The following is a 71,026-nucleotide window of genomic DNA, read 5'->3' as shown; positions in this document are numbered from 1 at the left end:
TGTACCTTGCCTACAGTGAGCTATTGATCTCCCTCATGCCTCCAAATGAGGTCATCAACTGTGACCTGATTAATAGGCTAGACTCCACCCCTTTGCAAATTGAGAGGAGATTATGTAACAGCCACAGTAAATAATGCCAGTTACAATTGCCACACACACACACAAAATACTTTTAAAAAAACCTAACAAGAGATAAAAGACTAAGAAATGGGAAACCACAGAACACAACTACAAGAAACCAAAAGAGACCTACATAAATGAAAGAATATTTCATGGTCATAGATTAAAAAAAGACTTAATATTGTGAAAATATCAATACTACCCAAACCAATTTATAAACACAATGCAATTCTGATTCAGATACAAAGTTTGTTCTTTAAAGAAATGGGGGAAATAATTACTAACTTTATATGGAAGAGGAAAAGACTCAGGATAAGCAAAGAACTTCTTAAGATGAACAAAACAGGGGACGTTTACTTCTCAACCTCAAAACCTATTACACAGCCATAGTAGTTAAAACAGCATGGTACTGGTACAGTGATAGGTAAAAAACCAATGGAACAGAATAGAGAAACCAGAAATAAATTAATCCACCTACAGACCACTGATCTTCGACAAAGGGATCTATATATGGGATAGATTCGCCTTTTCAATAAATGGTACTGGCAAAATTGGATTTTTATCTGCAGAAGAATGAAATATGACTTATACCTCATTCCATGTACAAAAACAAACTCAAGATGAATCAAAGACCTAGATATAAATCCCAGAGTTGTAAATATCATCAATGAGAAAACAGGGCCCTAGAGGAGCTCTGGTGATGCAGTGGGTCAAGCATTATGCTGTTAACTCCATGGTTAGTGGTTCGAGACCAGCAGCAACCTCAAGGGGAAAAGATGAAGCTTTCTATTCCAGGAAAAGTTACAGTGTCTGGAACACACAGGGGCAGTTATACTCTGTCCTCTGGGATCACAGTAAGTTGGAATTGCCTCAAAGGCATTGCGTTTGAGTGTAAGGACCCTGTTGCAGGACATAGAAACACTAGAAAATATAGCAAAGGAAACACACATAAAATATATGACTGAGGTTTTACAATTGGATTTTCAGTTGTAAAAATAGACACATATATCAAGAGACTTCATCAAGTGATGAAGTGAAAAGAGGTGAGTGCAAAAAGTGGGAAAGTTATCTTTGACAATGATACACAGACAAGGTGTAATCTCTAAAATCCATAGAAACCTGCAATGTTTCAATAAAAAAAGACAAGTAACCCAATTAAAAAGTGGGCAAAGAGCAAGAACAGACAGTTCACCAAAGATGACATCAAATAGCCAACCAACATATGAAGAAAGGTCCACAATCACTAGTCATCTGGGAGATGCAAACCAAAGCAGCAATGAGATACCACTTTACATTCACAATAATAGCCAAATTCCAAACTACCAGAAAATAATACATATACATATACACATAGATCCTATAGATATAAGAATCATAGCATGAGGAGACATATGCTCGCCCATGTTTATCCCAACACTGTTCACAACAGCATGGAAAGAAAATGGGAACAACTTAAATGCCCATCAGTAGAGGAATGCATCAACTATGGTACATTAAATGCCCATCAGTAAAGGAATGCATCAACTATGGTACATACACATAGCTAAAAAAAAAAATGACGAAACCACTCAGCACCTCATGGCATGGATGGACCTGGAGAATATTGTGTTGAATAAAATTAGTGTCACAAAGGGATAAACATTTTATGAGACCACTGTTATATGGAAGGGAAAGGAAAACAAAGCAAAGACTTTCATGCCAAAGGGAGGAGGCCAAGGAAGAGAAGATAAAGCAATGGACAAGGTGGTTGATGGACTTGGATGATGGTGTTGACTTGGGTGACGAGGAAGATGATGATCCATAGGAGGGAGAAAGAAATCAAGGATGGGGACAGGGTGAGTGATGGGGGATGTGATTAGTAGTTTAGACTGGGATATAAAGTTGACCATCTGAAATGTAAGCCAACATCTACGCTATAATTAAATAGATGAATAAAAAGTAGAGACTGGAGTCTTAAATGCATGTGAGTGGCTATCTAAGGTAAAATTAGTCTCTTCCAATCTGAAGCAAAGAAGATTTTTAAAAAACTCAAAGACTCAAGGGAACAACTAGTGAAATTCAAAGACTCAAGGGAGCTACTAGTGATAGCATCACGACCCAGAGACCAGAAGAACTAGATGGTACCCAGCTAACATTGCTGACAACTCTCAAAGGGATCACAATAGGAAGTCCTGGATAAGCGGGGGGGGTGGGGGGGGGGTTGGGAGGGGGCAAATGTGGAATAAAACTCAAAATAATTAAAAATACCAGGCTTACTGGTGTGACATAAACTGGTAGAATACTCAAAGATATGGCTATTAGACACCTTCTAGTCTGAAATGGAATTTATCCCATGACTGAACTTTGAGCCAAATGATAGACTGACCTATAACGTGAACAATAACACCAGAGAGGGGGGTGCTCCTTGAAATCAATCATTTTTGTCCAAGAATAGTGCTCGGGAGGCAGAAAGGCATGGGAAAAATAAAAAGAGAGAAATTGTAAATGCACGGAGGAAGTGTGAAGAGTGGAGTTACATTGTAAGAATCATAAGCACTGACAGAAAATCAAACGTGTACAGGGAAGGGGAGTGAGGAGTCAACAAACTCAGGGTAAGGAAACAACAAGGGATCTAACATTGATGGTGAGGAGGGCATTTAATGCCTGGTGGGGTTTGATCAAGTGCAATGTATCCGAGATGAATTACTGAGAGCTGAATGGAGGGTGAGAATGATAGTGGGATAAGAGGAAGGTGAAAAGAAATAGAGGAAAGAAATAGAAGGCAAAAGCTATTTACAGAGGTATAGCTATAGGTATTTATATATGTAAATATATTAATTTATACTGAAAGGGATAGAGGCCAATGTACATATATTTATATGTTAAGTATTAAGATAGCAGACAGACTTTGGGCCTCTACTCAAGGCCTCCCTTAACACAAGAACACTTTGTTCTAATAACCTGGCACTCTTTGATACTCACCTTCCCTGCACAATCGCTGAAGACAAAATGGGCGCATGAGCAAATGTGGTTAAGAAAGCTCATGGTGCCTGGCTATCAAAAGATGTAGCATTCGGGGTCTTAAAGACTTGAGGTTAAATAAGCGGCCATCTAGCCGGGAAGCAAATAAGCCCACGTGGAAGAAGCACACCAGCCTGTGTGATCATGAGGTGTCGACGGGAGCAGGTATCAGGTATCAAAAGACTCAAAACAAACAATTATATTGATGTGAAAGAGGGGGGTTGGAGTGGAGACCCAAAGCCCCCCACAGAGGGGTTACAAGGAAGGGACAATTCAACCTGGGTGCTATATAGTACCAACGAAGTACACATCATTCCTCTAATTCCTGAATGCTTCTTCCTCACCTCCACTACCAAGACTCAATTCTACCTTGCCAATCCGGCTAGACCAGAGTACACACATTGGTACAGATAAGAGCTCTCGACACATGGAATTCTGGACAGAATTCTGTCCCTCAGGAACAGTAGTGATATCATGAGGGTAGAGGGATGGTTGGGGGGGAAGTAAGGGGGAACCCGTCACATGGTTAGATCTAACCCCAACCCGGAGGGATGAATAACAGAAAGGTGAGTGAAGGGAGACAATGGACAGCATAAGACATGAAATAACAATAATAATATATAATTGATTAAGGATGCATGAGTGTGAGAAGGTAGGAGTTGCAGAGAGGAGTTGATACCCAGGACTCAAGTAGAAAGAGATTGTTTTGGAACTGTTGATGGCAATATACGTACAAGTATACTTAATACTAGAGCCCACCAATAAAATGATTAATTTAAAATAATCAAATGCATAGGAATTGCTAAATGGAAAACCAATCTATTCTGTAAACATCCCTCTAGCTTGCAATTAAAATTAAATGAATAAAACAAAAAACAATTTCACGGAGGCACGAGGAAGAGACTGCAACTCTCCTGAGTCAAGCCAGAATCCACAGATATCCTAGCAATGGATCCCTTCTGAACTGTAGTCTCTAGCAAAATACAGCATCCCTCAAAAGAATTAATGGAATCAGTGGTTTAAGGGCCTCTTCAGACAGAAAGCAAAGAATAGCCATTCATCTACTGCTGACGGGGATGCAACATGGTCCAGCCACTGTGAAAACCAGCTTGGTGGCTCCTCAGAAAGTTACACCTAGAACTGCCATAGAACCGGGCCATCCCGATCCTGGGTGTATCTCCAGAACTGAAAGCAGGCACCTAAACAAAAGGCTGTACACTAATGCCAGTCACAGCACCGTCCACACTGGCCAACCGAAGTGTCAACAGATGAATGGATAAACAACACGTAGTGTATGCACACACTGGAATACTGCTAAGCCATAAATAGAAATGAATGCCTACTGCGAATGCAGGCTACCCCACAGATCAACGGTGGAAACACTGCGCTGAGTGAAATAAAGCAGTCACACAAGAACAGATAGCGTACGATCCCACTTACACAAAACAGACCAATGCATAGAGGCTGTCACGGTTAGGTTTTTTGTGGCAACACAGCACCTAAGAAGATATGGGTGGAGTTTAGTCTGTCAGTCAGGCCGCAGTTTGATGACCTCTTTTGGAGGTTTGACCAAGATAAATCAGCTCTCTGGAGGCGGCCCCTCTCTCTCTCTGCCTTCATCTTCCTGTTGACAAGCTACTCTGAGCCCTGTGACATGGCCACCGCCATTGGATCTACAAGACTTTTCACCCACCAGTTCGTGATCCTCCTGCACTCTGCATCACTGCATGTGGCTCCATGAATCTGGAGAGGGACTGATGGACTTGTATCATACTGAAGGACTTGAGTTGGACTGGGCTGGGATATTTTATCGATGCCTGAATATTCCTTGATACAAAGCTCTTTCTTACACATATATGAGTGTCTCTGGATTTGTTTCTCTAGTCAGCCTGGCCTAACACAGAGAACAAGACATATTAGTGGTTACCTGGGGGGAGGAGTGGGGGTTGGGTAGTAAGGGGGAGTTATTTCTTAGGGGTCACTGAGTTTCTGTTATCGGTGGTGGAAGAATTTGAAAAGGAAAAATGGAAATGGCTGCTCAGCATGATGCATATTATCGATATCGCTGAACGGTACCGGTAAAACTGGTTCTGTTGTCCAGTGTTGTGCTGTGCATATAACGCATTGTTCTTCAAAGAAAATCCGGAATACAATGGAAAGGAAAGGGTGAAATGAGTTGAAATTTTTCTTGGCAGTCATCTAGGGGCAACAGCATAGCTCTCTTATTGCGTTATAAGTTTTCACTGACCACGCTGCCAACCACAACAGCCTGTGTTTACAGGGACAGCTCCTATTCATGCCGCAGCACATTCCCAGGCCACCCCCCGCCGCCCATGGTCTATCAGGAGAAGAGGACGCTATGTGTTCCTATGTGCACAACATCCACAGGAGAAAAATCTCAGAACCTGCACATTTCTAGAAAACAATCCTTCTGAAGAATTATTTTAGCTGAAACTCAGGTGGGGACGGAGCATGATAGTGGCTCAGGAGGAAAGTCAAGGGAAATAGAGGAAAGAGCTGGGAGGCACAGGGCATTTATAGAATTCTAAACAAATATATGTACATGCAAATATATATATGAGGATGGGGAAATAGATCTGTGTGCCTATATTTATAGGTTTAGTATTAAGGTAGTGGAAGGACCTTGGGCCTCCACTCAAGTACTGCCTCAATGCAAGAATACTTTCTTCTATTAAATTGGCATTCTATGATGCTCACCCTCCTGACACAACTGCTGAAGACAAAGCGGGTGAATAAGCAAATGTGGTGAAGAAAGCTGATGGTGCCCGGCTATCAAAAGATATAGCATCTGGGGTCTTAAAGGATTGAAGATAAACAAGCGGCCATCTAGCTCAGAAGCAACAAAGCCCAAATAGAAGAAGCACACCAGCCTGTGTGATCACGAGGTGCCGAAGGGATCAGTTACCAGGCATCAAAGAACAAAAAAATCATATCATTGAGTGTACACCTTCATGATACGATCGCCAAGGACAAACGGGTGCATAACAAATGTGGCGAAGGAAACTGATGGTGCCCGGCTATCAAAAGATATAGCGTCTGGGATCTTAAAGGCTTGAAAGTAATCAAGCGGCCATCTACCTCAGAAGCAACAAAGCCCACGTGGAAGAAGCACACCAGTCTGTGCGATCACGAGGTGTCGAAGGGATCAGGTATAAGGCATCATCAGAACAAAAAAATCTTAGCATAGTGAACGAAGGGGGAAGTGCATAGTGGAGACCCAAAGCCCATTTGTCGGCCACTGGAGATCCCCTTGCAGAGGGGTCTAGGGGAAGAGATGAGTCAGTCAGGGTGCGATGTAGCACCGATGAAGAAAACAGCTTTCCTCTAGTTCCTAAATGCTTCCTCCTCACCCCCCGCCCCCCACTATCATGATCCAAATTCTTCCTTGAAAGTCTGGCTAGACCAGAGGATGTACACTGGTGCAGATGTGAGCTGGAGGCAAAGGGAATCCAGGGCGGATGATACCTTCAGGAACAAGGGTGTGAGTGGCGATAATGGAAGGTAGAAGGAGAGTGGGTTGGAAAGAGGGAACCAATTACAGAGATCTGCATGTGACCTCCTCCCTGGGGGACGGACAACAGAAAAGGGGGTGAAGGGAGACGTCGGACAGGGCAGGATATGACAAAATAATAATTTATAAATTATCAAGGGCTCATGGGGGAGGGGGAGCAAGGATGGAGGGGGAAAAAAGAGGACCTGATGCCAAGGGTTTAAATGGAGAGCAAATTCTTTGAAGATGATGAGGGCAAAGAATGTACAAGGGTGCTTTACACAATTGATGTATGTATGGATTGTGATAAGAGTTGTATGAGCCCCTAATAAAACATTTAAATAAAAACAGAATTATTTTAAGGGGATTGGTGACCATTTCAGGAATATGCCTATCATGATCACAAACTGGGGAGGCATGGGGGCTGTGGGAGACGGGGGCTTGCAGCGAGGAGAACATTAGTGCTGTTCTGGACTGATAATCAAACGCTGACAAAATGAATCCCATTGCACAGAACGCATAAAAATGCAGCCAGCGAGCCTAGAGCAGCCACCATGCTCTCCTGCTGCAGCCGATGGGCGAGATTGGGCCGCAAAGAGAGCAGTCACGTGGTGCAGGTGGATGTCAACCGTTAGCTTCAGGTGGAAAATTGGCCCATCATCTTTCCACATGCTGCGAGATATTTAAGTACCCACCTACTCTTTCCTGTTCTTAATAGATTGCTTCCCCGTTTTTGTTTTTGCATCTTTTCCCTCTGTAAGCCCTGGAATAGGTTTCGTGGAAACTGTCCCTGCCCGTGTACATCTTGTTCTGTCGAGAAGCTCACCGACCTGCTCTTCTCCTGACTGTGCTATTCAGTTTGAATAGCCCAGCAGCAATCACTGGCCCCTGAGCTGCCTTTTACAGTGCACTGAAAAAATACCAGTTGCCATTAAGTCCATTCTGACTTACGGTGACCCCACGTGTGTCAGCCAGAGTAGACCTGGGTTTCAGTGACTGGCCTTTCTGACACAGAATGCCACGCCTGTCTTCCGCAGGGCTTCTCGGTGGACTGCAACCCCCCATCTTTCTCTGAGCAGTAGGATTCATGAACCAGGTCCTGCTCTTGTTCAGTTCCACCTTACAGCCTCACGCACAAGAATGCCTCCCATCCAAGCACTTTGTCTAAGCCAGTGGTTCTCACCCTTCCTAATGCCGTGACCCATGTGCAACCTCACCATAAAATTACCTTCGTTGCTACTTCATAACAATAAGTTTGGTACTGTTATGAATCATAATGTAAATATCTGATATGCAGGATGTATTGGGCGACCCTGTGAAAGGGTTGTTCGATGCCCAAAGGGGTCTTGACCCACAGGTTGAGAACCGCTGCTCTAATCCCATGGTTGTTAACAGTAGACCTGTCCTGGGACCTGAGCCATAGAGATAGTGCACAAATATTGTATAAGACTGAACCCTGGTATTACCCAATCGTCTGACTACATCCAAAGGTTCAGACCAGCTCTAGATTCTGAAATTTTCCTCTATTCAACAGCTGCTGCACATGTGTGGATATGGGCCCCCCACCCCTCGGGGTGTCTACACAACTCATTCAGGCAAGCAGATGATTTGGTCCCAACATAAACCCACTGTGTCACCAGGCCTCCTTCTACCAGATACCACATGTTGCTGTTTTTAAAACATGAGTTCCTCCACGGAGACCCAGGGGGTGACCCCTAGTGCCCAATTGTCCCTGAGAAGCAGGGCTAGCAGGCAAATTGGCATGTGAAGGGGAGCTATGTTCCTCTGCAGAGGCTGGGCAGCACCTGTGGGTAAGCAAATGAGGGGGGGTTTCTAGGTCTCTAGATGGTGCCCAAGAACCACTTGCAAGCCCTGAACTGGAATACAGAACTGAGAGTGCGCTGATGCGGGACCTAGTGGCCCTACCCACTCTCCCTTCTCAAACTCAGCTGACCTTGAACACATCACTTTCTCTTTCTCTGGATGGGACTTTAATCGCCAGAATAGAGCCTTCAGGGACACGGCTTATAGTGCTAGGAGAACATGCACAAGAGGCAATCCTTGCACCAGAAATCATGTTCTTATTTCCCCTATAGCCGCCACAGTCCCTAAAAGACCTGCATTCTGCAGCCTTCTATTACAGGGCTTCAAAACATTTGTGAAAATTTTAAAAATCCCTATCTTTTCATTCCATTTTTCCACAAAGTTTTTGAAACCCCCTCCTATATCACAAAGGCTTTTATTTTTCAGGAGTCCCTTATTAAAATGTTCATTTTTTTAAAAGGGTTTTAGGTAAGAGCTTGGGGTGTCTGCTACTTTGGTAGGCTGAGAACAGCAGCTCGAGGAGGCAAAAGAGAACCTGAGCAGTCGTGGGAAGTGAGCTTGAACAAGTCCTTTTCCTTCTCTGGGTTTCCATTTCCATTTCCTCTTTGTCAAGTGACCGTAGAGCTCTGAGGAGGTCTGACTGTCGAGCCACGGAGAGCAGAAAGAGCTCTGGTGGTGGGGGATGGTTCCACTCGTCAGCCTCTCTGGGGAAAAATATAGGCCGTCTATTCCCATAAAGTGTAATGGCCTTGAGAACCCCAAATAGGGTTGCTAAGATTTGGAATCGACTCAGAAACCGTGTGGAAAGTGGAATGTAAACGACCTCTTGAGCTAATCCTTGAGCAGAGAGGCGAGAGAACCCCTGATAGGCAGCTGAAAACACGCAGTTAGAACCAGGATAACCTACAAATGTGCTTGATGCAATGGATGGAAGGATGGATTGTGACAAGAGTTGTATGAGCCCCCAGTAAAATGACTTTAAAAAAAAAAACATGATGACCAATCAGCTTGGAACAATTTAGAAACTAGCCAAACTAGCCAAGAAGTGTGGCAGGGCCTACATATCTGACCCAAAGCTCTGAGGCCACCGGGATGCTTCAGCCTCCAAACAGCATACACTAGGACCAGGACCCATCTACAGCAGGCCTTGGAAGTGATCCCTGAGAGGAGATGGCTGGTGGAAGGAGTCCTGGTGGTGTAGAAGGTGCTGAATTGGGACGCTAATGGCAAGATCAGTAGTTCAAGCCGCCCACCGGCTGAGAGAGAAGGATGGGGTTATCTGTTTCTGTAAAGATTTAAAGGCCCAGAAACCCTACAGGGCAGTTCTTTGTCCTTTGGGTCACTTTGTCAGGATCCACTTGATAGCAGTGGGTTTGGGACATGTGGAATGATTCATCGCCTCCCCTTGCAGCAGGCTCCACCCTGTCCCAGGACCCACCCATCCCAGGTCCGCCCCTTTCAAAAAAGAACTAAACTCACTACCATCGAGTCCATGACGATTCATAGGGACCCTATAGGACAGATGAGGCTTTCTACTCTCATCCACAGTGACAGCCTCACCTTTCTCTCACAGAGCAGCAGTCGAGAAATCACGCAGGCTTATCTCTTAGGTGAATCTGCTGCAATAAGACTTCTCTAAAGCATTGAAAAGCAAGGGTGTCACTCTGAGGACTAAGGTACACCTGACCCAAGCTGTGGAATTTCTACTCACCTCGCCTCCTATTCGTGTGAAAGTGAAACGATGAATTAAAAAGACGGAAGAAGATTTGATGCATTTTCATTATACTGTTGGTGAAAACTCCTCAAAGGACCGTGGACTGACAGAAGAGAAAGCAAGTTTGTCTCGGAAGAAGTCCAATCAGAATGCACATTAGAAAAACAAAAACAGAATGCACTTTAGAAGTAACAATGGCCAGGTTTCGTCTCTCGGACTTTGAACATGTTATCAGGAGAGGCCAGTCCTTGGAGAAGGACATCATGCTGGGTAAAGTGTCAGTGAAAAAGAGGATGAGCTGCCAGCAGAGGGATCGAAACAATGATGCAACTATGCGTTCCAACATACAGCAACCTGAGGCTGGCGTGGGCCTGGGCAGGGCTCCGTCCTGGTGGCCAGAGAGTCCCTGGGCGTCACACTTGACTCCATGGCACCCAACGGCAACAGCCCCACTTGCTAGGGCAAGAAAGTTCCAGGGGGGATTGGGAGACTCTACTTCGTCTAGAATTGAGACAAGAATGGGGATCCAAATGCTTCCCTCCTCAACAAGGTAAGAGGGTAAGTCCACATGTATTGCTACAAAATCATAGGCCTCTTTATTAAACAAAAATATCAACATCTCCTCCATCTGGCTCCCTAGTCTAACCCTCCTCCCAAAGACTTCTGTGAGCTTCAGTTTACACCCATGGCTGTTTGGGCATCGTCGGGGGAGTCAAAGGACATCCCTCTTCCATGTTCTTTGAATGTGGGGGACAGGAAGAAGTCCGAAGGGGCAAGGTCAGGGTTGGGGGGTGGAGGAGGTAAGGTTTCCCCACAAAATTCTCATAGGACAGCTTTGCTACCCTTGAAGAATGAAGAGGTGCGTTGGCGTGATGGGGGTCGGGTAGGGATTCTCATCACAATTTTCCTGACCAAAGCCGTTTTCTATTTTATTAAAACTTCTTTATAATAAGCCCCTGTCATCTTCCTGTGTCTTCTGAGAAAAATCTATCAAGATTAACCCTTTGGAATCCATAACATTAGAGCTGACCTCTCTGCTTTGAGTGGACCTGGCCCGCAGATGTCCCCCAGAAGCCACTGTTCTGATTAAACCTTTTTTTTAAAAAAGTAAGGTACCTTGATGAGACTAAGACGTGTATAACACTAAGAACTTGTCTGATGCCATCTCCTGATCACAGAGGCATGTTTTAGACATGTTTTGTGTGGAATAAATGCACCCACGTATGAGTTGGAACTCCAGTAGCAATATATTTTTACTAACCCTCTGAGGTGGTTCTTTTATTGTGCCAACCTGGCCAATAAACACCTGTGGGGTTAATTGAAGGACAGAGGGATAAATGGCTTGGTGAGCCTTGCCTTTCTAGTTCTCAGGTCTCTTACTTTCTGATGGTCAGACCAAGGTGCAGCTGCCTTAGCCAGTTCCCTGCTTTAGCTGGCAAGGCTCACTTCCTGCAAGACGTCCCTGAGGAGAAGCCTCATGGACCTACCCCGATGCAGCCCTGAGTGCTGAAGTAGCCATGTGGAGACCCCTGTCTGTGCTGAGATGCTTACACGCTCACTGACTCAGCTTTCCTCCTGCGGTCAGCATCATAGTATGTTTTGTGAGATGGAGGAGGACTTTGTGAATTGGTGTTGGACATATGGATTAATGGATTAATATTGGACTTGTGGGCTTGGGCAGCACTGGGTTGGGATGTTTTCGTGATGCGCACTTAACCTTTATATAAAACTCTCTCTTATACATGAGTTTCTGTGAATTTATTTCTATACATTACCCTAACACACCCTCATATATCTAACAAACATTGGTTCCTCTGGCTTTACTAGACCTATTCTCTGAGCCTGTAGTAGAATCACTCTGCTACTCCTTCGCTAACATTTACTGAGTACGTACTAGAGGGTGGACTCTGTGCTGTGGGTGGTAAATCAAAGATATCTAAAGCATATGTCTTTCTTTAGAATTCAGACGAGCAGGAATAATGCAGATAATTAATAATCATCATGAAATGGGACGTACTCTCCCGCCCTCAAACTCAACCTGCTTTTCCAGGCGGGATCTTCCCAGACCCCACCGCAGAAGTGCTCCAAGCCCACCCCGCAGGAGCAGGAGCAAACAGCCGCTGACCTCTCTTCCTCCAGCACCTTGCATCTAGCCAATCGATATTCAACAGCGCTTAGTGGTGGTCTGAGGTGAGCGATGATTCAGGGCAGCACAAAGATTTGTCATCGAGGATCTACCATCGGGCCAAGGACCAGCGAGGGGTACGCCTGTTGACATGGCCACAAGCGACTGTTCTTGCCGAATAACTGCTCTTGAACATTTCTGGTCTGAATTGTAACCTGGAAATTTCCTTAATACAGCCCATAATCATAAACATTTTTTAAAGAACAAGCAAACAGCATCTACCACATATAAAGAGAAGGTGGATTTTTTTTTTAAGGGAAAAACAACGAAAAATCTAACTACCAGCTTCTGCCATCTCAAAGCCTAAAATCTGATTGGAAGTCATACATGATTGGAAGTCAAACATGTGCAAGAGCACTGTTTGGGAGTTTGCCTGGGCAGGACATCAGTCCTCTGTGCCTCCGTTTGTCCATCTCTAGGGAGGCATGGGGCCAGAGCGCCCTCTGGGCCCGCAGGATTCGTGCTGGCTGGCGTTTGCCTGCTTGGTTTGGTTTCCTTAAAACTAAGACTTCCTCTTCGTTTAGGTGATTTCCGTCTGAGTGAGGTTTGTGAGAAAGGGGAGAAAGGAAGTAGGACAGAGTGGGGTCATAAGGGAAGCAGGAAGGGGACGGGGTGGGAACGGCAGGTACTGAGAGGAGATGAAGAGCAGGGTCCACTGGAAGAGGTTGTCAGATCAGCCCCTCTTTGCGGGCTCTGGGAGCTCTGGTGGCGTTGGGCGTTGTGCAGCCACAGGATCGGCAGTTCCAACCCTCCAGCTCTTCCGTGGGGAAAAGATGAGACTCCCACCCTGTGAAGATTCACTGTCTTGCAAACCTACAAGATCAGTTCTACTCTGTCCTATAGAGCCCTGTGAGTCAGAATCAATCGATGGCAGTGAGGTTTTGTTTTGTTGTTGTTGTTTGTTAGTGCCAGGGAACACCCTGGAGGACAAGGAATGGGTGTATCCCAGGGCCTACAGCCCAGCCAAACTACCAAAGGCGTGGTTAGGAAAGGCTGCTCAGATTGGGTCACTTCAGAATGGCTGAGGGCACTCTGGTCTATGAACATGGCTGAAGCAGCAACAGGAAAGGCCCCAGCTAACCATGAAGTCAGCTGCAGATGTCTGTGCACCACAGCACAGTAAGTTCAAGTTGTGCAGAGCACCCTGGCCTCAGGCTGGCCTGGAGCCCGTGTGTGTGACATGGCTCTTAGCCCCAGCCGTCCACTTTCATTTCTGGTGTGCATGCTTCGTTGACCAGCAGATGCTCAGGCTACTGAGGCATACTCGGAGCAGAGCACTGCTGGCCCGTGATGCTGATTAAATTCCTAAATCCTGTTCCGAAAGAGGGCAACTTTCTCCCTAATAGAATTTTTACGTTCCTCGTGATCCTTGGCGACTCCCATGAGGTCTCTAATCTCCAGTGCGGTGCCAGCGGGGAGGATTCGAGCAGCCAGTTCTCTCCCTTTCTTCACAAGCAGAACCCTTGAAAACAGCCTCTGTCCCCTGGGAGGGAATTTTGCTCTTCTACTATAAACAGAGTCTTTCTAATTTGTTTAAAATTTACTGTTATGCTGACGGTGGGGTGTTTGTTTGGGGTAGGCGTGTGTGTGTGTGTGTATTCTTGCTCTGAAACCATCACAGTTGAGGGGGTCTGAAACACTGATTTATTTTATGCTCTCCCTCTCCTTCCCCACACACAACACGTGGTACGAAGGAGCCTGGCATGTTTGCTCGGAGAGCAGGTGCCGAGGCCTCCTCCCGGGGCGCTGTGCCACCCTGCAATGGCCATCGCTCTGGCTGCCGGAAGGCACTGTGCTTCTACCGGCTCAGTGCCACCTTGTCGGACATGGAGAGTGACTTCGACTGGGAAAGAATGTGGAAAGGGTCCCCCTGCATTTACAGCACCATCTGGTTACGGAAGGAGAAAAGAGATCCTCACCTTGCACGGAGGAAAAGCTGTATTTGATGAGTGGCCCAGACTTCGGGTGCTGTCTGGAATGTGAAGTTCACTGAGCTCCCTCACCTGGCTTTTCTCTCATACCACTCTATCCCCTCTGAATGGCAGAAGCAAAGCGTTTGTGTGCTTGCTGCCGATTTGTTTTGTTCATTCAAAACATCTCTCCTTACTCTGGTGACATCATCCCTGGAAGGCTGAGATGTCAGAGGAGGTGAATCACGTATCACCTTCGTATCACTTCTAGAATTACATCAGCCTGAGCCTGGAGTGCCGTGGGGATAGATGCCAAAGAACAGAGGGAGGAGTGAGTTGGGCCGGCCCAGGGAGGGCGAGGAGGCTGGCACTGGGTCTTTGCAGTGGATTTCTTCCTCGGTTTGTAAGCACCCCCACCCCATTTCAGAATCAGTTAACAGGATACGTCAAGACTTTAAACAGCAATCTCCTAATATCTGCTGCTGGTGTTGGATTAAATGCCATCTGTCCGCACTTTGTTACCAACCACAAACCCATCGGTCACAGATGAGAGGTAACCTTGGCATTCTCCTGGACACATCAGGTATCAGACGGACTCTCCTCACCCTGTTTGATGTTCTCATCATTTTAAACAGAGGCACCTGGCAATGTGTGGGAATAATGCCAGGTCTAGGCAGGCCAGACAGCGGTGCCCACAGCTGCCAGCCCATGGGGTGAGAGCGTGTGGAAGAGGCCTGCGGCCGCCGCCGCCACTGGAGCTGGCCATACAGGTAGGGCGGGGATGGCGGGTGGCATGCCTGACCTCTCTGTACCTGTGGGTTTCAAAATGTCATCCAATGCCAAGGGTCCATGGTATTAGCCAAGGACTGTCTCCCAAGCCAAAATCGCGTCAAACGCAAGGCTGAGCTCAACCTTGTCGCTGTGTCCGTGACTCGACGGGTGTGTTGATGAAACATTTCCCGCCCACTCCGCTTTGCCTTTCTCTCTTAAAGAGAGTCTTTGCCCGAGCCCCTCCTGAGAATTAGAAGGAAAATCTTTCCCCCTCCCTTCCTGTATGGAGCAAGTGAATTCCAGACACCTTAGAACTTTGGGAGAGAGCGGCTTTGAAGATATTTATGATGAAAACAAAGCAATCAAGTGGCTTTCTTTGCCTCCCCAGGACGGGGGAGGAGGCCAGGAGGGAGACTCGTTTCGGCAACCCAGGGAAGAGGCCCGAAGGGTAAGAAAGCATTTGCAGAAGGTACAGCATCTATTACAAAATGCAGCTGATTGGGCTTAGCCAAACTGGAGCCATCTGTTTGACGTTTACAACAGAAACAAGCACACACAGTATGAAAACCCTCAAACACACACTGACCCAGTTCGAACCACTCCCCTCTGCCTTGACCTCCAGCCCCCCTCCCACATCACCCCATCATCCTTAGGTTCTAGGAAGGAAGGAAATGGGCTCTGCAGCCTGCCTACCCGCCACCCCACCTGCACCAGGACTCATGCATGCCATGATGGGAACTGAGCGGCTTCCCTTGTCTTTTTCTCCCCCCAGGAAGAGACCCAGCCGGTCCCAGAGAGGCCCAGAGGCACGCTCTTCAGGTCTCTGGATCATCTCTTTAGGCTCTCTGGGCTGCTTGTAAAGGCAACGCTTACAGATCATGACATGAGGTGCCCCCAAAGAAGTGGGTGGTGAATCCCCACCTGACCTTGAGAGTTACTCCATAAATAACCCCACAGTTTCTGAGGCCCAGAACCCCAAGCAGTAGCTGCCAGAGCAGAGGAGAGAGCAGGGGCGCACAGATCCCAGGCGAAGGCTTGTGCCAGCCAGGCACCCAGAGCTGAAGAAGTCCAGGGAGGGCCAAGACAGGCCTTCCCTAATGGTCCCCACAGCATCCGGGGGATGGGCACAGCGCCCCGCCTACCCAGCCAGCATTGCAGGGGCTCCCCTGTCTCTTCAGTGTGCCCCTTCATCCTCTCCCCACTAGGGTGCAAACAGAACCAGCGCAGTTCGACTCTTAAAAAATAACAAAATGTTTTATACACATTTCTGTATATACAATTGACCAACATTTCACACGTCCCTTTTGCACAGCAAAAGATATAAACATTAAGCTCTGAGGACACAGTTATGTACAAAACGAAACAAAAAGGAGATGTCAAAAATACTTCACAACAGTGCAAAAATATTTTACACAGATCATGGAGTGGGCTCTATCGAGCAGGAGAAAGGTGTGTGTGTGTTTCTAAGGAAAGTTTCCTTTTTCCTTTTAAAGATATTAGATGTCTTTGTAAACAAAATGCAACTTTCTTCCCCACCCCACCCCCCCAAAAAAAGTTATTTGAGGAATTTGGCAGAATGTCAAGGGTCTGAGTCTGAGGTAAACAACCCAAGCTCTCTCGCCAAAAAGGACTGGGGTCGGGGTGGCATTGATGCCTCAAACATGGTGACAGCAGTTTTGTTTTTTTTTAATGGCAGGTCAGTGACAGGCCGCTCCCAGTAGGGACTGGGGGAGGAAGTGACCCTCCTCCTCAGGCCCCAGCTGTTCCACAAACAGGAAACGGGCCGGCAGGCACCTCGCGCCTGCGACTTTGCAAACTTCAGCCTGTCCTTTTCCTCTCCCCCCACCGCGCCCCGCCGCTCCCGGTCGGGGGTGTCCCTCAGGCCCACAGCTCCGCACCTGGGCGGCCAAACAAGCAGACGCGGCCGGCGGGGCTGGGGGAGAGGGGGCGGGCACTCTGCAGGCTTGGTCCCCGAGCGCCTCGCGTCCCCTTTCCCCGGGGCGGCCGAGGGGCGGTCAGGGAAGGCTGGAGAGTCACAGTGGGCGCCGGGGTGCAGGAGGCCGTGGCTGCCGGGGGCTCAGCCCGAGCGGGGCTCGTCCGGACTGGCGCCGTCGGCCGGCCCCGACGGGTCCCCAGGGGTGGCGGCGGGGGCATCCGGGCCCCCGCCCTCGATGGAGCTCTCGCTGCCCGTGCTCTCGCCCGACAGCAGGCGCGTCACGCGCAGGTCGGCCTGCAGGCTGCGCACGTCGTTGCCGAAGCTGAGCTCGCCCAAGTCGCTAATGAGCTGCGACAGCTCGGCCTTCACGTCGGCGGCGCGGCCCAGCAGCAGAGGCGGCGACCCGGCCCCCGGGCCCAGGGAGACGCCATCGGCCCGCAGCGCCTCCTCGCGGCCGCTCTCCAGCGTGTCCAGCAAGTCCCCGCATTCCAAATGCATGGCCACAAGCAGGGTCCGCGGCGTCTCGGCCTCCTCCTCCTTCTCTTCCTCCTCCGCACGGCCCCCCTCTACGCCGTGGTCCTCCTCCTCCGCGCAGCCTTCCGGTTGCTCCTCCTCCTCCTCCTCCTCCTCCTGCAGCTCCTGCTCCTGCTGCTCGCCGAGCAGGTCCTCGGTGATGGAGCCGAGCTTGGGCGCGCTGCGGCTGCGCTCCACCGGCGGCTTGTAGCAGCAAGGTCCGTGCAAAAGCAGCTTGCGCAGCGGCACGAGCGGGATGGTGTGCGCGCCCACCAGCTCCTGCTGTTGGTGGCGCGCATCGTCCCGCCGCTTGAGGCGTTTAAATTCGGCCAGCGCGTTGGCGGACGTCTGGTAGAGCAGCAAGGCCATGGCCTGCGCCTTCTCGGCCTTAGACACGAGCACCGCGTGGCACCGCAGCATGACCGCCTTGTGCTTCAGCTCGTGCCGGTAAACCCAGGCGAAGACCTTGGGCAGCCGCGCGTCCGCCACGCAGTAGGTCACCCGGTGCAGCAGGTAGAGGTGGCCCGGGCGGCGCAGGGCGCGCTCCTCGGCGTGCACCATTCGGATGCCCTGCGCGCTCACCGTCAGCTTCATCTTGGTGCCCTGACGGCCCGCTTCGCTCTTGCTCCAGATTTTGCCCACGGCCAAGTCGGTGCAGCCGTCCCCGCGCGCCTGGATGGTGGTGGCATTGCCCAGGTAGAGCACAGTATAGGTGGGGTCCTCGCTGGTGATGTGCAGTTTCTTGCGCTTGGAGCGAAACATGCTGCCCACCCGGCTGAGCGCGCCTTCGGGGCAAGCCCGTGCCAGCGAGCTGAGCGCCGAGTAGTGCAGGCTCACCGCGTAACCCTTGGGCTTGGACGCCTGCCGCGGTGGCGCCTCGGCCAGCAGCTCAAACTTGTGCTTCTTCCAGGGCAGCATCTCCGGAGCGCGCCCCGGCGCTACTGGGCGGCGGCGCGGCGGCAGCGGAACGCGAGTCCGGCTGAGCCACCCGCCCCGGCCGGGCTCGGCCCGGGCCAGATGGAGAAAACTCGGCTGTGGAGTGGCCGGGTGCTGGAGGGCGATGCGCGCAGGATCCTGCTGTGGACGCCCGCAGGGTGTGGGGCTGAGCCGCAAGTGTGCAAAAAGTAAAAATATATATAAATAAATAAAGCCAAAACGCGTGCTCACACGGAATGACTCCAGACTGGGCAAAGGCCACGCGAGTCTGGGGCAAGCAAAGGCAGGGGAGGGCGGAAAGATAGTGGAGTGGGAGACACCGAAGGGGAAAACCAGATGCGTGGGTGCAAATCGAAGGCGCCGCGGCCAACGCGCCCGGGACGCCTCGCGAATGGGCAGAGTCCCCGGCAATCGCGTCCAGGTACCGCCGGCACACGCACGCACAGTCCCGGGGCTCAGGCCGGGAATCCGCAGAAACTCCACCGCGAGTTGCCAAGGGGTCAAAGCTCCCCGCCCACAAGGCGGGCTGGAGGCCGCGCGCCCCTCCGGCGGGCTGGTCTCGGGGTCACGGCTTGCCCAAAGCGCAGTCGGTGGCGGTCAGGCCGGCCGCGGCGGGCCCCGCGCAGCAGTCCCTCGGCGGCTCAGTGCATCTTCGCTCCGGCCGGGCGCTGGGGACGCGGGCTCGGCCGGCTCACTGTCCCGGCTGGCTCGGCCACGGCGACTCCGAGCTCCGCGACGGCGGCGCGCGCATGGTCGGCTCCGGGGGCGGCCGCTACCTCATGGCTTCTTTCCCGGGGGTCGCTCAGCGCCGCTCGCCGACGCGCCTCCGCCCTCTTTCGCAGCGCGCCCTCGGAGTGCTGCGCGTAGTAGCCGGCTCGGGCGGCTCACATCCTTAGCCGGCCGGACGGAGCTCTCCGGTAAATATAGGCCGGCGCGAACCATTCGCGGCGCGGGGACGGGGGAGGAGCGGAGAAAAAGATCGGGGTCGGACTCCGCCGCCGGACGCCGGCAGAGTTCCCCCGTCTCTTAAAGGGACCCGGTGGCCGCCACTGGTCGAGGGAGGGAAGAGACGAGTCCAATCCAGTGGTCACATCCCAAATATACCTTCATCTCTTGTCTCTACAGAAATCAGCAAGACCTGGACTTGCCCCACAGCAAAAGGAACTTGAACTCAGACACTCCACCCCCATGCTGAATTGTAACTCCCAGAATACACGTCTAGATCGAAACTTCTGGGGGAGGTGGTGGAAGGTGGGACTATAAATTTCCTGTGCAAAGCAGCCAGGAAGATAGTGGCTCCTTCCTGTGTGACAGCCCCGAGAAGTCCTAGAAGCTGTGTAACATCCTTAAGTTAGGGTCTGACTACTGACGAAAAACAAGCGAGAGGATGAGGAGGCAGTCTGCTCCCATAAAGATGTGCAACCACACAACCCCCCAGGGGCGGTTCTACTGTGCTCTATGGCCCCTCGGGCCCAGGGAGTGTGGTTTGGGTTAAAGAAAAGAGAAGACACATACCAAAGCTTTCTTCAGAGCTGAGCATCAGAGAGGGAGAAGTGAGGTGGGTGGTAATAAGGCCCACAGAATGGACAACGTAGTCTGTAGCCAATGAATGCATTATGTCCTGCCCCTGCCCCTCAGCTGGTGAGCTCCCGCTGACCTCCCAGGGCAGAACATTTCCCCCCAGATTTCTGTGTGGAGTTAGAACTCAGGTTACTATGACAAGCCAGCTAACCAGTTTTATTAAACCCTTGATACATTTTGGATGAGAATTCCTAGTAAACATTCAAAAGGCCTTTTTTATTTGATTGTCAAATGATGCCGCCACCGTCCGGTGGGAGGGACCATAGCGTTCATCATGCCTTTTTCTGTGCCTCCCAGACTGAGTCGTCATACTCATCCGACAAGCTTATTTCTAGGCCCAGGAAACACCCTGCTGGGCTGTATACTCTGCGCAAGCAAAACTACTAACAAAACATTAAATGTCCAAATGATCCTGCAGTGTTTTGTCCAACTTCCAAGTTCATCCTGGAGAAGGACAGTATCCCACCACCACCATCACTACCCCTGTATGCACTCAAGAGTACACACACACACACACACACACACACACACAGCCACTTGAAAAACTTAGATGTCCGTGACTTCCAGGTCAGGCCCGGGTTTCTGAACTGGCACTCTTAAGTAAGTGTAGGTCTGTTAACCACAAGGTTGGTGGTTTGAATCTACCACCAAAGGAGAGAGATGAGACTTCCTCCTCCCATAAAGATTTACAGCCTCCAAAACCCTCTGAGTCAAAATTGACTCGACAGCATTGGGTTTGGGTTTGGGTTTGAGGTAGCCTCTTCTAAGAAGCTCTGATGGTTAAGCATTGGGTTGTTTGCTAACCACTCACCATCAGTAGTTCAAGTCCGCTAGCTGCTCCTTAGGAGGGAAATTAAACTGTCTGCTTCCATAAAGATTTATTGTCTCTGAATCCCTGTGGCAGGAAGAGTTCTACTCTGTCCTACAGGGTCACTATGAGTTAGAGTTGAATTAACAGCCCATCCTGAAAATATCCTAGGCTTCTACTTTAGCTAACTTTTAGTCACTTGAGTCATTCTTTGAATTGGACCCTTTACTGTATTATTATTATTGGCTAAGTTTCGAGTTAACTACCTTTTCTGAGTATGTATTGGTGCCAGGTCCTGAGCTAGGAGTTGCTAAGGGGACAGGGATGAGAGAGACTCAATTCCCCTCTCAAGGCGGGCCTTGTCCTGCAAAGGTTGTACCTCCACCTACTCTAGGGAAAGACAGGTTGGGAAAGCTCCTTGACTCTCCAGTGTGTGCTACACGTTTTAATGAGTGGGACAGACGCACGTGTGAACCCAAAGCAGTGTGAGCCAAAGAAGATGCATGGGAAGGATGCATGGCCTGGAAGAAGCAAAGGTTCTATGTGACGAGGACAACCAGGGCAGGCTCCAGAGAAGTGGTGGATGTGTGAAAGATAGCATGGTTTCTCCAGACAGGAAAGGGCTAACGTTCTTTCAGGATGGCATAAACAGCATATTTGCAGAAATGTGAACATGTGTGTGTCTGTGCAGATTAGGATAGTGGTTAAAGATTGTAACAGTGAAAACAGAGTTTCCTACGCATGTCTGCGGGGCTTCCCTAGTCTCTGAGGGACGAAATGACCTTTTCACAGCTGTCTGGTTCCATAGGGTCCTTAGATCAGCACTCCTGAGAGTTGTTGAATGTTGTCAAGTCCAATCAAACTCATAGCGACCTATAGTAAAGAGCAAAGCTTCCCCCTAGAGTTCCCAAGGCTGGGAGCAGTTGGTGAGATTGAACCAGCAGCGTTTTGGTTGGCAGCCATGCACCTAGCCAGGGCCGCTTTCCTGAGATGTACGGATGGACTCATGGAAGCACAGGAGACATTGCGTTGGCATGAGCTAGCTGGGACTACACCGAGGTAACCCAAGATTGAGTTCCGCTTTGCTCACATTGTGGCGAATCTTGTCATGGCGGTGTAGTAGATGGCATGTGTTAGGGTTGAAAAGAACTCTAACAATCTGACAAAAACAAACCGAGTCAACTTGTACTGGGTGACCTTTAGCTGGTCCCCAATCCTCGCTCTAAACTCTACATGCTCAAACCGTTAACCTTTCCAAATTGCCTGTGAGTCCAGGGTTCAAAGGGATTGGGGGACGAGACAGAGGCGCCAGGGTGGGCAGCACTGAGGGAGCTAAGACTGGCCTCAGTCTCTACTCTTCGCTCAGTATGAGGGAGACAAGCGGCCCACAGTGGCCCGGAGAAGGATTCCAACAGTGGCAGCCAGGCCCAGACACACAGGCCCACAGAACTGGTCTTGTTGCCTAGACTGCCCTGCCTTGACTACCTTTTGAATAAGCTTGTTTTCCACTGTGGGAGGGCAGTGAAGTTCTAGGCAGATGCACACAGCATGGTGTTGGCAGACCATGAGTCATGCTCTAGGCCTGTGCTCCGCGATCCAGGAAAAGGAACAGCTCGCCTCCCGGGCCAGGCTCTGGGCCCCCCTCGTCTCGTGGGTGTGCCGGCCTCCCCCTGGCAAGAGAAGCACGCTGCGGTGGTGTTTCTTCAGCTGGAGAACCGCAAGGATGGGAGAGGCCCTGGGGAGCCGTGTGTGAGCCCGTGCCGCAGATCTGACGCACAGGGCAGCTCCAGAACAGAACAGCTGAGAATCTGGAGTCAAAAAAAAAAAAAGGCATCTTCAGACTGCGGGTGGACTTTTCTTAATAGTACTGCCCCATCTGCTGGTGCCAGACAGAAGTGCCACTAGATAAGACGGTTTCTCATAGAACCGGAAAAGCTAGTGGCAGAATCAACACACAGCCAAGACTTAGGTGGAAAGAAAGGGGGGACGGGGGAGGGGGGGAACGATTACAGCCCAACTCCCTTTGGTTCATTTGACACCTGAGAGTCCTTTGACCTCACAGCAGGCTGAGTGGGCATCAACTGGAGGGCAGTGAGAATAGTGTTAGCAGGCTTTCCTGGGGGGGGGGGGGTAGGGGGGGTGTTCAACCCTTTCTTTAACACTTCTCCCTGCCCTCCCCAGCATCCCACTCAATCTCCCAGGCACACTGGCTGTTGCTCCAGACTTCAGAGGTGGAATCTTCAAAGTCATTCGACAAACATTTATGCAAACTAGTGTAGACATGACATAGTGGCTGGCACGTAGCACTAAAGAAGTCAGACAGGTCCTGGCCCTCCTGGAATGTATATCCTGTAGGGAGACAGATCATAAACAAATAACGAATACAATCTCAGGCAGTGATAAGTTTCTGAAGACAAGAACGCGTGTTAAGAATAGGTTGCTGGTTCAGTGGGGTCAGAACCAACCTTGGAGGAGGACCTGTGCTTTCCAGCAGGCAGCCCAGCAGCGCAGGGCGCTTTTCAGCACCTGCAAGTGGTTCCTTCCAACGGAGAAGTGCTGGCTCTACCTGTTGGCCCATGTGAAAGTTGTTTCCATTTTTAATGGTTTCATCTTTCTTCTCAATGGAGGTTTTTCTGTAGTTTGTTTAGTTATGCTGCCTGTTGGTGTTTTGTATGCGTTTCTGTATATGAATGTGAAAGCCAGGATAGGTAGATCTGTACAGTCACTGGATTGGTCACTGCAGGGCAAGGGAGGAGGTGGGGCAGGGAGGCATGGGAAGCTAACAACAATGAGCAAGAGGAGAAAATGTTCTGAAATTGATTGTGGTGATGATTGGCACAAATCTTAATATGACTGAATGATTAAATTGTATCTGTTAAGTAAATGCCAATTTAAAAAATACTGTGACTCCAAAACACACATTCGATGTTGAAGACTTACAAAGCCCACATGGAAGAACACACCAACCTGTGTGGTCGCGTGGTCCCGAAGGGATCAGTTATCAGGCATCAAAGAACAAAAAATCATATCATTGGCTGCACACCTCCATGATACAATCGCCGAAGACAAACAGGTGCATAAGCAAATGTGGTGAAGAAAGCTGATGGTGCCCGGCTATCGAAAGAGATAGTGTCTGGGACCTTAAAGGCTTGAAGGTGAACAAGCTGCCATCTAGCTCAGAAGCAATAAAGCCCACATGGAAGAAGCACACCAGCCGGTGCGATCACAAGGTGCCAAAGGGACCAGGTATAAAGCATCATGCAAAAAAAAAAAGAATATATATATGTGTGTGTGTATGTGTGTGTGTGTGTGTGTGTGTATACCATAGCGAATGAAGAGGGAAGTGCAGAGTGGAGACCCAGGGCCCAAGTGTCGGCCAATAGAGATCCCCTCATAGAGGGGTTTAGGAGAGGAGATGGGTCAGTCAGGGTGCGATGTAGTACCGATGAAGAACACAGCTTTCCCCCAGATCCTGGATGCTTCCTCCCCCCAACTACCATGATCTGAATTCTACCTTGCAGGACTGGATAGGGCAGAGGTTGTACACTGGTGTATATGGGAGCTGGAGGCACAGGGAATCCAGGGTGGACGATACCTTCAGGACCAGGGGTGTGAGGGGCGATGCTGGGAGAGTGGAGGGTGAGTGGGTTGGAAAGGGGGAACTGATTACAAGGATCCACATGTGACCTCCTCCCTGGGAGATGGATGGCAGAGAAGGGGGGGAAGGGAGACTCCGGATAGGGCAAGATATGACAAAATAACAATCTATAAATTATCAAGGGCTCATGAGGGAGGAGAGAGCGGGGAGGGAGGGGAAAAAAAGAGGACCTGATGCAAAGGGCTTAAGTGGAGAGCAAATGCTTTGAAAATGATTAGGGCAAAGAATGTACGGATGTGCTTTATACAATTGATGTATGTATATGAATGGATTGTGATAACAGTTGTATGAGCCCCTAATAAAATGTTTTAAAAACAATACATCCATATGGAATGTTTTACTATTGATTCAATTAAATTAGATAATGGTGTGGGTATACTGAGTCAGGCTTGGGGTGGCACAAATGGTTTGCCCTCCACTATTAATTATGAAAGACTGGCAGTTTCTACCTACCAGCGGGCCGAGGGAGAAAGTCCCAGAACTCTGCCCCTGCACAGACTCAAGTCAAGTGTGGGATGGAGAGAGGGTATGCCCTAAATAAAAACAGGTCTGACAGAGGGTGTTTTTGTACAGGGATGTTTACTACAACTAGATCCGTGAATGTGGGCAACGTTATGAAGATGCCTGAGGTATAACCAAACACCTTGAGGGAATGAGTGTTGGGTCTGGGGGCCCGGGACCCGTCTCAAGGAAACCAAGGGTAGTGCTATCATATAGCCTATAGAGACAAGGTTCTGCCTCCCACGTTGGGGAATATTGACCGGGGCATGAAAAGCTTTCAAGCAGCCTGCAACGATGCAACTATTGTGCAAGCAAAGAAGAGTATTTTCTGCTTGTGTTTTTTTCCCTTTTTCTGCTTACTTTTTTTTCCCCCTCCTTACTTTTATTTTTTTCCCTCCTTACTTATCTCTTATCACAATCCATACATCCATCCAGTGTGTCAAGCACATTTGCACATATGCCACCATCAATTTCAAAGCATTCTCTTCCCACTTGAGTCCCTGATATTAGCTCCCCAGGTCTTCCTGCTCCCTCCCCGCCACCCTCCCTCCCAAACCCTTTATAAATTATAGATTATTATTTTCATATCTTACATCGTCCTCCGTCACCCCTCACCCACTTTTCCATTATTCGTCTCCCTGGGAGGTGGGTATATGTTGATCCTTGTGATCGATTTCCCTTTACTCCCCCCACCTTCCCCTAATCCTCCTGGTATCTCTATTCTCATTGTTGGCCCTGAGGGCTTTATCTATCTTGGATTCCCTGTGTTGCAGGCTCTTATCTGTAGCAGTGTGCATGTTCTGGTCTAGCCAGATTTGTAAGGTAGAGTTGAGGTCATGATAGTGGGGGAGAGGAAGCACCAAAGAACTAGAGGAAAGTTGTGTGTTTCATCGGTGCTAGACTGCACCCTGACTGGGCATCTCTTCCCTGTGACCCCTCTGTGAGGGGATGTCCAATTGTCTACAGATGGGCATTGCGTCTCCACTCAACCCCCTACCCCCATTCACACTGGGTATGATTTTATTCTGGGTCTTAGATGCCTGATACCTGATCCCCTTGATACCTCGTGATCACACAGGATGTTGTGCTTCTTCCATGTGCGCTTTGATGCTTCTGAGCTAGATGGCTGCTTGTTTATCTTCATCTGCTTGCTTTTTGATTGAGGTTTTTCTGTTTATCTTGTCATTGTTGTTGTTTTCTTATTTGTGTTTTGTATGATTTTCTATACATGAAATACAGGACAGGTAACTACCCCATACTAAGGGCATGGCAGGAGAGATTGCAGGGAGATGGAGAAATAACCACAGTGAGTATGACAAAGAAGAAAATGTTCTGAAATTAATTGTGGTGGTGATTGCTCAATCCCTCTTAATATGATTGAAGTATTATACTGGGGGCTGTGGGGAGGAGGGGCTGTTAAGAGCAATTAGAAACAATTAGTACATTAGACTAACGGGCCATGGGAACATCAGTCTCCATAATTCTGAGACCAGAAGAACTAGATGCAGTCCGGCTACCAGATGACTTCCAAGGGCCTTGGATAGTATGGGAGAAAACTGTGGAACAGAATTCAAACTCATGAAGGGGACCAGGCTTCTTCACTGACTAGAGACTGGTTGAACCCCTGGGTCAGCCTTGTGGTCTGGAACTGAATTCGCCCCTGGAGCTCAACTTTCAGCCAAGTCTTTGCGGAGAATAATCGCATTCGTGAGGTCAGCACAGCTTAGAATAATCAACCATTTGAGATCAAAAGGTCAGCATTTACCCAAGGACAACGCTCAGAAGTTGAGAGGACTTGGAGAGCAAGAAGAAAGGTCACAGAGAACACAGGGAGGAAGTGGGATGTGTGATGTTACATTAAAGGGATTGCAATGAATGAGGTAAAACAAAAGGTGCGTAAATTATTGGATGTAAAACTGATGATCTGCTCTGTAAATCTTCACCCAATTCACAATAAAGTTTTCCTTTTAAAAATTAATTTAATTTTTTATATAAAAAGATTATAGCTATTTATAAGTTTAGTATTAAGGTAGCAGAAGGACATTGGGCCTCCACTCAAGTACTCCCCCAATGCAAGAATACTTTCTTCTATTAAATTGGCATTCTATGATGCTCACCTTCCTGACACAGCTGCTTAAGAAAAAGTAGGTAAACAAGCAAATGTGGTGAAGAAAGCTGATGATGCCCCGCTTTCAAAAGATATAGCATTTGGGGTCTTAAAAGCTTGAAGGTAAACAAGCAGTCATCTAGCTCAGAAACAACAAAGCCCACATGGAAGAAGCACACCAGCCTGTGTGATCACAAGGTGTCAAAGGAATTAGGTATCAGGCATCATCAGAACAAAAAATCTTACCATTGTGAATGAGGAGGGGACTGCGGAGTGGAGACCCAAAGCCCATTTGTAGGCCACTGGACATCCTCTTACGAAGGGTCTCAGGGAGGAGACGAGCCAGTCAGGGTGCAATATAGCAACAATGAAAATACAACTTTCCTCTACTTCCTAAATGCTCCCCCCACCCACACACACACACTATCATGATCCTAATTCTACCTTGCAAGTCTAGCTAGACCAGAGGATGTACACTGGTACAGATAGGAGCTGGAAATGCAGGGACTCCAGGGTGGATGATACCTTCAGGGTCAGTGGTGTGCGTGGCGATACTGGGAGGGTAGAGGGAGAGTGGGTTGCAAAGAGGGAACCGATTACAAGGATCTACATGCGACCTCCTCCCTGGGGGATGGACAACAGAAAAGGGGGTGAAGGGAGATGTCAGACAGGGCAAGATATGCCAAAATAATAATTTATAAATTATCAAGCATTCATGAGGGAGGGAGAAGTGGGTGGGGGAGGGAAAAAATGAGGACCTGATGCCAGGGGCTTAAGTGGAGAACAAATGTTTTGAGAATGATGAGGGCAATGAATGTACAAATGTGCTTTACATAATTGATGTATGTATGGATCATGATAAGAGTTGTATGAGCCCCTAATAAAATGATTTTTAAAATAAAAAAAAAAGATTATAGCCAAGAAAACTCTATGGACCAGTTCTATTCTCTCATCTATTGGGTCTACATATATTGGAATCAACTCACTGGATTCAATCAAGTATGGTTGAGTTTTCTGTTGAGTTAAATAAAATATATTATTAAAATGAAGTGTGCCTGTTTCTCGTTACTTTTTTTTTTAATTTATTTATTTATTTTTTTACATTTTATTAGGGGCTCATACAACTCTTATCACAATCCATATATTCTTGTTACTTTTTTTAATATGGCAACTAGCGAATTATAAATGACAGAGAAGGACAGCATCGTCCCACACAAAGGGCGCAGCTAGTATAATGGCCCTAGGGTGGAAATGAGCCCAGTATGTTCCAGCACCAGTAAGGCCCTCAGCCCTCTCCATTCCTGGTCCTGATCACACCCATTCGGTGACCTCCTCCAGACCTCAACCAGCATTCTGTACCAAAGAGACTCACCTGCTGACTACGTCAGACTTCCCTGGGCCAATTCCAAGATCCCACTCTGGAATGGGGAATCACAGGAGTTGGGAGCAGGGAGTGTGCATGCTTTCCCAGCTCCTCTGGGATCAAACATACCTCAAAGGTTCAGGAACCCTGCCCTAGCCGTTTCCTTTTTCTGCCAATACCAACCCTTTTCCAGTTGATTTACCCCCCACTCCCACCCCACCCCCATCCCCACCCCAGGGGCTCCTGGATCAGCATCGGGCCCACAGTTTCTGTGCACCACATCCACCAGGCACAGCCCAGCCTTGGATCACTGCCAGAGCTCAGTCTCTGCTGTGGGCCAGCCTGCTGAGTACAAGCCCCCCAGTACAAGGCAATGTCTCAACAGTCTCTAACACCCCCTGTGGTAAGCATGGCTCCCCCCAAATGTCCATATCTTAATTCCTGGAACCTGTAAATAGGTTAAATTACACAGAAAAAGGAAATAAGATTTCAGACAGAATCAAGATTACTAACCAGGTGACCTTCAGGAAGCCTGGTGGTGCCATGGGTTCCACACTGGGATGTTCACCAGAAGGTCGCTCTGGGGGAGAAAGACATGGCCGTCTGCTTACAGAAACACCCGCAGTCTTGGAGCAGCGCTACTTCATCCTGAGGGCTCATTAGGAGTCATTCTCCACCTGACCATGTGACATTAAAATCATGAGATTCTTTAAGGCGACCCAGGTAGACCCAAGTGTAGCCACAAAGGTCTTCAAAGCAGCGGAGGTGGGCAGAGTGGTAAAGTATGAGGACTGAGAATGGACTCAAACTCTCTGCCACTGAGTTGACTTCAATGCACAGTGACCCTATGAGGCAGGGTCTGTACTAGAGACTATAACTCTTTACAGTAGTAGAAAGCTTCCTCTTTCTCCCAGGGAGCAGCTGGTAGCTTTGAACTGCTGACCTTTCAGTTAATAGCCTAACCTGTAACCACTGCACCACCAGGGCTCCTGAAATGAAGGAGAGCACAAATCAAAGATGCGGGAAACCTCTGGGAACAGGAAAATGCAAGGAAAGGGTGTTGTTCTATGAGCAGTGAAAAAAGGAACTTGGCCCTGGAGGCACCTTGGACTTAGCCAGTGACCCCGCGTTGGACTTTGCCTTCAGACCCGTTAAGTTTGTGCTGAGCTAACCTCTGGGTTTGTATACATCTGTTACAGCAACCATAGGAAACAAAGACAGCTCCTGTTAAGCCCTCTTTTCCCTTATCCTCAATTCCCTCTCCCACTCGACTCAATGAGTACCCCAAAACCTCTCTCCCAAAGCCGCCTGCTCGCCACCAAAGCCAAGCAGATGGCCTGGAGCTACCCCAAGAAAACAGAGGCATCCCATTCCCTTCTGACCCAACAACTATCTTTTACGTTTAGTCAGATCTACACCCTTTCTCTCCTCTCTCCTCCAGATGCAAAAGGCCCTTTCTTTTGACCTGCTCCTTGCATGTTCCTTTTCCACACTGTTGCCGTGGCTGGCTGCATAGTGTCCGCTCTGACTCACGGCGACACCAGGACAAACAGCAAAGTGGTGCCTGGCCCTGTGTCATCTGCAGCAGTGTTGGCACACTTACGTCTGCTATTGGGGTCACGGTGTAGTTTGTGGCCTTCTCATCTGGGGGGCTCTTTTTGCAGAATTAATTGCATAATACTCCGCTGTGATCTTAAGGTTGCCACCGACTAACTTTCAGAAACAGATTGCCAGGCCTTTCTACCTCCTGCCTTAGAGTCTGGAAGAATCTGCTGAAGTCTGTCCACCAGGGGTGACCCGGCTGATGCTTGAAATAGCAGTGGCATAGCTCCAGCATCACAACAGGCAAGCCATCACAGTGCGACAAGCTAACTGGTGGCAGTGAGCCCACTTTTGAACCCACTGCCATTGAGTCAATTCTGACTCAATGTGGCCCTTTGGGACCAGGCAGAACTAACCCATAAAGTTTCCACGGTTGTGATGAGCCAGTCAGGGTGTGATATAGCAATGATGGAAAATACAACTTTCCTCTAGTTCCTAAATGCTTCCTCCCCTCCTCCCCACCCCCCCTACCATGATCTCAATTCTACCTTGCAAGTCGAGGATGTACAGTGGTACAGATAGGAACTGGAAATGCAGGGAATCCAGGGCAGATGATCCTTCAGGACCCATGGTGTGAATGGCGATACTGGGAGGATAGAGGGAGGGTGAGTTGGAAAGGGGGAACCGATTACAAGCATCTGCATGTAACCTCCTACCTGGGGGACAGACAACAGAAAAGTGGGTGAAGGGAGAAGACGTCGGACAGGGCAAGATATGACAAAACAAAAATTTATAAATTATCAAGGGTTCATGAGGGAGGGGTTAGCAGGGAGGTAGGGGAAAAAAGAGGAGCTGATGCCAGAGGCTTAAGTGGAGAGCAAATGTTTTGAGAATGATGAGGGCAATGAATATAAAAATGTGCTCGACACAATTGATGTATATATGGACTATGATAAGAGTTGTATGAGCCCCTAAAAAAAAAGTTTCCGCGGTTGTCATTCTTCCAGGCACAGACTGCCACATCTTTCTCAAAGCCAGTGGTTAGCAGCCAAGCACTGATGCCCCTAGGGCTCCCGTCGACACTGTTCCAAACCCCAAGCCTGACCTCGTTCCTATTCCCATCATCCTCCTTTGGTGGCCTTCCGCCAACCACAGAACCCTGACCCCGCTCCTCTGTCCATGTGGCGGCACTCCAGTTTCCAGGTCCAGCACCTGCCTACCTCTTCCGCCCATTCTCCACCCTCCCCGGTTTCATCATGGGTGTGCCAGCAAGAGGGACCAGCCCCTGGTTCTCCCCGTGCTCGGGAAACGGGTTCTCGTGTTCCTCCCACGGTTATGTGACTCCATCCGGCTGGGGTGACTTCCTCCTGCCACTTCCCCCGGCTGATTCCTGACTCTGTAAAAAGTCCACTCAGGTGTCATCATCTCCAAGAAACCACCGTGGGCGCCTCTAACTTCCTCTCCATGCTCCAATGCTAAACACTTCGTTTACAGAAGGCTATCTTCAAAGTGGGCGCCCCAAGTCCGTTTGGAGTCTCGATAGAAATGTGGTCTCCATTGCGTTCTTTCTGACCATAACCAAGGATTGTAAAACACGCTGCCCTCAGGTAGAGCGCCTTAGAGAGTGATGTATTTCTACTTTCCTAACCGCCCCCACGAGGAGCCCTGGTAGTATAGTAGTTATGTGTTGGGCTGGGATCCACATGGTTAGCAGTTCGGAACCACCAGCATCTCCTCGGGAGAAAGACTGGGCTTTCTGCTCTCATAAACAGCTTTGGCCTCAGAAACCCACCCAAAGTCACCATAAGTCAGTATTGACTGGATGGCAGTGAGTTGAGCCAGTGTGGGGAGGGGCAGCATCCCTCTCTTCAGACTTGCTGGGGAGCATTTTTATTGGGAATGGGAGTACTGGGGCCATGTCATCATGAGTCATGCCCTCACCAAGATCGTCAGCAGGCCTCTGCACCATTTCTGTACACCTTTCTAATCCACAATAGTGTCATACCCCAAACACGGTCCCTTTCCCCATTCTGCAGTCCCGCCTTCGACTTTGATGAATTGATCTGCCACCAGTCATGGTTTTGTGTCCAAGTTCTTGTGTTTCTTTGAAAATTAACAATGTGGCCATAAATCCTGTGGGCACCATTATGGCCTCGTCCTGACGGGGCCTCTCATCCAGGTGCTTTGTCTTTGCCTTGTCACTGCCCTGCTTAATACACAGGTCTCTGTACCCTGTATTTGAATCAGGGCCTTTTCTCAGCCAGAACACTCCCTTGTGTGTGCCTCACCCTCTACTCTTGCCCTATGGTCGTGAAGTCTGTAGCTCCCCGCTAAACACTGAGCTGCTGGAGAGCAGGGATTATACTTAATTCTTTGGGGGAGGCGGGCTCCTAGACACAAAGTCAGTGTTTGTGGAATGAATACTAACTATAGTTTTACTTCACAGCAATTTTAGAAGCACAACCTGTCACAATGAGAAGGTCCCCTCATGGTAATAGGGCCAAACACCGCTTCCAGATCCTGGTTTTTCAGACCAGAAACTGAGGCCCTAGGAGAGGATGGGCTGCTATGGGGTCACTATGAGTCGGAATCAACTCGGTGACAGTGAGTGAGCTGTGAGCTAAATCTGGGAGGCTTATCGGTTGATTGGGTGAACTTGGCAGGAACAGCCCCATGGTCTGACTCAGCAGCCCCTCACTGGGTTCCCTAAATGCGCTGTGGGCTTCCTCAACCAATCTCTCTGACTAGGAGCACAAAAGAAGGTCCTGATTAGAATGGGAGAGAAACAAAGACCAAAGTGCAGATTCATGAAAAAGATCCAAATTACTAGACTGGTAGAGACTGGAAGAACCCCAGGACTGTGGTCCTAACTAAGATGCTCTTCATTCTTCTAACCTAGACCTGAAGTCAAAAAGTAGATCGGCCTACAAAACAAACAATAGTGCTTGTGAGAAATGTGCTCCGTAGGACGATCTATGAAGCCAAATGGGCAGCAATTGCCCCAAAGCAAACCGAAGGCAAGGCGGGACTAGGAGAGTGGAGGGATGGCAACAGGGATGGCAGGCTGGAGACTATGAATGCTGGGGGGGGGGGGGGCAGTCAATGTCCTGGCACCATGTGTAGATAAACTGTTGAATGGGAAGCTAAGTTGCTTTGTAAACTTGCACAATAAGACGTTTTTGTGGGCTTTTGTTTTGTTTTGCTTTTTAAGTTGAAAGGAAAAATCCACTTGTAAATGGCTCTCACTACCACCAAAGAGTTTGCCATCAAGGATGACCATGCTGGGAGTCTATCTGGGGTGACTTTGGTCTCCCCCAGTCAAGACCATGCTCAGGTCCGGGCAAGCCTGTATTCCTCTACTCTGCAGGGTAGCCCTTGACCTCACAGAAGCCATTGGAGTTGTAGCAGTCCCTGTCACGCAGAAGTACATATTAAAAACACAAGTGAAATGAAGTGTTTATCATAAATAGTTGCAGATCTTCAAATTAAAGAGGATACTCTGCAGGTTGACTCTTCACTTGCCTCTTGGTATTGGTTTTCTCTCTGGGTACATCAGGTTGACACATCGTGAGCTAGGTGATTCAAAAAATGGTCATAGTAAGGGCTATTTAATCACACGTATGAATTGAATATTAATTGAACTAAGTTCTCTACACTAGAGCTGGAAAATATGCAAAGGTCTACCCTTAAGGGGTTTACCATCTAGTATCCTTTGAATTGTGGTGCTGGAGAAGAAATACTGAAAGTATTATGGACTTCTAAAAGGACAAACAAATCTGTCTTGGAAGAAATATAGCCAGAATGCTCTATAGAAGCAAGGATGGCTATAGATGTCTAGATAAAGACATGTACATATGCAAATATATTAATATATGTGGATGTGGAAATAGATCTATGTGCATACATTTACAGGTTTAATATGAAGGTAGCAGAAAGCCATTGGGCCTCCACTCAAGTATTCCCTCAATGCAAGAATACTTTCTTCTATTAAATTGGCATTCTATGATGCTCACCTTCCCGACACAAATGCTAAAGACAAATGGGTGCATAAGCAAATGTGGCAAAGAAAGCTGATGGTGTCCAGCTATCAAAAGACATAGCATCTGGGGTCTTAAAGGCTTGAAGATAAACAAGCGGCCATCTATCTTAGAAGCAATAAAGCCCACATGGAAGAAGCACACCAGCCTGTGTGATCATGAAGTGTCAAAGGGATCAGGTATCAGGCATCATCAGAACAAAAAATCATATCATTGTGAATGAGGGGGGGAGTGGAGACCCAAAGCCCATGTGTAGGCCACTGGACATCCACTCACAGAAGGGTCTCAGGGAGGAGATGAGCCAGTCAGAGTTCCAGGGTTGGATGTATCAACAATGTAACATACAACTTTCCTCTAGTTCCTAAATGCTTCCTCCCACCCCACCCCACTATCATGATCCCAATTCTACCTTACAAATGTAGCTAGACCAGAGGAGGAACTCTGGTACAGCTAGGAACTGGAAATGCAGGGGATCCAGGGCAGATGATCCCTTCAGGACCCGTGGTATGAGTGGTGATACTAGGTGATACTAGGAGGGCGGAGGGAGGGTGGGTTGGAAAGGGGGAACAGATTATAAGGATCTACATGTGACCTTCTCCCTGGGGCACGGGCAACAGAAAAGTGGGTGAAGGGAGACGTCGGACAGGGCAAGATATGACAAAATAATAATTTATAAATTATCAAGAGTTCATGATGGAGGGGCTAGCGGGGAGGGAGGGGAAAAAAGAGGAGCTGGTGGCAGGGGCTTAAGTAGAGAGCAAACGTTTTGAGAATGATAAGGGCAGTGAATGTACAAATGTGCTTTACACAATTGATGTATGTATGGATTGTGATAAGAGTTGTATGAGCCCCCAATAAAATGATTTTTTTTTAAAAAGCAAGGATGGCAAGACTTTGTCTCATGTACTTTGGACGTGTTATCAAGAGAGACCAGTCCCTGGAGAAGGACATCTTGCTTGGTGGAGGGGCAGCGAAAATGAGGACGGCCCTCAAGGAGATGGACTGACACAGAGGCTGCAACAATGGGCTCAGGCCTAAGGACAATCGTGAGGATGGCACAGGACCAGCTGGTGTTTTGTTCTACTGTGCATAGGGTGACTATGGGTCAGAACTGGCTCAATGGCACCTAACAACAACAACAAATAGTCATTGTTTCTGGGAGGACTTGCCAGAAGAGGTGAAAGGTAGGCAGGCACAAGTAATTTGATCTGAGACACTGAAGGCTGAGCTTAAGGAAACAGATGAAGGGGTGATTCCTATGGAAAAACAACTTGTGGCTGAGATGGAAGAGACCAGGACTTTCTTAATGGGAGGAGGAGGTGGGTGGGGGCTTCGTGTTGAGCTTTGAGAGATGGACGGATTGCTGTGGACAGAGCTGGGGCAGGGCAGCCCAGACAGGAGAACTGGTCTGTGCAGAAGCAGGCAAGAGTAGAACACAACGCGGAGGGCGGGGAATGAGGCGCACTGAGTGAGCAGCTGCTCCCTGTCGGACCCATGCTGACATGTCGTTCTCGTTGAGAAGGCTGTGAATCCCTGGTATTCTCTTCATCTTGCAGACGGGCAGGACTGGGACTTGGGGATGTTAGGAAACTTTCCCAGGCTCCCCAAAGCCTGTGCTCTGTTGAAGTGAGGTGAGACCCCATTTACGGAGGTCCTGAGGGCCCTGTGCAGGCATCTTTACCGTGGTGAGTCACTGCAGGCCTTGAGCAGGAGAGAGACATAATCCTGGCATGATCCCAGAGAAGGCAGACACCCATGTGCAGCCCCGGCTCACGGAGATTCCCAGAGCTAGATGTTGCCCCTCTCACTAGCCCTTTGCCTCCCTGCTTGTGAGCTGAACAAAGGCCATGGCAGAAAATTGCAAGGGTGAGAGATGGACCATAACGAGGTCAGAGGCTGACAAACTCTGGAGGTCACCATGTGGCCCCAGACCCCAGAAAGGTTCTCTCCATGGCTTTTGCCACGGACACCCTCCATCCAGAGATGGCTTGCTGGGGAGGTTTGGCACCTGGGTGCAAAGCACCAGATGGGAGTCAAGGGGAGTGAACCCCTGTGCCTGGCAACCCCACTGGGTGCACCCATGCCGCCACAGAGGCAGAAGCCAGGAGAGGCGGCTCGGATGGTGCGCCCTCGCTGGAGGTGAAGCGAGGGGCAACCACTGTCCCCACAGGGTTAGCTTTACAGCAGCAGCGCCAGCTCTTAAGAAAAGGAAAAGGTAATTTTGAACATTTCCATTTGAACAACAGTCATAACGAAGGATATGGCTGAACTCTGGCAGTGGTGAGTCGGAGTCCTCACCCCTCCCACAGGAAGGAAGCAGGCTGCAAGTGACTCGGGGGTTCCCTGGTGAGGTCACAGCCGGCTGTGGCCCAACCCAGACACCCTCCCGGAGCCCTGTCCAGCACTCGGGTCACGCAAAGGGGAGCTGGAGGGGAAGAGGACCTATGGGGTCTGGTGTCTGTGAAGCACCTGGGCGGGATCTCGTCCCATGCTATGAATGTGCCTTAGTGCAAATTGACCCTTGGAGTCATCTCCCTCCAGCACCTCTGGCAGGCAGTGTTCTACCTTCCTCTGAGCCCTGGTGGCGGCAGTGGCTGTTAGAGGCCAGCGCACGGTCCGAGCCCCGTGTGCAACAGAAGGAAAGCCTGCCCAGGCCGGCGCCTTCCTTGGTGGCAACCACTTGTCCTTCCAGCTCTTTGACGGTTGTCCTCTTTTCTTGAGGTCCCTCAACTTTACCAGGGCTACCGTCCGGCGAATCCTTCCTGAGGACATGTCCAAGTACGTGAGAACCCAAGTCTTGCTAGCCTCGTTCTTTTTTTTCTAATCATTTTATTGGGGGCTCATACAACTCTTATCACAATCCATACATCCATCCGTTGTGTCAAGCACATCTGTGCATTCTTTCTGCTATCCTCGTTCTTAAGAAGAAGCATTCTGGCTATAAAAGGGTTCAAACAAATTGAACTTAAAATCTACTCACGAGCAAGCCCTGGTGGTGTGGTGGCATGTGTTGGGCAGCGAGCCCCATGACTGGCAGTTCAAAACCATCAGCAGCTCCACGGGAGAAAGACTGGGCTTTCTACTCCCATCAACAGTACAGGCTCGGAAACCACAGGAGATCACTAGGAGTCGGCACTGACCCGGGGACAGCGAGTTTGGGTTGGTGTTTTTGTGTCGATTCAGAACCACCCGTGGTCTCTGCAATGGCAGGCAGTGACACCTGGCGCTAGCTCTTAGGCAGTCCTGGAATGTCCTTTCCTCCTGCACCATCCCACTGCCTTCCTCCACCACTCAGATGGGCCTGCTGAAACCTCCCTGTCCCTGGTGGAGTGATTTCAAAGGAAGCGGAGCACATTTAAGGGCAGAAAGTAAAGTCCCAGTGGTCCTAAGTCCCACTTGGAGAAGCAGGACAGCACCGATGGTATATCCCATGGCTCCGCTGCTGACGTAAGCTACGTAACCTGGGTGAGTCCGAGCTGACAGTGTAAGCTGGCGAGGCTGGTGGTGAAGGAATGAGTGAGTGAATGATGGAAACTTGGTGCTGTCTGTCTGCAGGGAATAGAGCTGACGCTGTTCTTGCCCCTTTCACTTTGCTTAACTTCCCTGGAACTCAGTTGCTCTGTGGGGAAGAGCAGGGAAAACGTCGATTGCCTTTCTCACACGACTGTTGTGAGGAATACAATAATTGCAAAGTCATCCGGGAATAAAACGCTCTAGATATTCCACATACAAGAGTTGAGGGGGGAATGAACGATGGGCTCAAACACAGTATACAGGGGGTCATGCAGCCTATGTCCCCCAGCAGGAGGTCTGCGCTCTTTGCCTAGCCTGCATCAGGCCCTACACAAGCAGGCCGGCAGTACTTGAACAAACCCTTGACAATAACCACAGATAAATGTCTGCTGGCTCTCTGAAAGGCACGCACGTGCGAGACTGTCTGCTGTCCCACAGGGATGGGCTGAGAGGTGGCAGGTAATTGAAGGGAGTCCCTTGGCTGACTCCGTGAGCTCTGTATAGATTGCAAGGCTTACTGCCAAGTCACTCAGCCTTATGCACACCACTTTAATGCCATTGTGAGGGGTGTCCTGAAGCAAGGAGACAGAGGGAGAGGCAGGTTGCAAGCGCGCCTTGGAGCCCATTTGCTGATACGGGCACAGTTTGGGCCAAGGAAGAAAGGAAGCCACCCATTGTCGCCTCCCTCCCCAAACAGATGAAGAGCTACCCAGAGGTCCACCAGCAGGAATGGGCAAGGGCAGACACTGCAAGGCTTGCTCCTGGGTGTGGGTGCCAGGGCTTGTAACGTCATTTGTTTGGGCACGGTGCACCAAGGATTGTGCAACTGCATGAACGAGGAGCACGCCCTGCGTTGCTGTCTGTGAGGCTTCCAATTCCCAAGCAATGCAGCCTTCGCTAGGGCCCAGCTATTCGGAGATCCTGGGGTCACCGGGATGGCTCAGCCTGGTTGTGCTCTTCCCTGAAGTCCGTGAGTGGATGGCTTCTTCAGTTGGAACCTCCGCACTCGGCAGCAGCCAGCATTTGCTGTACCCTTCCCCATGAGGGCAGAGCACGCAGTAAATCAGGGAAACATGATGAACCCCCTGTGAAACTGTTCACTACAGATAAGCACTGTGCTGGCGGAATGGACATTTGAAAAGGCCCTTGGATTCTACAGGAAGGTGCTGTGGAGGTAGGGCGGAGCAGAGACCAGCCATCCCTAGCAGCACTATCTTTGAAGTAAAAGAAGAAAAATGAAATTCATCACTAAAGATGAGTAAGCAAGCACAGCCTTGCTTTGCTTATTGGGTAATCTGACACTGGTCCTCATCATTCACACACATAAACACACACAGAGTCTGCTTCTTCCCTCTGGGTCTGGACCTCAGTTCATTGTTGTTGGAGGGTTGGGTGCCCACATTCCCATTGGTTCCGACTCAGAGCACAACAGAACGTCACTCTGCCCAGCCGGGAGCCATCCTCACAATCGTCCAATCCTCTTCCGCTGTGCCCTGGTTACAAGCTCCTAACCAAAAGGCTCAAGGTTGGAACCTACTCGGCAGCTCCACAGAGGAAAAGCCTGGCAACCTGCTCCCTGACCGAGGAGGCCGAGGAGGCCCTAGGAGGCAGCTCTACCCCAGCCTCTAGGGCAGCGGTTCTCAACCTTCCTCACGCCTCAGCCCTTGCACAGTTTCATGTTGTGGTGACCACCCCCAACCCTTCCATTATTCTCATTGCTACTTCATAACTGTCATTTTGCTACTGTTATGAATCGGGCGACCTCCAAAGGGGTTGCGACCCACAGGTTAAGAACCTCTGCTCCAGGGAATACGCATGTTTATTCGCTGAACTAGCCTCAGTCACCGACATGGATCCACTCTGCAGCTGGGTTCTTAGCTACAGGGACCAGTTGTTTGGGCAAAAACATCATTCAGCTCTGCAAACTAGTCTCCCGTAAACGCCTAGGTAATCACCCTGCTGTGCTATCTCATTTGCTATCTCTGCAGGACAGGTATTTTTATCTCCATTAAACAAATAAGAAATGGATGCTCAGTTCACTTGCTGTCACTGTAATGTCTGAGGACAGGGCAGGAGGCGGGTGGAGGGGAAGACATGCAATACAATTATCATCCGAGACAGCTATCTGGACAAACAGCTGGAAGAGATCCATATCTGCACCCATTCCAAGGAAAGTGACACACAGTGCAGGAAAGCATGGGTGAAACACACTAAAGTCCTCTGGGTCCTTAAGGCTTTCTCACTCCCCCCCCCCACTACCTTGACCCCAGTGCTGCTTCTCTCCATTCAGACTAGACGGAAAATGTACACAGGTATAGAAAGGGATGGGAGCTCCAGAATCCAAGAACAGGAGTGGGAATATGATACCAGAAGGGTAGGGGGGAGAGAGGAAGGGAAAAGGGAGAACCGATCGCAATGATCGACACATAACCATACACCCCTTTACGGGGGAAGAATAACAGAAAACATGGAGGAACGGAGGCAGCGGTCAGTGTGAGAGTTGAAAATAATAACAATGTACAATCTATCAGGGAGTTATAGGGGTGGGGGGAGAGCTGGCACCAAGGTCTCAATGGAAAGTGAATGTCTATAAAAGAATGAAGGCAACATATGTACACACATGCCTGATTCAGTTGATGTATGGATTGTGCTAAGAGTTATATGAACCTTTCTTTTAAACAAGAGTCACAGCAGAAGGCAGAAATTATGACACAATACCATTAATATCACATGCAAGTGACGTTTTGCTGAAGATCACTCAAAACCATTGCAGAACCACATCCAGACAAGCTACCGGAAATGCAAGCGATACAAAAGAGGGTGTGGAAGAGGATCTTGACTGAAAGCAGAGAATACCAGGAAGAATCTTACCTGTGTTTCATCGATTACGCAAAGGCATTCAGGTGTGTGGATCAGAACAAACTATGAGCAACACTGAGAGGAATGGGAATTTCACAATACTTACTGTGCGCAAGCAGAACCTGAACTCAGATCAAGAGGTAATCCTAAGGGAAGCACAAGGGAATACTGCACTGTTTAAAGTTAGGAAAGATGCACATCAGAATCGGGTCCTCTCATCAACCTTATTCAATCTGTAAGCTGAGCAAAGACTCTTAGAGGCTGGACTATCCGAACAGGAATGCAGCATCAGGATTGGAGGAAGGCTTATCTGAGCTATGCGGATGAGACAACCTTGTTTGCTTACAAGGACTTCAGTAGGGATTATAATTTAAAGAAAACAAAATTCTCATAACTAGATCAATAGGTATTACTATGATAAATGAAGGAAAGATCAAAGTTGTCAAGGATTTCATTTTACTGGGATGTCCAATCAATATTCACGAAAGCAACAGTCAAGAAATCAAGTGACATTGCATTAGGCACATCTTTTTCAAAAGACTTCTTCAAAGTGTCAAAGAAAAATATAATAAAGTATTAAAAGAGCAAAGCTGTCACTTTAAAGACTGAAGTCCATCTGACCTGTCTCAGTATTTCCAGCCCCTCCTACATATGTGAAAGTTGACAATGAATAAGAAAGACCTGAGACGAATCGATGCACTTGAATTATGGTACTGGCAACGAGTACTGAAAGTGCCAATAGACTGCCAGAAGAACAAACATCTGTCTTGGAGGAAGTACAGCCAGAATGTTCCTTAGAAGCCAGGATGAAGAGACTTGGTCTCACGTACTTTGAACTTGTTATCAGGACAGACTGTCTCTCGTTTCCCAACAAGCTGTAGAAATGAGATGACTGGTTGCTTCTATACCATCCATGGTGATGGTGATGGTAATGATCTTTAAACTTTGATGTATGCGCTGTTTTTTCTTTAACCATTTGGCTTGGGAGAAAACACTAGGAGCTAGCAGTGAATTATATTCTATAAGTCTTTATTATTTTACTTGAGATTATGTTGTATTTTTAATCTTTACGATAGACTGTCCTTCAATTCAGAAATTGGGAAAACAATCTACTGTGTTCCCCAAAGCCTCACCAACTAAAGCCTCTTTCCCCGAAGTACCTTCTTTTCAAACCTACATCATGATTTGTCAGTATCTTTTGGTCAATTTCCAAAGTTCAATCCAATTCCTGATGCGTTAGCAATGAGGTGTAGCACACAGGCTTGGCAGGGGATCCAGAGTTGGAAGAATGGTATGGTCCCAGCTATGCCGGCAATGAAGTGCTGGGGCTGACCTATAACCAGCCATCCACTTCAACATCTTTATTCACACCAGCAGGGAGTGGGCTACTCTTGCTACCCAGGAATGGCTCCCAGACCATCTTTGGGGACATCACCTGGAAACCTGCCAAAAATACATTAGCCCAGGCCCCACCCAAGAACTTCTGGTTCAGAATCGAAATTTTAATGAGACCCTTGAAAGTCTGTGCGGCACTGGGCTCAAAAGCGTTCTGATTTTATGATTACTAAAATTGTCAGCTACCTTTCTTCTTAGAATGTATGGGGTAGAGACATGGGTTTGAATCCTAGCACAGAACGCATTGGGTGTACGGCTTGGGCGAGCCACTCCCTCTCTGAGCGTCAACAGTGTACTGGTGTGCTGAATTAAGGAAAATTTCAGTCACAGGCCCAACATGAGCACAACCCCAACTTTTTAAAGTCTCATAACAGGGGGAAAAACTCCCGGAGGTGTGCTGCGTTGGATATCGCTGCTAACTGCAAGGTGAGTTCAAACCCCGCAGCGCCTCCAAAGATGAAAAGATGTTTGTCTGCTCCTGGAAAGATTCGTCTTGCAAACCTAGGCCAGCTGTCCTAGAGGAGCGTTATAGCCACATCCCAGCCGTCCGCAGGGGTAGTAGAAGCGGAAGTCTAAAGCGAGACGCAGCAGCCCAAATTATTTGCAATGGAATCCACGGTTTGCACCTTCGGAAAATACTATTAGACTTTTAACCAGAACTCTATGCATTTTCTATTTGACACACGAGAGTCGTAGCGTGGGGGCTATTCTCACCCCCTTTCCAAGCTCTGAAAATATTCATCCTCCGAATTAACAAACTACTCCCCCTAATCGGCAGCGAAGAAAACTAGCAAATCTAAAAAGCGGTTAATTGAAGGGCTTCACCGCGCAAAGCCACACCTCCGAGTTCCGGCGGAAATCTCACACAGGAAGTTCTCCCAGCTCGCGTCCCGGAAGCACCTTCCCGGCCGTCTCCCCGCAGACGGAAGGCGGAGGGAGGCGGCGGTCACTGACCCCGCGCGTCCGCTGCCTCAACTGCGGCCCTGCAGGTGGCGGCCCAACTCGTGACCACGACGCCACCCGGCGCCTCCTGCAAGAAGCGTCGCTTCCCCGTGGGAAACCAGCGGCCACTTTAGTCCGCGCGTCCGAGTTCCTCGCCGGAAGCTAAACATCGGCGCACCAACCCGGACTGTACCATTCAGCGGACTCGCTACCTCTCCAAATCCGAGCCATTTCTAGGGGCATTTATAGTAAATTCAGCTCTCAGGACAAATTTTAAGTTTGTGTTATGATGCTCCTTGAAATTGGGGATACACAGTGGAATGTGTAGCTTGTTAGGGAGGAAATGCTCGTGTTCCTCTCTCCCCCGTGGGACTTAACCACTTGGGATCTTCCACACGCCACTTCCGGGGTCGAGGCCGAGTGCCGGAAGGCGCACGCGCTCCTCAGAGGGGCTCGTGCGAGGCGGTGTGGACATGGGGCGGAGGAAAGCGCAGGGCAGCGGGTCCCTGGGCCGGGCCTTGATCCGTCATCAGATTCAGCGGAGCCGTAACCAGCGTCACACGGACTCCTGGGTAAAGCAGAACGCAGAACCTATCTAGTTTTCCACCCCTTTTGCCTAGTTCTGAGAGCTGGGGGGTTGCCAATTGTGGGAAGCAAAAGGCACTGGGAGAGTTTACAAAGGACGTGGCACCAAACCCGGTATGGACGGGTGAGTAGGCGGTCCTGCCATGCCGAAGGAGGCGCGCCTTCAGCAGGCCCCGACGCCGCGGTTGCCCGAGGGACCAGTCTCGGTGTGCCCACAAGTTTCTGGGGAGCGAGGAGACTTTGCTTGGCGCCACCTCACTGCCATCAAGTCCGCTCCGGCTCATAGGGACCCCGTAGGACAGTAGAACTGTCCCCTGTGGGTTTCCGGAGCCGTAAATCTTTGTGGAACCAGAAATCTTCATCTTTCTCTGGTGGTTAGTGCCAGAAATCCAAGATAACTCAAATCCCATTTCACCCGTTTTCCGCTAGTGCAGTGTTTCCCAACGTGGACGACGCGGCTCCCTGGGGTGGGGGCGGGAACTGTAAAACCAGATTCCTTCCCTTTATCCGTGATTATGGGCTCTAGTACAAACAATTTTCGTTGCCTCGTCGTGCTGAGTTTTTATTTGTATTTTTGTTTTCTGAAAATGGGGCAGTAGGCAAACACGTGTAGGAACCTATGCTCGTGATTTAGCTCACAGATAACTATATCTAAAAATGTGGTAGGACCAATTCTTGTTCCCCTGGCCGGTGGAAGATCATGGTTGTCGGATCCTTAAAGTTTGTCTTGGATGCATCAGTCTGGTCCTTATCGTTTGCATTCGTTCCCCCAGCTGCTGTGTGAATGCCAGGATGCCCCCGGTTCTAATTATATATGTGTGTTTGTATAATTGTATACACACGTACTTACATGTTTATGTCTATAACTGCACATGCACCACTGTCATATTGTATCACTTCCATCCATACAACCTGCTGAGGAAGCAGCATACAGGCCTCCTCAGTATTCATCGGATAAGAGTTCCTCCTGGTTGTGAGGGCAGTCTGCTGCGACATCTGTCACCACATTGATGGCCAGGGTTGGTTTGGCTGGCTGGGTGGGTATCGCTTCTGAAGCCTCTTCTTTGTGGTGGATGATCTCCCCCGATGGAAGACCATCCTGTGGTCAAGGTCTACTAGTAACATTCCCCTGCCAGCACCTCCAAACGAGCTTCCAAGAGTTGATTACTCTGAGTGTTAGTAATCATAGCAGTCATCTTAAAGCAGCCTGTTACTAATGTGTAGGGGCCCTGGTGGTGTAGTTGTTATGAGTTGGGCTGCGAGCCACAAGGTCAGCAGTTCAAAACCACCCACCCACTCTGTTCCTGCCAGGAGTTACAGTCAGGGAAACCCACAGGGGCAGGCGCACCCTGCCCTATAGAGTTGCTATGAGTCGGCATTAACTTGACAGCAGTGAGTTGAGGGGGGATGGGAGGTAGTATTAATGTAGCCTTTAGGAAGTAGTGAGAAGACTCTGTGTTCCATTCCTTATTCTGTGATCCACGCACCTCCTATTTATGAAACTTTACCAAGTGGAGGTTTACAGTTCAGATCATCAAATCTACTGACCTTTTAGCCTATAATTTTTTCATTTACTTGTTGATCCAAACAATTGTATCAAGAAAATCAATTAAGTAGATAGCAACTAGTGTTTTTTAACCAACAGGATAAATTGAAAGGGGAGAAAACTATTACATAGAATAAGTTTTGCTTCAGGAGTCTTTCTTTTGTTCCATTTCACTGTTCACTAGCATTTGTATGTATCATGTATGTCACACATACCTGGGTCTTTGTATATTATTTACCACTTAATGCTGACGGGGAGGGGCAGGGACCAGCCGTTTTGATTCAAGTTCTACCTCGATCACTTACTGGTTTGTGACTGTACCAAAGTGAAACTCACAACAGTGGAGTGGATGTTGGTTCCTCGTGGCCTTAGGTGAGGTCTCTAAGGCTGTGAACCTTGGTGGGAATAGCTGGCCTCATCTCCCAGAGTCACTGGTGGCCTTGAACCTGGAACACTGTGATCAACAGTCCAGTGCTTACCTGATAGCCCCGCCAGGCATCTTTCCTCTTTAGTAAATGAGGTATAATATAATTCACGTCAAAAGATTTTTTTTATAATTAGATGAAATAATGAACTAACAACAAGGTAATGAACTTGCTTTCCTAGCACGAGGTAAGGAACTGCCTGTTTAAATGTTAACTACTGCTAACATAAATTCTAAGCCACACCTCCCTTGCAGTCAGCTAACAGTTACACGGGGAAGTTTGTGGCTTGTTGGATGTCCAGAGCAAAAGAGAGCAGCTGTATTAATTCCCTGCGTTTTATTCATAGTTGCACACAAGTGAACTCAACGATGGCTATGATTGGGGGCGTCTTAATCTTCAGTCAGTGACTGAGCAAAGCTCACTCGATGACTTCCTTGCAACTGCCGAACTTGCTGGGACAGAGTTTGTGGCTGGTAAGTGGTTCCCCAGGGGTCTCTGAGTGGACTCTCACCTTCAGCTTTACGGTTACAGGTGCAGTAGGTTAGCCCTTTTCATTACCCAAGGACACGCTGGCCTTGTACGGGACATTCAAAGTATGTTGATGAATAAGACAGCATCTGCAGTGTTCTTCTGGTTTAAGGGCTGTGAAAGAAGTCTGCAGCATGCGGTGGAGTCCTGCAAGATGGAGCTGACATTCCTTTCTACATAAAGAAACACAGGCGTCCAGAGACTCCACTCTGGAGCTCAGTCTTCAAAAACGAACTGTTGGAGGGGCAGGTAGCGTTGCACAAGACAGGCGGGCAGGCAGAACACTCAACCCAAGATTTTAAGCAGCAGCTTAGGTCAATGAGTGGTCAGAAGATTGGCCTCATGGAATGAATTCTGATGAGTGACAAGGCTACGGAGCCCCTAGGGGAGCTGTGGATTAGGCATTTGGGCTACTGACCACAAGTTCAAGCCCAGTGGTCTCTCTTCAGGAGAAGGGTGAGGTCTGCTCCTGGAAACATTGGCAGCCTATAAAACGCTACAAGGTAAGGCCCCACTTGGTGGCAGGGGGGGCTGGGGTTTAATGTTGAGTCTGGGTGAGGTAAATGAGAGCCACATTCTGGCCTTAAAATCGTGACAGGGTTTTAGACAAATGATTTCCAATGGGAAATAGGTTTCTGTAAAGATCGAAGCCTTGGATACCCTGTGGGGTGGTGCTGCTTTGTTGGGAATCACTGTTAGTTGTTGGGTTTACTCTGGTTACTGTGAGTTGGTATCAACTCAGCAGCCGTGAATTTGGTTTGGTTTAGCTTGGTACATAATTTCAGGTTCTTTTTAAAGACCACTGATGAGTTTTGAGGAGGAAGTTAGATTGGTTAGATGATTGTTTTAGTAGAGGAGTGGAAGAAAGAGCAGGAAGGCAATGTTAGGAGCTAGAGTCGCCTAGACTCAAGAGTACCTTCCAGGTTTTACAGTGAGATAGCGTGTCACCAAACCAAACACCAGGCCCGCTGTCGGTTTGGACTCCTACAGAGTGCTGGGTTCCTACCATCAGCCTCCCGGTTAGCAGCCAAGCGCTTTAACCACTGTACCACTTGGGCACCAAAACAGGTCAAGGGGTGGCTAAAATTTTTTAGACAAACGATAACAGGTGTTGACAAGAGTGTGAGGATTGAAACAGTTGCATGTTACTGTTTGAAGTGTCAGCCACTGTGGAACACAGACTGGCAGGTCCTCAGAAGGACTGAGCCGCCCACGCCTAACTGTATATTAAAGAGAAATGAAGCCATGTGTCCACACAAAAAACTTAGACACAAATGTCCATAGCAGCGTTCGTGGTCTCCTAGCAAGAGAAGTAGCACAGTGCCCATCAGCTGCTCAGTGCATAGAGTAGATGTGGTGCATTCACACGAGAGGGGCCCTCGGGCACAGTGTTAGGTGAGTCTTTGGCTGCTCACGGGAAAGTGAGCAGGGTGAACCCAGTCACTTCTTCAGAAAGATGGGGCTGTCGGCCTCCCTGAAGACCTGCAGCCTTGAAAACACCGGGAGGCAGGTCTAATCTGTCCTGCTGTCCTGCAGGGGCACTGTGAGTGTGAGTCAGTTCAGCTGCAAGGAGTGGTAGCCATATAATGGATTCTGGCTTATTCAAAAATCAAGAGGAATTTTTTTTTTGCTGCAACCTATATGGCACTTGAAAACACTGAGCACGTGTTATATGATTACTTTTCTATGAATGGTCCCACCTAGCAAATCTCGAGTCCACAGTGTGCTTAGTGGTTGCCTGTGGATAAGGGCTGGTAGGCCGGTTCTGTTGGGAGGCATGAAAACACGTGTGTGTCTTTGCCAGATGGTGTTCATAAAAAGGCAGAGCCACAACTGTACCAAGGGAAAGGAGGGGGGATGGGAGAGAGGAGCATGTTGTAGTTTCAGTTATTTGACTAACACTGGGGGAGAGGAAAGAAGGTGTGTTTGAGTGGCTTTATACAGGGGGATGCTCCAGGTTACCATTAGCGAGTTCATGGGTTTGCGGGTGAGAGCCAGTAGAGGAGAGATTGAAACTCTTAACATGTGGTTTGGCACTATCTCTTAAACCTTATAGCACATCTCCTGTGAGCCTGCCTGTGCTCCTCTCAGTACCAACCTGGAGCAGAGGTTCTCAGGCTTGAGTGAGCAGGAGAACTGTGGGGAGAGTTTGTTCGCATATGGACTGCTGAATCCCTCCTGCAGAGTTTCGGATTCAGAAACTGGGGTGGAGCCTCAATTGTATATTTCTAACAAGTTCCATGATGATGCTGATGGGTCAAGGGCTGCACTTGTCCTGAAGGAACACCAGGTTCACAGGAAGGTTTCTCAGAATCATATACATTACACTGCTTGACAGTGAAAAGTTGGAAGCCACCTAAGTGTTCAAAAGAGGAACACTGACTAAATGAACTGTGTTCTCCACACACAGTTCAAAGGGATGAGGTCAATCCGAGTACTAATGGGGAGGGTCTCCAAGACCTGTTAGCGCATGAAAAGATGAAGCTGCGCAATGGTGTCATTTGCATTTGAAAACTGACCATAAGACAGTAAAACCTGCAAAAGATGAAGCTCTGGGAGCAGAAACCTCTGCCGGAGAAAGAACACTCCAAGTCCTCAAACTGGAGGGCGGGTGTCAAAAGTGCAAAAATGGAATTACAAGCCAGTGGAATTTACCTTGAACTGTTGGAAAACTGAAAAAGAAATAAAACACTGCCATCGAGTCAGAGCTGATGCTTAGGGCAGGCTGTGTTTCCAAGACCAACCGTTCACGGCATTAGAAAGGCCCATCTTTCTCCCGGGGAATGCCTGATGCTCGCCAACTGCTGCCCTTGCCGAGAGCAGCTGACCAGTGACCTCTCCACCGCCAGGCCTCCTGGTGGACTATTTGAAGCCCCCTTGTATTTAAACAACAAGGAGCAATGGAAAATGGGAAGGCCGTGCCTGGTAAACGGTGGGAAACATGTAAGATCTGGAAAGGCAAGGCAGCCCCCTCTACTGCCGGTTCTCACAGCTTTCACCATCTGTGAATGGGACCAAAGATCTGGAAGGTCTTCATTGATAAAGCTCAGAGGTAAGGAGAAAAAGGAGTTAGATATTTTCATTTTGAAATTATAGTGCACCCAAGCCTAAGAGAATTTAAATCTGGAAGACATAGCATCTGTTTTAGAGTCGCATAGCCTATCAAGATGACCAAGATCTAGTTGTCTGTACCTCTTGGTGCTCGTACCTTTCTTTTCCTTTTTTAAAAAAATCATTTTATTGGGGGCCCGTACAGTTCATCACAATCCAGACATCCATCCATTGTGTCAAGCACATTTGTACATTTGTTGCCATCATCATTCTCAAAACATTTTCTTTCTACTTGAGCCCTTGGTATCAGCTCTTCATTTTTCCCCTCCCTCCAACACCTTTCTTTTCCACAGAGAAGTTAAACATTCAGTTTGTGCGTCCTGAGACTAGGACTGGACTGCTGTCTTTTGAGGAGAGCCAAAGAATTAAAAAACTCCATGAAGAAAACAAGCAGTTCTTGTGTATACCAAGGAGGTGAGCTGAGCGGAATTGATAATATTGTAAGACTTAACAGTGCCACTGAGTGCCAGCTTTGGTAATTTACGCATATGTGAATTTCTTTTCCTTCTGTGATTGTTTCAGACCAAACTGGGACAAACAGACTAGTCCGGAAGAACTCAAACAGGCAGAGAAAGATAACTTTCTAGAGTGGAGACGTCAGCTTGTCCGGTGAGTGTCAGACTAAATGACAATGTAAATCCTTGACGTACTGAGTTTGAGCATCTTGGTGTGTTTGCTTATTGCCATCTGCATTGTTCAGTAAACAGTCCTGAGGACCGTATCTGTCCTCCTTGGTTACCCACGGAAGAAGACGACTCCTCCACACCAGCCCAAGACCCATGCCACGACGCAGGGGTTAGGCGTGCCTCCACCCTCCATCTTCTTTATCCTATTCTGACACCAGCCGTTCCTCCCACTCTGCTTCTGTACTGAGTTTCATCATTTGTTGCAGTGACCACATAGAGCTCACAGACAGCTCGATTATGGGGCTATTGGGGATCTTGATAGGTTACCACACTCAGCATCGGTAAATAGTAAGAATGCTGCTCGTTGGTCCACAGCAGTACCCCGCCTCAACCAGCAGCCAAGTCTTGTTGGTCCTCAGCACCTGAGGGCCAGGAAGCCCATCTGCCGCCCCACCTCACTGTCTCAGGGCACAGCCTCTGGTCTCAGGTTCTGCCACTTCAGACCGGGATCTCAGACGCTGTTGGGTCTTCTTCCTTGATGGTCCCAGGTTTTCTCTCTCTCTCTCTCTCTCTCTCTCTCTCTCTCTCTCTGCTTCTGAGATGGCTCTTACATGCAGTCATGGCTTTGAGGGAGGTATGGGTTTTCTGACTTTCAGCAACCAAACCCCCAAGGAAACTAGGGGTGACTTGGTCATCCACATCCTCTAGTAAGGTGAAGGAACCTGGTGGTGTAGTGGGTGCTGGCTTAGGCAGTTAACTGCAAGGTCAGCAGTTAGAAACCACCAGCTGCTCTGTGGGAGAAAGAGGAGACTTTCTACCCCTTTAAAGATTTATAGTCTGAGAAACCTACATGGGCAGTTCTACTCTGTCCTGTAGACTCAAAGTAAGTGAGGCGGGTTTGGATGTCAAGGAAGGTGGAGACTCAGAACGCTTCCCACTCTAATCTTGTCCCTTAGCATAACAGGTAACTCCCTCCAAAATGGGATTATAACCACAGGCAGAGGGGCTAGACTTTATGATCATCACAAAGGGATTATGGATAGAAGAACCAGATGAAGAAATGTCACTGCCCTGTAATTACGAATCCTATAAGAAGGCAATGGAAGCTGCTGATAGGTGCAGGTAAGGGTGTGTGCGCACGTGCACAGCATCGTGGGTGCATGTGCACACGCTATAAAGCTGTGAGCGGTTACTCTGTTCATGTCTGGCCTTTCCCCCTTCCCCCCCTTCTCCAGCCTTTGGGCAGCCTGCAGTTTATCACTGCTTTCCTGAGCGTTCTTACAAGGGAGATGCCTGTGAGAGGAAGTCTGCATTGCCGTAGTAGGTGATGAAATAAAATGGTTCCCATGTTGGCTCACAGAAGGCATACAAAAATAGTTCACTGCCACGGTCTCGGTGCTGAGTTTTAAATGCAGTGATTCGCTAGAAGCTTTCTGTTGTAATCTGGCAAAGGTCATATAAATTTCCGTTCTAAAGCCAGGCTAGAAGAGGAACTAAAGCTGATCCTGACTCCATTTGAAAGGAATCTAGACTTTTGGCGCCAGCTCTGGAGGGTCATTGAAAGAAGGTAAGTTGCCATTATCTGTCCCACGCAATGGGACTTCGGGGTTGCTTGAGGTTTGGAGCTAATGCATGCTTCGAGGCCCACGTTTGAGGAGGGTGGAGTGGGGTGGAGCGAAAGGCTGTTAAGCGTTATCATAAAAAGCCAGCATTTAAATGTAGGCCGCTTGTTAGTGGACAGAGGCATTAAGAAATATATGGGAATAGGGAATGTTTTCTGTAAGATGAGTTCTGAAACTCACTTATCAAAGAAATATAGCGTTCTCACTGGCCCTGTGGGGAAATCAGTGTGAAAAAGTAGTTCCTACCTGTGCTTGGCTGACCTTTATGACCTTCCGCCCAGGCGGCTTCTAAGCAGAGCGCCAGCACAGGTGCCCAGGTGAGTGGAGGCGGTCCCTGCCCTCCGACAGAGAGGGTGCTTCCTCTGGTGGGGGAGAGGCCAGTATGCTGGGGATAGCAGAGGAAAGAACACGGTCACAACGGGCAGAAATCAATGTATGACTTGGGTTTTGTTTGGTTTATCGTTGGGTTTTGAGAGGAGGAGAATGATTTGGGTAAACTCAATGTGGAAGAAGTTTTAATGAAGCACTGAGGGCGTACTGGTTGCACGTTGGGCTGCTAACTGTAAGGTCAACCCTGGCTTATAAGGTTGCTATGTGTCAGCATGGACTCAGTGGCATGAGTTTGGTTTCGGGTCATATGTTGGTCGGTGGTTCAAAACCACCAGCTGCTCTTGGGGAGAATGACTTGGCTTTCTCCTGAAGAGTCACCGTCTCAAAAGCCCGCAGCGATTCGGTCCGTGTTCAGTGCAGTCATGCTCGTTGAACAGGAAGGCCCTGTGCGTGGGTTTTAGGCCCTTCAGTGGGCATTGGTTTCATCAGAGGCAGCATGGACGTGGGAGCTGCAGATTGTTCGTGAAAAAGTGGCATTGGGGCATGGTGGGATTTTTCCACAAACTTTCTGAAGCTAGTCTGAGCTCCTTTGAGGTTGTAGTATTTACCTCTAGTTATTTGTGTTCCGTGTTATTTCCCCCTTTTAGACAGAATATGTTTCTGTATGCTGATGACTTTATTTCTGGGTTTTCAGTTCTTTTCCATTGGTCTGAGTATCTGTCATTATACCAATACCATGCGGTTTTGACCACTGTGGCTGTATAATGTGCTAAAGTCATGTAAAGCAAGCCCTCCCACGGTGTCCTTCTTGCTAATTCGGGGGTTCTTCCCTAATCTAATTCTCTGCTAATTTGGGGGTTCTCCCCTCTCCATATGAAGTTGGTAATCAGTTTTTCCATTTCTTTGAAGAAAGATGAGGGTAATTGTATCAGGATTGCATTAAATGTATATCGTACCTTGGGGAGCACTGACATCTTTCTTTATTTAGTCATTCAGCCCACGAACGTGGGCCATTCTTGCATTTGTTGAGGTCACCCTTGGTTTCTTGTAATAGTGTTCTGTAGTTTTCCCAGGATATGTTTCTAACCCCAGGAATTTTGTTTCTGTTGCCTGAAAGAGAGAGATCTTGAGTTTCACAGAAGCATTATGAATGAGGTGACTGCTGCCACCTCTCCCCCAGACGTACGTGTGGGTGCCCCCGCTGTAGCAGATGTCTCCTGTGTGGGGACAGGCCGAGCCGCCTGCTTCTCTGACTTGGGCCATAGTTATCAGAACAGGTTGGGTGCTCCACGTGCTCCTCTACAGCGTGGACGGCCAAGCACTGGGTTCTGCACTAAGGCCCCATCGAGCCATGACCATCCTTCCTGGCATGTAGTCTAACCCCAACTGCGTCCTAATTCAGCACGGGAAGCAGGCAGTTCTGAAAGGTCGTCTTTCCTTACTGGTGTTTCTGAGTTCATTCTTCCTGCCTGTTTCCTGGGAAGGCTTAGGGTATGGACCTTGTGGCTTTGGCATGTTCGGCTTTCTCTGTCTTTGCATTTACAGTATGAACATGGTGGACATCACATCACCTCAACAAAGGAAACACCCGGGCCCGTTTAATTAGAGACCTTTCAGAAAATTGGCCAGTCTGTGAACTCCTTTGGATTAAAAGATTATGCTGAAGATGTCATGATTCTGCAGAGAAAATGCATTCTTACTTGTCAGAAACCATTGCCTAAATGGTAACTTTGATGTAATGCGTTTTCTTGGTGTTCTGTGGAGGTGGAATGTGACCTTGCAAAAACCAAAACTCCAAAATCACTGTCCTCGAGGCAGTTCCGGCTCCTATAGCATCCGTAGGACAGGGTAGAACTACCCCTGTGAGTTTCTGAGACCACAGCTATAGGAGTAGAAAGCCCGTCTTTCTTCCAAGGCGAATATGGTGGTTTTGAACTGCTGGCCTGGAGCCCAGTGCATAGCCACTACACCGCCAGCACTCCTCCGCCCGAGCAGAGAATGGTTAAACCAGTGTGGCTTAGGGAGCGACACTGCCTCTGCTTGTTAGCACTTCTGCATCTTACTCCTTACCGTGCCGACCGCTGCTGGCCCACATGCCATGACAGTTAGAGGCTTATAGGCGGGAGGGTCCTTCCAGAGAAGGGCGGCCCTTATTCCCCTGCCATGCTGACATGCTTCTGGGTCCCGACTACATCTGTCGGGGGCTGAGGGGATGCTCCGTCAGCCACGGGCAGCTTTGTTGCTGCATCTTTGACTTGATGGAAGAAGGTGAGCATGTGTTTCCTACTGAAGCATGGCGGTTTCCATTGATATTTTGCTGTTTGCATTTTTCTTGTTTAAACACAGTATTAAAACCACGGGTGGCTGTTGGGTAGGTATGCGTTTTCTTCTTTGCCCGCCTGGCGTTTAAGTAAAATACTGGTTTCCATAGTAGCAAGTATTAGCAAACAATTTATTAAATTTTCCTTTGAGGAGCCAACAAGAGTATAGATTAGAAACTATAATAGATTAAAAACTATACTCCAATAGATTAGAAACTGTACTCAAACTCACTGCCATGGAGGCTATTCTGTCTCATTAGGGCCGCGTGGGACAGAGTAGGACTCTTTCTGGGGGTTTCTAAGATGACGGCTCTGTAGGAGTAGAAAGCCTCCTCTTTTGCCCAAACAGCAACTGATGGATTCAAGCTGCTATCTTGCAGTTAGCAGTCCAGTATGTAACTCGCTGTGCCACCAAACCAAACTCACTGCCGTGCGCACTCGTAGCTATTCAGTAAGACAGGATAAACCTGCCCCTGTTGGTTTCCTGGACTGTAACTATGAAAGCAGAAAGCCTCGTCGTTCTCCTGTCGAGAAGCTGGTGGTTTCAAACTGCTGGCCTTGTGCTTGGCAGCTCAATATGTAACTGCTGCGCCACCTGGGCTTCTCATCTTCGATCGACATGTTTGAAACACTCTGCTCAGCCCCGGGGAAGTTCACAGATGACCCAGCAGTGAAGCACTAGCTGAGCCGGGCCCGTGAGAGCCGTAGACTGTTAGGTGAAGAGGCTGGTCTCGGGTCAGCACGGACAGATCTGTTAGCAGCTGTTGGGCAAGGCCCGCTTTCCTCATCTGTACATGGGGGGGCAGGTAATTGTGCCCTGAAAAGCTATCGTTGGGAAGTGTTTGCCACCATCATCCCGTGGTCAGTGCTCAGTACTCTCACTTGAACTACAGAAAGTCCAGGGATGGGCCGTGCACAGGTGGTTTGGGTTGTTTTAAACGCTTTCCTTTATTTTTCAGTGATATTGTGGTCCAAATAGTAGATGCTCGAAACCCACTCCTGTTCAGATGTGAGGATTTGGTAAGTGGCATGTAACGAGATTCCTGCTGAAGTCCTTTGAGGTGGGGCGAGAGGACAAGCTCACAGCAGTAACGTAGGCAGTGGTCTGCCCTGCCCTCCAGCCTTGTTTGATTCTGCCTGCTCTCCTCCCAGGGCCAGGAGCTTGCAGAATGCCACTGTTTAAACCGATGTTTTCTCCCCAAACAGTTTTTTTCATCTGCAGGCAGACTCAAACTCTGATTTGAACATTTTAGCTTTAGTTCAGAGCCATTTGGCTAATAGACAGTAGCCAGCCACTCCCTTTTTTCACAAGGCATCAGTCGAAATAGCATTTTTCGTATTTCAGCCTGTTCCTATTCACTTCGCTTGGGAGCCATCCCATCTTCTTCTCCCACCTTAGATACTGCTTCTGGCCCTGTTGTACCAGTCCGCAGCCTGTACCAAGGCACGGGGAGGGAGAGGTAAGGGGTGAGGCTCACATGGAGTAATGTAACGCCCCTCCTGTACACCGGGGTAGAAGACCAGAGTGATGGTAGTACAGGTGATTTCAGAGGCACTGGTGAAGCACAAGTTTTAATCATGAGCACTAATGAAGGAAACCTTTAAGTCTGTTTAAAAGAACTGTGATTGGGAATTAATTCCATTGGCTGACTCTAGGGCAGTGTTTCTCAACTTTCCTAATGCCAGGACCCTTTAATACAGTTCCTCATGTTGTGGTGACCCCCCAACCATAAAATCATTTTCATTGTTACTTCATAACTGTCACTTTGTTACTGTTACGAATTGGGCAACCCTGTGAAAGGGTCGTTTAACAGACCCCCTCACGGGTCGTGACCCACAGGTTGAGAACCGCTGGTCTAGTGTTTCTTTCCTGCTTTGGAAACACTTGACGTCGAAAGGTGACATTATTGGCTGCCCTCTTTTGACTGAAAAGTAGTCATGGCTAACTTGCAGCTCCTTATATTGTCTGGAAGAAACAATTCAGCATTATTAAAAACAGGACAGTATTTCATGAAAATTGGTCCTGCTGTCCTTCAGCCAGGAGCCCTGGTGGCACGGTGTGTTTGTGTTGAGCTGCTAGCGGCAAGGTTTGAGCCTCAGGAGAAAGCTGGGGCTTTCTGCTCCCTAATGTAGTTAGGGTCTTAGAACCCCTCAGGAGCAGTTCTCCCCTGTCCTCTAGGGGCGCTGTGAGTCCGGATTGACTCTGGCTGTGAGTTGTAATAACTTCTGCAAGGCAAGAAAGCACTTCCTTTTATACTTTGCAACTTCTTTTGTTAATGTTCTCAGACCTGTCTTTCAGAGTTTAGTGAAAAGCCAAGTGCACCATAATTATAAGTCTTTAAATTCGGAAATGATTTTAAACTGGGAGCAGTAAACACGTAGTCGTCACGGAAGCGCTTCTCTGTATTGGCTGCATTTTTAACTAACCATTGCAGGAGCGGTCTCTAAGTGTCTTTGCTCGTTGCGCAGGAGTGTTACGTGAAGGAGCTCGCCGGCGACAAGGAGAATGTGATTTTGATCAATAAGGCGGACCTGCTGAGCGCCGAGCAGCGCCGGGCCTGGGCCGCACACTTTGAGAAGGAAGGCGTAAAGGTCATCTTCTGGTCCGCCTTGGCCGAATCTGTTCAGCGGAATAGAGACGCACAGGTGATCGGGGTCACAGGGCTTCTGGGAGATGGGGGGGCTGTGTTTGCGTTTGCTTGTCTTTTCGGAAACTTGTGGGGAGGCGTTTTGATGTTGTGACGGGGCTTTGGAAGCTGCGGCTCCTTTTCTAAGTTTAGGGTGTTTCTGCCATCCGGGGATGCCAAGTCTGTCCAGGTTCCCCTCTTGGTGGCAGTAACGAGCGCATCTTTGCCATCCCTTGTATGCAGCCGTTCCCCGGTTCCAGGCTCTTCCTGTGTGTGCCCCCTTGGTTCTCTCTCCCACAGACCCCATCTTTCGCTCTCATGGTCATCACTGGCATGGCCATGCTCTGGGTTAGCAGTACGTGGCTTCTGGAAGATACCTTCCTCTTTAGAGGTCAGGCACCGTCTCTTCCTCTCTAGGAGGAAACAAAGGCTTCTGAACTTAGCTGGTCCTATCAGGTAACTCTTAACCCTAACCCTTAACTTTTAGTCCTTAACCTTTAATCACTTAACACTAACTCTTTTTTGTTTGTTTGTTTTATTTTTTACTTTATTTTATTTTCATTGTTTTTGTGCTTATTTTGTTTTGTTTTTAATCATTTTATTAGGGGCTCATACAACTCTTATCACAGTCCATACATACATCAATTGTTAACACTAACTCTTAACACAAGTATTATCACTTAGCCTTTTGCCTCTTTTTAAATACATTATGAGGGCTCTTACTACACCTCTTGCTGCAATCCGCATGTCAGTTGTAGCGAGCACATTTGTACATATGTTGCCATCATGGTTTTCTAGACATTTCTTTTCAATTGAGCCCTTGATGTCAGCTCTTTCCCCCCACCCTCATGGCCCCTTGATAAATTATTTTCATATCTTACACTGGCTGTTGTCTCCCTTCCCCCACAGTTTCTGTTGTTGGGGCAGGGGGGGTGGTGCAGTTATGTGTCAGTCATCACAGTCAGTTCCCCCTTCGTCCCCTCTTCTCCCCACCTTCCCTCTTCCCTGTGGTATCGCCACTCCCATTCCTGTTCCTGGAGTCCTGTGTCATGAGCGCTTAAGTCTTACCTGTACCTGTGCGCATGCTCTGGTGTAGCCCACAGGGGAAGGCAGTCGTAGGGTCATGATAGTGGGGGGTGAGGAAGCCTCATGGAACCAGAAGAGTATTGTATATTTCATTGGCGCTTTACTGCCCATGGGTTGACTCAGCCCTCTCCTATACCTCCTCTGAGGGGATGTCCCATTGTCTCCAGATGGGCTTGGGTCTCTGCTCCCACCCCCCTCATTCGCAACAATGAGAATGTCTTCTGATGCCTGTTACCTGGTCCCGGTAACAATTCGTGATCGCACAGGCTGGTGTGCTGCTTCTCTGTGTGCTTGCTGCTTCTCTGCTAGATGGTCGCTGTGTTAATGTCAAGCTTGTAAGACCCTAGACGCTATATCTTCTGATAGCCAAGCACTGTCCACTTTCTTTCACTGCATTTGCTTATGCACCCATTTTGTCTTCAGCGATCGTACCCAGAGGGTGAGCATTACAGAAGGCCAGGCTGTTAGAAGAAAGTGTACTTGCCTTGAAGGTGAGCTTGCGCAGAGGCCTGAAGTCCATCCATACAACCTCAGTGTATTTCCATTTAAATATATGTACAGAGGCTAATATCTCTATTGTTATGAATCCATGTATTAACATGTACACACGACAATGCTTATACCTCTATCTGTGTCTTTATCTGGATCTAAATCTAGATCTGTTTCCTTTCACCTTCCTCCTGCCCCACCATCTTGCTCGCCCTACTTCCACCTTTCAGTAATTCCTCTCAGCTAGAATGCTGTTGCTCCAACACCCCTAGGATCTCTATGTCCTTGTTGTTGATTTTAATTCCCTAGTTCCCTATCTGTGGTGGTGTTTACTCACTGCTCCCTTCCTCCACCTCCTTCCCCCAGTCCCTCTGGGACCATCTGTCCCGTTGTTTTCTCCTTGAGCTTGCTCCCATGCCTGTCTATGTAAGTAGGCAACTCAACGATAACAGAGACGAGGCAAAAAGAAAATAGAAGTTTGGGGGGGGGGGAGTTACATAATTCCAGGTCTGTGCGCTTGACCTTTGTAACTGCCTCCCCACAGGTCCTGGGGGAAGTCTGGAAGCTGCCCCTCCTAGCCTTTGTCTGTTTTGGGGACTCTGGGGGCTTTGTGGCTTGGCTTTCCCATTGCTGATTTGTTATGTTCCCTTCTTGGTTTGCTCCACTGCTATAAGGGGATTCAGACTAGACCAACTCCCCGCCGTGTGACCCTAGTATTGTCCTCTGTCGTGTGTGCTCCCGTGAGGGGATGACATGCCTTGTGCTGTTGTCGGTCCTTCAGTCCTCTCTGGGCCTGAGCAGCTCCGTGCAGGGCCGCCATCCTCCAGACTTGGTGTGCCGGTATGGGACCTAGACCATTCCTTTCTCATTTTCCGTCTTGGTTTGCTTCCTTGTGGGCGCGGCATGCCAGCCCCTCGCCCCACCTATAAATTTCGTGTTGTCCTCTGTGGCATCTCCTTCTAGGGAGGGGTCTGTTTGACTGACTGGGACCGGCCCTGCAGCCCACTCTGTGCTTGCATCTCGCCACGTGGGTATATTGGTGCGCCATGGTGGAGTCTGGATGCGCACACTCCTAGTTCTGTGGAGACGTAAGCAATACTCTCCCCCTGGGTGAGTTAGTGCCCTGTGCCCCCGTGCCATCCTCTCTCTCCCATCCCCTTCGTCCCCTTCTGTGTGTTGGAATAGCATGTGCATCCTTGGGTTTGGTCTGACCTCTACCTGCCTGTACCTCAACGCACACAGTGTGAGATAAGTGGCTTTTCTTCTGTATCCACTGTGCTGATCATACTGACCTCAGGGGCTCACGGTGTACTCGTCCTTCTGCGATTGGCTGACTTTGCTTCACATCGTTCCTCCAACTTCCCGTGAAACGACGTGTTTCATGTGATCATCGGTGTTTAGTGGTGCGCGTAGTAAGTACTCCATTGTATGTCTGTGCCTCCAGGATTTTTGTAAAGGAAACTAGTCCGCTGGGTTGGAACACACCCGCCTATCCACCTCTCAGGAATCCGGCTATCAACCTGTCGGTGTTTGAATGCCTTAGTGTCGCCCTGAGGGTTTGGATTTTCCTGACAGGTACTTGTTCAGGCCTTTCTTGACTTTTTGTCAACAAGTAGAATAGCTCTACTTTCCCTTGGCCATCTAATAAATTGCATTGTGTTCCCCCAAAATTGAGTTTTCCGTCTTTTTTCTGTAACATAGTTTCTGCAGAGTCCTTCTGTTGTCGTTCGCCTTGGTTTCCAATACACATGCTCAGTTCACATGCTTCAGCAGAGAAAACACCATTCTCTGTTCATTTGCTCATTTACCATAACAAGTAGTTCCAGTGTTAGGATTCTGTTGAAATAAAGCCATGTTTCTTTATTGAGTTGTCAGCCGTTATCATGAAATCATGCCTATTTAATTTCTCTCTACTTTCCTACAATATGGGATGCATGTTTGAGTTCATTGTATTCTCCTATTACTCATTCTAGCACAACTTTAAATAACCAATTCGCTTGCTAATCATTGATGATTCAGAAGAATCCTCATTTCCATGAATAATACATGACTTTAACCCTTCTCTTTCCAAGTGACTATTCTACAGCTGGGCTTTGACCAGTTCTTCCTGGCTCAGTCATGGCCAACAAAGCAAAAACAAATCGGACCTGAATTTATAAAATGTGGGCATAGCAGAACAGTAACCAGAACTCAAAAAATGAATGGGTTGACATCCTGCTAAGAACTGCATCTCTCCATTGAGACCACAAAGACAGTGTGTGTGCTGCGTAGCCGCCAAGTCTACCGACCAAGAGTTGGAAACAGCGGTGCCAGCCATGCCACTTGGCTAGTGTCACTCCTTCATTCCTGACAGTAATCCTCTGCATCGGCTCCTGAAAGAGATCCTACGTCCATTTACGTCTCCCAGGGCACCAACGATCCTTTACCTGTTACAGGTATTCTCACGGTACACCGACAGCCTGCAAATTCATGTCTTCCATTTCACAGCCATGACTGACCAGTATGAACTCATTTGAAATGTTTATAAGGACAGCCTTGGGAATCTTTGATAAATAATTTCCACGTGTGAGGTTGAGTTTTGTTGCTCCTAAGTTGGTAGCAGGAAGCTGTGTTCCAGTGGGTCTTCTTTCATAAAGGCACTTACAAAGATGAGCCATGTCCTGTCAACTTACAGCCTGCAGATATAATGCACTCAGATGACAAAGTATGCCCTTCCTGATTTGACAGGCGGATGTTGAGTGTTGGCGCACTGGTGAGAAATGCCTCGTTTATTTTCAGGAGCTCATCCTGAAATAATGGACTGCCAACGAATTCGTCTTAACCCGGAATGTTCCTCTTCTTTAAAGATCTGTTTTTAGATCGCACACGTACTGCAGCGGACACACTGATGGCTTGGGAGGAGTAGTGGTTGTCCGTCCTTGCACCGACACACTTCCCCTGTACTCAGCCTACATCATCAGATCGCTTGGCGTTTCAGCGAGTGTGAAGAGTGCAGTCTCTACTTCTGTCTGAACTGTGCCGTTTCTGTTACCTCAATAGGAGCAAGAGAACGGAGATGCTGGGGAAACCAGCGCAACTGAGCTGGAGGACTCCGATGAGGAGGAGCAGGCGGAGGCGGAGATTCCGGACCCGCAGACTGAGCGACTCCCTGGCAGGGAGTTTCCCTCACCTAGTGACACCGCCTCCAGCAGCGAAGACGACTGCGAGTATGAGGACTGTCAGGAGGAGGAGGAGGAGGACTGGCAGACGTGTTCGGAAGATGACAATGACCTTGAAGAAGAGTCTGGTGACGGGGACTGGAAGCAAAGCTGTACTGCCGATGCTGACCCTCCGGACAGGGAAACCCCGCAGAAGAGGCAAACACACAATTTTAGCCATCTGGTCTCAAAACAGGAATTATTGGAGATCTTTAAGCAGTTACACAATGGGAAGACGGTGAAAGATGGACAGCTTACTGTTGGACTGGTAAGATAGTATAGTTCATAAAATCATTGAACTAACATGGGCTTCATTCCCCAATTTACATATCCACCCCACCCCCAGACCACCTGGGTTTATGGCCTGCTGTGGGGCGGGTATTGCCCTCTGATTGCCCAGCAGCATCTTGGGGAGCAGGCAATGTAACGTTAAGAGCTCAGCCAAAGGGCTCTTCCAAAAGATGAGACTTACACAAGTCTTGAAGGTGGCGTAGCGCAAAGTCGGCAGTTCAAGCCACCAGCCGCCTCTTGGAAGAAAGACAGGGCTTTCTACTCTCAGGGACAGTTCTACCCTGTCCTGTTGGGTTGCTGAGTTCCCATCGAGTCTGCATGAGGTGGCAGTGCGTTTAGTTTTGAATTTTGGTGGGCCACTCTTAACTATTAAATAATTCCTGTTAAAATTTCATCACATCTTCCCCCAATTCAACTATTGCCACCCTGCTGACTAGCAAGGAAGATTAGGCCCAGGGAGCGTGTAGCCGTCCCTTCTGGTGTTCTTTCCTCGGCCTGTAGTCGTAGTCGTCTTCTCTCAGCCCAGGCAGTCTGTTAGTGATGCACGTCCGGCCCCAGCCCCCTGGTCTGCTCTGTTCTTCTGTAGGATTCTGGTGTCCTGTGACCGTTTGTATGCTGGTGTTTTCATTGCATAAACACCAAGTGGGAAACAGGAAAGCAGTCGCATCCCTGGCTGTATGTACTCTAAGGCTAAAGATGGCTATCAGAGTTCCCCAATCCCCAAGGAAATGCAGCTGGGTAAGATTTTGATCTAAGCAAGTAAAACACTGTAGGGAAAAGGAGATCCTGACAAAGTTAGCGTTTTACAGCTCCTAAGTTACATGCTAAATATACCCAACAACTCATGACTGTCAGGCCAACCCTTGACTTAGAGTTGCCCTGTTGGACAAGGCAGAACCAGCCCATGGCATCCTGCCAAAAGCAGACAGCTCCATCTTTCTCCCATGGAGCAGCTGTTAGGTGTAACCTGCCCGTAGCTGAGTACTTTCCCTGTGTAACACCAGTTGGCTCCATGCAACCCATCTTCACCCATCCGTCCATTGCAGATTTGTTCATTCCAACTCATTGTAACCCTACAGGGCCAGTATAATACTGCTCTCTAGTTTGCCGAGACTAAATCTTTACAGGGGCAGACAGCCTCATCTTTCTCCTATGGGGTAGCTGGTGGGTCTGAACCACCACCCTCATGGTTAGTGACCCAATGTTTAACCCCCCTGTGCAACCAGCACGCCGGTTCAACGAGTAGCGGTAAATATGATGACTGTTGGGAGGGGTGGGGACAGTGCAGCACCCTATAGGAATCTTCAGTGTTCGGGTGGCAGTAAATCCATTGGATTGTCCCAAATATTATCTATCTACTAGCTTGTACTCAGGATACAGAATGAAATCCTGATACCATAGTAAAGGGGAGTACACATCATACTTGGGTCCTCCAAAAAGTTCCTGAAGACTTTGTTTCCCCCAAAACTCTTTGAAGCCCCCTCATTCTTCCAAGATAAAACATAAACTGTGTTGAGCATATTAAAATGAGTTGAGAGTTGTCTGAAATCTCTCGAGGGGGTTGTACTGTGAAGGACAGTGTGAGATTCTGACTGGAGGTCAAAGGAAGGTCATTCCCGACAGGTGAAATGCTCTCGTTTAAACAAAGCCTCCGGTTGTTAACCTTCCTGTTGTGTTTAAATAATGGCAGGTATTTTTTTTAATCATTGTATTAGGGGGTCATACAACTCTTATCACAGCCCATCCATCCATCAGTGTATAAAGCACATCGGTACATTTGTTGGATGGCAGGTATTTTGGGTGTGCCTGGAGTCTGAAGGATTGTGAAGGTCAGAGTCAGATGATGAAAGTACATGATTTGAGTTCTGAAACAGGCAGGGACTTGATATTCAAGGGATGAAGTAGCCATGGTCTTCCAGTCCCGAGGATGGTGGGTTCTTTGAGCTGGGTAAGGGAATTAGATTCGGAGACCTGTGTACAAGCACAGAACAAGGGCAGCATGACGTGAGCAAATAGCAGGAAATAAATTTGCTCTCGTTTTGTCTGATCTCTTTTGTTCCTTTATATGAGCTTGCTTGACATTTCAGATTGATTGATAACATTGGGAGGAGAAGTCTCTGGGCCGGGGGGAGAGTGGCATTATCTTGATCGGAATCAAAGACTAAGGGAACAGTACCCCAACTCATTGTCATCGAGTTGATTCCAACTCACAGAGACGCTAGAGGGTTTCCAAGGCTGCACATCTTTACAGGAGCAAACAGCTGTTCTTCCTCCCTCGGAACAACGGGGGGGGGGGGGGGGGTTTGAACTGCAGGCCTCGGGGTTAGGAGCTCAACGCCTAACGCACAGCACCCCCAGGACTCCTAATGGAAAAGCTTAGAAGCTTGTTCCAGTCATTGCGCCCTTACTAGTTTTTAACCAGCAAGACAGAAACTTGCTTATAAGTCATTAAAAGTCAAAGCCAGTTGTGTGTTATGTTTATTAAAATATCTGTCTACATCTACTTCCAAAACAACCAGGTGCTTAGCCAAGATTGTTGCCATTGATTTACTCCATATCTTTGGGTCCTTGACAGACGTACGGTTTGGCGATTCCATACCTGATGGGTCTCTTCTAGGTGGGGTACCCCAACGTGGGCAAGAGTTCGACGATCAACACCATCATGGGGAACAAGAAGGTGTCAGTGTCCGCCACCCCTGGTCACACCAAGCACTTCCAGGTACGTTTGCAGCGTTAGCTCGGCGGGTACTGAGCAGCTCGTTCTTGCTGGGCGTTGCTGTGGCTGCTCTCCCCTCCCCTTCCCTCCATCGCTGTGTGCCCACACAGACTCCGTCCTGCCTTTCAGACTCTCTACGTGGAGCCCGGCCTCTGCCTGTGCGACTGCCCTGGCCTGGTGATGCCATCCTTTGTCTCCACCAAGGCTGAGATGATCTGCAGTGGGATCCTGCCAATCGACCAGATGAGGGATCACGTCCCACCTATAGCACTGATATCCTTTCTGAGTCCCAGAGCCTGATGATCAGAGCGTGTGCTGAGGCGGCAGGTTTGATTTGGGCGTGCTACTTTGCCGCAATTCTGCATCCTCTCTCTGCTCTTAAGAGTCCGGGAGAAGCCGGAATCATGACTGGCAGTGCATGTTTTCTCCGGGTGATCGCATGAGGACTTGGGTTTGGGTTTGCATTCGGGTGTACTTGGAAGAGCTGGGCTCTGGGTCACGGCCCTTCGTTTCCCACCTATTTGATGCCATGGCAGTGCCACTCTAGCTTTCCAGAGTCCTTTCTAATACAGGGGCATGATGATACCAAATACTAGTCCCTTCCATAGAAGGGACTTGCGAGTCAGTGGGGTTTGGTATGCAGAGGGGAGTCCTGGAGCTAGACCTCCACAGATGCTGAGGGATGACTGCATTTAATTCTCAAAATAACTCTTGGGTCATATCTCTCCCGTCCTCCCGCCTGCCTTCCCCCACCCCTCCTGTGAGCCAGTGAGGTGATGCTGACTCAGCAATCCTGCAGTACAGGGTAGAATGCCCTGTGGGTTTCCGAGACTAAGTCTTTGCAGGAAAGAAAGCCTCATCTTTGTCCCACCGAGAGGCTGGTGGTTTGAAGCCCTTGTGGTTTCCAGCCCAACACGTAATCACTACGCCACCAGGGCTTCTTGGAGGCAAGTGGTGTTGTCATTCCTGTCTTCTTAGCCCTGAGTAAGCTAAGGCACTGAGCGCTGAGTCAGTCCCGGAGCTCTCATAGCAGGTGGTCGCTGACCTCTGCTGCCTCCTCGCAGCATCATGAACTCACGTGCGGGAAGCGTCCCAGCTAGGACCGTGAAGGAGAAGCTGCTGAGACAGAGGCACAGGGTTAAGCAGTGGGCTGCTAACCAAAAGCTCAGTGGTTTGAGCCCACCAGCCACTCTGAGGAGAAAGATGTGTCAGTCTGCTTCTGGAAAAATTAAATTTTAAAACTGCCATCAGGTTGGTTGCTCATAGCGACCCAATAGGACAGAGTAGAGCTGCCGCTGTGGGTTCTGGAGACTAAATGTCTAGAGGAGTAAACGGCCTCACGTTGCTCCCTTGGGAGCAGCTAACAGGCCTGTCTGAGTTGGGATTGACTCAAGGCTGTTGCCTGTATAGAACAGCTATGTCATGCGTGTCTTGGTTGCTGGCAGAAAATGGGAGACTCCAGGAAGCGGTGGCTGGCTAAGTAGATGGCTGGTAAGCCAGCTCGTCGGGCCACAGCTTTTTGCGCATCTGGTTTTGGTGTCCCTGTGTAAAAGGAGCGTGTGTCACAGACAAACTTCTGAGGTGCAGGTCTCAAACATGGGACACCACAGGGAGGAGGCCGCCAGTTCACGGGAATAGATTTCTTGACGCGCTCACGTTTGTCAGAATATCCCAAGACGTGTGTTAGAAGCCACCTATGGAGTTGCTATCATAAAGCCAAGAGAGGACGAAGATCCCCATCGCGCCCCAACCTCAGAAGAGCTGTTGTCGGCGTATGGAGGTGAGTTACGGTTTCTTTCACAGTTAATGAAAACCGCTGTTCGCTGCATGTCTCCTGCCATTTCCCAGGGTGCGCCTCTTTGTGGGTTCTGCCAACCTTGCTTACAAAGTGGTCTCCACGTAGCTAATTTGGTGGCGGTTTCCGGATCCAGCAGCCGCTGAGGTGTACTCCCAACTGCTCTTTGAGTCAGTGTAGTAAGACCCCTTTACAGGTGCTATGTGCCCCTGTTCTTATCCTTGAAGATAGAAATTGGATCCCTTGGGGAGCCATGTGTTCTACGTGGGACAGTGCCCAGCACACGCTCCCATAGGGAAATGGTGCTTCCAGCAGCTGCCCCAGGCTTGTAAAGAAAAGACTGCGGGGCGTTCGCCCTCTGCTGGTGCCCAGGCGCACACCCAGGCCTTCTGAGCGGAGGTTTCTGGAGTGGTCTTCTCCCAAGTCCAGAAAAGGGGATGCTGGGGAGACAGTGGTTTGTCAGGGTAGCATTAGACCGCAGTCACTCAGATGTTGAGACAGTGGGGTGTGGTTAGGCTGAGGACACAACGCTTCCCTGCCCTCTGACCCTATATACACCTTGCTTGACAATAAAATGCACCCAGAGCTATCCCGCCTCTCCACCGCACCGCGTCCTTCCTGGTTTCTCGGCTTTACCTTTGTCTGGGTGAGCATCTGTGGTGTGATTGCTAGTTAGGAGCACCAACTGGGAGGAACCTTAAGGACCACCTGCCCCAGGCTTGGTGCTTTACTTGAAAATCATCGAATCCCAATTTCAGGCTATTTTTCTAAAGTTTATTTCTTTTTGACCTTTTGGTGTTTGATCTGCCTAAATTTATTTCCATGCATGGAAAGAGCCAGCGCACAGCTAGTATGTGAGAGAGCTATGTTTTGAACCCCAGCTGTCTGCCGGAGCCTTAACCACCCTGCCCTGCCGCCTCCTTCTGAGTGAGTCAGCAGTAAAGGCAGTTTTGCTTCGTAGTTGGGAAACTGAGTAAGGTCCAGGTCTGTGATCTAGTAAGCGTGTGTCCTCTGCCCGTGGTCCCCACGGACTGAAGAAACAATGGGGGTAAGCAGAAACTGGGTGTGCCTGCCCTGGCAGGTGCATCTGCTGCTGCTGGGTCCCCCGAGCCACATGTGTTAAATGCTAGCCAAAGACTTTTCCGCAGTACCTTTTTTAAAAGGTGGGTTGTGTTCACAGAGATGGACAGTGTTAACAGAAAGGACCAAACCGTCATCTCTTTTGTTGGCTTTGCTGTGCTCTCACTTCGGTTTCGCCAATTTTATTTTCTCCTCACAGCTATGCGGGGGTTTATGACAGCTCACGGGCAGCCAGACCAACCTCGCGCCGCGCGGTACATCCTGAAGGATTACGTCACTGTGAGTGAGTGGGCCTGCTCGCTGGTGCTCTGGAATGAGCAGGTCTGCCGCGTTCGTGCTGTGAGCTCAGATCGTGGCAACGCCCTAAGTCATGAAGGAAGTCTTTTCTTGAGGGCCTGTGGCAACTGAGTCGGAATTCTAGACCCCAGGGAGGTAGCATGATGTGAATTATGGAGCTGACTTAAACATCTCCTGAAAAAGGAAGCGCTAGCTCTCGCCCACTCTTAATGAGAATGATAATGTTCTGTGGGCATACTCTGTAGCCCGTTGTTGGTATCGGCTATCTGTGAGGCTATTGTCGTAGTCTTCCGTGTAGCCCCTTTGCCAGCAAAAGCTTCCTGTGCTAGGCGTGCTTCTAAACACTTCATCTGTCTGTGATGCTAGCCCCGTTTTGTGAAAGAACCCCACCAAGTTTGGGGCTTTCGTCCTCGGTTAGAACGGGAGTCACAACGGTGCCTGCTTTATGGTCCCCTCGTCACAGGTGTTAGTGCCAAAGAGATAGAAAGAATCTCCCACCCTCAGGTTTAAAGTACAAGCAAAGCAGTTGTACCCAGTATATGCTTTGTTTTCTAAGTAGCTTAAGTGAGTACTATATCACCCCAAAATAAGAAGTCAGCTGCGTCCAAAGCAGGAGGTCGCCATGTCCAGGGGCAGTGTGTAGAGACAGCTAAGGGAACCTGACAAGGGCTGGCCTGAGCCTGCTGGAGGCTGTGTTGAGTCATAGAAGAGAAAGGGCCCGTTGTTTAGGAAGCTGCCCCGCACACTGCCTTACCTGGTTGGCCACAGCTCTCGGCAGTTGTAGAGACAGACGGCCCTGACTGCTGTTGCTGCCGTGTCCCTGCAGGGTAAGCTGCTCTACTGCCATCCTCCTCCTGGAACCGACCCGCTGCTCTTCCAGCACCAGCACCAGCGGCTCCCAGAGAACAGAGCAGATGGAGAGGAGATCCGAATGCGGCCGGGCAGTCATAGAAATGCAAAGCAAATTGAAAATACAGTAGACAAGACCTTTTTTCATCAAGTAAGTTGTAAAGTTGTTCTTGTAACTCCTGATCAAACATACATCTGGTCTCAACAATATCTGTTAAGGTATTCACGTGAATGTTCAATGGTTCACGGGGTTGTACGTCCGTCCCCATTATCTAATCTTACATATTGTTCACACACACAGTCCCGCCTTAAAAGAAACCCCATGCCCACTAAGCAACCACCTCCATCCCTTTCCTAAGAAATGGTTACCTAAAGAGCCCCATAGAGGAACTGGAAACGTACCGGAGCTTCAAATAGCTCGTGTGCCAAACCTTTAGCCTGTGGTTTATTATGTTATTAGTATAAGATCCAAAAGCAATGCTGTCCACTTAAGTCATGTCAGATTAAGTTCCTTTTATGGAGTAAACTTAAAATTCACTTTTGTTGGTTTGCTTTTCATTTGTTTTAAGTAAATCTCAAATTTGATTTTAAAAATTGCAACACCTCCTATGTGGGCACTTGGTGTGCTAGGGCCTTGGGTAGAAAAATGAGTAAGTTCCCTTTCTCCTTTGAAGGGATTGACATTTTAGCAGAGAGGAGGCAGGCTAACATAACGTGACATGTTATCTAGGGCAGAGGTGTAGTTGGAGCTCCTTGTGGACCCAGGTGAGGAGACGGTTAATCTTGGGCTGGGGGCAAAGTGGGTGAGTGAACGCCCTGGAGAGGAAGTGATACTGAGTTGGACCTGAAGAAGAGTGAAAATAGACCGGGTTGGGAACAGTGTCAAAGACCAGCGTTCCAAGTGGACGAAGCAGCATGCAAGGCTGTGGCTTGACCCGAGTCTGTGTTTGCAGGTGGCCTGGCGTGTCAGGACATAGGGGCTTGACCCTGGAGGCTGGGGGGCGCTCAGATGTGTGAGGTCCGTGGTGAAAGAGCTCGGTAGTGTGTTAACCGATACAGAGAATGTGCAGCCGCGTTGTAAGGGAGACTAATTGGGTTGAGGGAAGTTGAGTCCAGATACCAAGTTAAGTATTTCCCAGAGAGCACTGGAAGTAAGAGTCAAGGTAAGGATGGTGTTTGAAGCAATGAGACTGAACCGATTGGGCAAGGGCGCGTCACGGGCAGGTAAGGAGAAGGGACTGGGCAGACTGCTGAGAAACCTCATTGAAAGGCTTGTGAAGAAGACCAGTGAGAGAACAGGAAACCTGCTGCTGACGTCTCACATCGTTTCCTCTTCCTTCTAGGAGAACGTGAGAGCGTTGACCAAAGGGGTCCAGGCTGTGATGGGCTACAAGCCTGGGAGAGGCCTGGTGACCGCAACTCATCAGTGTTCTGAAGCCGGGGCTGGGAAGCCATGGAAAAAGCACGGCAACCGGAATAAAAAAGAGAAAAGTCGCAGGCTCTACAAGCACCTGGATATGTGACTGGACCCCGGTGAAATGGCACCTGCGTCGTGCACATGGACAGGGCCGGTGCGCTCTAGAAAGGACCCTGCTGCTGGGCAGCACGACGCACTCGGCAGCCATGATAGCAAGACTGACGGTCCTGGAAGCGCCAGCTCCGACTCGGGTCTCCCTAGAGCCACCACCCGCCCCCCAGACAGCGGTGCCCGCAGAAGGCTGGCCTCAAGACGAGTGAGTGTCTGCTCGCTGTCTGTTGTAAATGTGTACAAAAATGCATAGCGGTTCATCCGGGTGCGCTTATTAAAAGATACCAAACCTAATGGCTACTGCCATGTTTGATTGGTTTGAATAGGTAAGTACGCTGCCGTTTGAACACACCATGATTTCTTTGTAGTGCCCCTTGGCTAAGGGGTGACTGCTGTTTGAGGTGCATTCTCTTGAGTCCACTTTGTTTCCTGGTCTAACACACCTACACACCTGACACAGTGGAAGAGGTACCAGAGCTTGGGTTAAAAGGGTAAAATGTGTCGGTTTGGAAAGGTTCGTCCTGGAGAACTTGGCTCTGTTGAAAACAGCTGTCACCGTGAGCTGCTTCCCTAGGTGAAGGCGGGTGTCGTGTTGCTAGCCCACTTGTGGAGACACCCACCTGCGTTTGGTTGTAGGCACCTCTGAGTGCACAGCAGACATTCTGTCCGGGCTGCACCAGCCTCACGGCGAAGTTGGAAGCCATTGTCGCAGCCACTGGGGCAGTCCATCTTGTCGGTGGTCTCTCCACCCTCGACTTTTCCAAGCAGATGGCCTTCTCCAGGGACTGGTCTCTCCCGATGACACGTCCGAAGGTGGTGCGATGAAGCTCATCGTTCGTGCCTTGGGCCGTCCGTGCCACTTTCAGTATGCTTCACCAGGAACAGAATTCTAAAGCGTCAGTTTTTCTCCGTAGCCCTTCCTCATTGCCCAGCTTTCCTATGTGGATGAAACCAGGGAAAACACTGGCAAGGGTCACGTGTGCCTTAAGCCTCAGGGTGACACCTTTGCTCTTTAACACTTGAAAGTGGTCTTTGTGGCAGTTTCACCCCTGCAATACCTGGTTTCATTTCCGACTGCTGTTTCCATGAATAATGTTGGTCCAAGAAAAATGACGTCCTTACAGCTCCAAACTTTTCTGTTTATCATGTTATCTGTGGGGCTCGTGAGGATGTAATCTAGACTGGAGGCCTCAATCTTTGGTTTCATCAGGTAGTCCTTCAGTTCTCCGAAGCACAAAACGAAACGAAAAA

At 48.9% G+C, this 71,026-nt stretch overlaps 2 protein-coding genes across 2 annotated transcripts; one reads left to right on the top strand and one right to left on the bottom strand.

Moving 5' to 3' along the window:
• Window positions 1-16,262: 16,262 nt before the first annotated feature.
• FAM43A (family with sequence similarity 43 member A) lies at window positions 16,263-19,643 on the bottom strand. Its single transcript, XM_075556233.1, has one exon. The coding sequence runs from the start codon at window positions 18,400-18,402 to the stop codon at window positions 17,113-17,115; it is 1,290 nt and encodes a 429-aa protein (XP_075412348.1). The 5' UTR covers window positions 18,403-19,643; the 3' UTR covers window positions 16,263-17,112.
• Window positions 19,644-43,073: 23,430 nt separating this feature from the next.
• On the top strand, window positions 43,074-70,069 carry LSG1 (large 60S subunit nuclear export GTPase 1). Its single transcript, XM_075556231.1, has 14 exons — window positions 43,074-43,298; window positions 45,629-45,755; window positions 49,215-49,335; window positions 49,444-49,530; window positions 51,028-51,114; window positions 54,780-54,840; window positions 56,290-56,466; window positions 61,062-61,487; window positions 64,128-64,229; window positions 64,356-64,499; window positions 65,883-66,006; window positions 67,301-67,380; window positions 68,225-68,398; window positions 69,591-70,069. Exons 1-14 carry the CDS (start codon window positions 43,200-43,202, stop codon window positions 69,768-69,770), a joined length of 1,989 nt encoding a protein of 662 aa, XP_075412346.1. The 5' UTR covers window positions 43,074-43,199; the 3' UTR covers window positions 69,771-70,069.
• Window positions 70,070-71,026: the final 957 nt, after the last annotated feature.

This window comes from Tenrec ecaudatus, chromosome 8, assembly GCF_050624435.1.
Source record: "Tenrec ecaudatus isolate mTenEca1 chromosome 8, mTenEca1.hap1, whole genome shotgun sequence".
Taxonomy (NCBI): domain Eukaryota; kingdom Metazoa; phylum Chordata; class Mammalia; order Afrosoricida; family Tenrecidae; genus Tenrec; species Tenrec ecaudatus.
Note: the sequence above shows the minus strand (reverse complement) of the source record. Positions and strands in the feature narration are given on the sequence as shown.

Bases quoted from the DNA above. Each gene is read 5' to 3' on its own strand.
- LSG1 (XM_075556231.1), top strand. From the start codon at position 43,200: ATGGGGCGGAGGAAAGCGCAGGGCAGCGGGTCCCTGGGCCGGGCCTTG. The intron at 54,841-56,289 runs GTAAGTGGCATG...CTCGTTGCGCAG, and splicing joins TGTTCAGATGTGAGGATTTG to GAGTGTTACGTGAAGGAGCT. The intron at 64,500-65,882 runs ATATCCTTTCTG...TGACGCGCTCAC, and splicing joins ACGTCCCACCTATAGCACTG to GTTTGTCAGAATATCCCAAG.
- FAM43A (XM_075556233.1), bottom strand. From the start codon at position 18,402: ATGCTGCCCTGGAAGAAGCACAAGTTTGAGCTGCTGGCCGAGGCGCCA.